Source organism: Struthio camelus, chromosome Z (assembly GCF_040807025.1).
Source record: "Struthio camelus isolate bStrCam1 chromosome Z, bStrCam1.hap1, whole genome shotgun sequence".
Lineage (NCBI taxonomy): Eukaryota > Metazoa > Chordata > Aves > Struthioniformes > Struthionidae > Struthio > Struthio camelus.
In genome coordinates this window covers 17,004,401-17,063,299 of record NC_090982.1, presented here as the reverse complement: position 1 = coordinate 17,063,299, position 58,899 = coordinate 17,004,401, and the positions used below count along the sequence as shown (strand labels likewise).

At 47.0% G+C, this 58,899-nt stretch overlaps 1 long non-coding RNA gene across 3 annotated transcripts; it reads right to left on the bottom strand.

The window, feature by feature from the left end:
* Positions 1–9,119: 9,119 nt before the first annotated feature.
* On the bottom strand, positions 9,120–35,825 carry LOC138064582 (uncharacterized). Of its 3 annotated transcripts, XR_011137838.1 has the most exons (6): positions 35,494–35,825; positions 34,763–35,001; positions 29,905–29,952; positions 20,292–20,476; positions 15,512–19,461; positions 9,120–13,784 (listed from the first exon to the last, which is right to left on the bottom strand). It is a non-coding gene; the product is annotated as an uncharacterized lncRNA (long non-coding RNA). The 3 variants fall into 3 exon arrangements; XR_011137837.1 differs by having other exon boundaries at positions 15,512–20,476; XR_011137839.1 differs by lacking the exon at positions 35,494–35,825 and adding an exon at positions 35,136–35,460 and having other exon boundaries at positions 15,512–20,476.
* Positions 35,826–58,899: the final 23,074 nt, after the last annotated feature.

Here is a 58,899-nt window from a genome sequence, read left to right as displayed (position 1 = left end):
CTTGCTTCTAACCATCTGCTTTGATATATCAATTGGAAAGCTTTTTTATTCTTTTTTAAAGGTCTCTTACTGCTAACTAATAACTAATTATTTTCTGATAATCTAATTTTAGGGTAGGTCTGAGCTCCAGGCATTCTCAGGTTAGTCTTGTGCCACAAAAGCTGTGACTAATTGCAGCTGTTGAGGCTAAAGGAAATCAGGTATCATATGGAATTCTAGATAATTTCTATGAATTTCTGTGGAGTGACTTGAGCTTAAATACTCAGCTAAACAGTAAAAACACTTGGAAGCAAGGATGGCAGTTTACAGAGTGGCACTAATCACAGAATCGCAGAATGGTTGAGGTTGGAAGGGACCTCTGGAGATTGTCTAGTCCAACCCCCCTGCTCAAGCAGGGGCCTCTAGAGCACATTTCCCAGGATCACATCCAGACGGGTTTGGAATATCTCCAGCGAAGGAGACTCCACCACCTCTCTGGGCAACCTGTTCCAGTGCTCTGCCACCCTCACAGCAAAGAAGTTTTTCCTCAGGTTCAGATGGAACTGCCTGTGGTTCAGTTTCTGCCCGTTGCCTCTCGTCCTGTCGCTGGGCACCACGGAGAAGAGACCGGCCTCATCCTCTCGACACTCCCCCTCCCCCCCCCCTTCAGATACTTGTACATGTTGATGAGATCGCCCCTCAGTCTTCTCTTCTCCAGGCTGAAGAGGCCCAGCTCTCGCAGCCTTTCTTCATAAGAGGTGCTCCAGTCCCCTCATCTCTGTAGCCCTCCGCTGCACTCTCTCCAGGAGTGCCATGTAATGTCAAGCTTAATGCAGCTTTTGTTTCTGAGAATGCCTAAGGTGAAGTCATTAACCAGTTGCTGTAGCATAGCCAATGAATATATGACTGAATATATATATTCAGAGTGATGATGTACCTTTAAATAAAATTCCATGATAAAACCGCTCCATAGCGATAGACATGCAGACCTCATGGACGGAGATGACTTTCTTGGGGAAAATTTTCATCTTAAGACTAACTTCATGTTGGCCTTGAAGAAGGCATGTCTGATTCTTACCCCTGTTTAGGGACTGTGCTATAACTCGGATCACTGATCTGGGACGTGCTTTTAAGAAAAACACCCAAATCCCGTTGCTCTGTGTACTGTAGATTGTAAGGATTTTGAAACAGGGCTGTTTTAAAGGCTCTCGAGTCTGCTACACCTCCCTTCCCTTTCCCCCCGCCCAAAAACTTCCATTGCCTACTGTTGGATAACTGAGGACAGATGATAACTCTTCATTTTTCTACACTCTACTTTTAATTGCATATGTGTTTAGTCCTGAGAGTCTGAACCTTTGTCAGTAGGGAAGCAGAAGTCTTAATGCAGCACTTCAAGCGGTACTTCAGCCACTGTCATGTTTGTGCTGCGACTCTGGCTACCTGTTCCCTGTGGAAAGTTGCTGTATACTATATCAGATGTATTTGTCGGAATTCTTTGTTTATTTTTTGGAGCAGAATCTTTCTATTGACAGCTGGCTCTTTCAAGAAAGTCCTACATGTAGATATATGTCCAAGTACTTCCTTCAAATGCTTCTTGTTGAACTGCAAGCAAGCCAGCCTATCTCATAAATCCTGAGGCTTTGTCAATGTTTAGCTATAAACTCTTGCAAGGTTGCCTCAAGTGCTTTCTTTTCAAAAGCAGTTTTAAATTAGTTTTATAAATTCTCTTCTATGTCAAAGCTATGCAGTCTGTTATAGAAGAAGCTTTTCTAATCGTAACTTCTTCTGTTTCTGTTATGCTTTTCTTCACACTTAGCTGAGGTCAAAGTAATTAATTAGCTTATTCTTATAAACTGAGAAACTGTAAAAAAAAAAAAAAAAAAGCAAAATTCTTAACATTCTCCACTAGTTTTTTGAATGCTTTATTTCTTAATTTCTCATGAGATCCAGAGTCAGCTGCTACTTATGTGTGATTGGCCAGAAGTTGTAGAGAGTTTCATTTCAGCTGGATTAGCAGACAGCTGCTTCTGGTGAGTGTTTGGTTTCTTTTCTCGACCTTCGTCAACTATCAGTATTTCTACTTGAATTATTGGTGTGGCTATAGAAGATAAATGTAAGAGATCAAGCTAAATGACTTGCAATTAAAGTTTGTGGGTTCCCTCCCCTCTCCCCTATTTTTCTCTCTTTGTCGTTCCTCACCCCCTACCCACTAGGTTCCCCCTATTGTTGACAGGAAGGAAGAGCCTCAGCCAAACTGATGTGCCAACTGGAATTAATGGGCCTTTGTGGCTATCTTGTATCTAGCCAGCTTGCTGGTGAATGGCAGAGGTCAGGCTTATTTTCTTATGACTGTGCAGGAAGCTGGTAAGTTCACTGGAGTCATGAAAGGGGAGCTGTCAAAAGAAATCTTTTTCACTAGACTTTGACATGAAGTGAGTTATTGTTCTTGACTTAGGTTTTACATCCTCTGGGCCTGTGTTAAACTTAGGTATGCTGACAGGATTGCAGTGACTTTATCATTCATATTAAGATGCTTTGAATCCTCCTGCCCTTGAAGTATGATGAGTGGCTTTTCCAGGCAACAGGCAGTCCTTAAAAGAGGAAGAGTCTCTTTTTACATATTCAATAATAACTTGCTTTTGATGGCAATGGCTATTTCCTTTCTCTGATACCAAAATGCTGGCAGAGATGCTGAAACAGCAGAAGACCTATACATTAGATTCTTAAAATGCAGCAACATGTTGAAAAATGACTCCCAACCTTGTGGAAAGGAGAGAAGAAAATGGAGAATCTATGAAGGCCTTTGGTGATTTTGTCAGTGTAGCTATTTAAGGAGAGGTTTATACATAAATGTAAGCATAAAATAAAACCCTCCTAGAAGCTTTGAAGAAGACAAACCAGACAGGTAAATAGTAGTTTTCCAGTACAAAAAGCTAACAGTAATTTATTTTATTTTATTTTACTTTTTTACCGTCTTGGTAGCAGTACTTGAAGCTGTGTGGGCTTCGTGTAGTATCCAGTTTCATCTCCCAGTAAGCTGACAGAGGCAGGCTCAAACATGATGTGGTAGTGTAACTTTTTCTCAGGCCTCTTTACTCATAAGCTTGAGCAGCGTCTTGTTCTTCTAGTCTTTTGGCTAAGCTCAGTAATTTCCCACTGTGAGGGAACTCGGAGGTTATCCTTTATTCCCTGGCAGATCCCCAAAAGCTGAGAAGAGCAAGGCACATGCTTTTATCGCTTGGCTCCTTTCTGTTCAATTTCACTGGCATTTATTGTTCCTCCTTGAGACAACAGTTTTGTCCCTGAAGATCTTTATAAAAGGAGTTTCCATAAGACAAATATAGGGGAAGGGGAAAGAGGAGATGAGAGAACTGAAGTCAATATAGTGTTAAATTCCTCTATGACTTTAATTTTTCTAAGTGAGAGAGTACAGGCAACTTGAGTTGCTTTTGCAGCATGCTGGGTGAAAATAAAGTATATTATTGTGGTGAAACCTATCTTAGAAGTGTTTTTAGGTTTCCAATCCAGAGAAAGGCTGAGACCTCTGAAACATTCTTTCAGGCTTGCTGTTTAGGGTAAAGCTGAGCAGCTTGTTCCTTCTGAATTATGTAGGGCTTTCAGCAAGACCCATTTCAGGGCTGTCACGTGACCGAAGTTTCCTACTTGGCAGAGGAGGAAAGCAAGCTGGCAGGGGTAGCTGCCCATCCTGCAACTGAGTAGCAAGACATGACCTTGTAGCTGCTGTCTCCTGGTTACAGACCGTTTGGGGACCTTCTCATTTTGCCTCCCAAAGTCTTGAAGCTTTCAGTTGTGTGTAAACTTCTGCAAATGACTGGTAGGATAAGGCAGGTTTGCCACCACTGGCTGAACCTGGGAAGGGGGCTACAGCTGGGAGGTAGATCTGGACTTTAGCTAGGTTTGGGAGTTTCTGAAACTATGGGATGGATTCTTTGAGATGATAACATTTGCTCTTCGAATTGCCTGTTAGCTGATTTCCAGACAATGGGGGCCTTTGCTGACATTGCGAGGGTTGAGGACTGCATTTATCTAAAACATACATTGTGTTAGGGGAAGTGGGACAGAAAAGAGACAATAGGCAAATGTTAGAGAGAACATTGTCCTGTGAGTACAACCTGTCCAATTCTGGTTATATGGAATATAAAGTTCATTACTTTTGAATACTAGAAAAACGAATTCCTAAAATGTTTGTCGTTTCAGGCATCATCCCCACTGCAATTATGACCGTAATCAAACAGAGTTGTGTAACGTGTGCTCATTAATCACTGTATGTGAATATAAAGTATATCCTGTCAGCATACAGACTGATATAGTGATCTCATAACAATGTGTCAGTGATGTGCGAACTCTGCTGGAAGTGAACTGTCCTGAACAGTGGTACTTCAGAAGAGGCAGTCTTTGTGTAGTCAGAATACAACTGCATGGTATTGTTGTCCTTTGCCTGTAAAATAGATTGCTCTTACATGCAGTTGGTGAAGGCCGGAGAGACGGTTTCACTTCATCTAATGCTAAAGCTGAAATGAGCATCAGAAGTGAAATGGCATTTCCAGACCTCTGCTCTATGTGCATTTCTGCCTCAGGGCAATCTGTTGCTATTAAACAGTATACTCATTCTTCACAAAATACTCATTCTTTATTGATTTTCAAAAATAATAAAACCAAATCTATAAAGCAAAGAAGGTTCTACTTGTATATAGGATCTATTTTAAGGCTGATTTTATGAGAATCTCAACGTAAGTAGCCTAAAGCCAAAGGCAAGGTTATACCCAGCGTTCTAGTCTTAATAGACAGGACAAGACTGACAGAGCTGGTGCTTGGCAGTCTCTTGCTGAGGTAACGTCTCCAGATAGTGCTAAACAGAAAACTGCTAGAACTGCTTAAAAAAAAAAAAAGGAAAAAAAATTTTACTTTACTTAATACTTCTTTAGAAATACACAGATTGTGTGGAAAGTCTCACAATAGTATTCCTAGGAAAATCAGGTATCTTTGCCAGCCCATCTCTTTAGTAATGTTTTAGGTTCTTGACCGTTTTTCTCTGTACCTAGCTGAAATCTGTTTTTGGAAAGAAAAAAAAATGCATAATTGCCCACTGCCCTCTGGAGTTGGTCAGACAAACTTCATCAGTTTACCTAGGAGGATGTTATGGGAAATGGAGTCAAAAACCTTTACTGACGCTGAAATGAATAATACCCACTGCCAGTCATCTCATTGCAGAAGGCTATCAGGTTGGTCAGTCACGATTATCCCTTCATAATCCCATGCCAATTACTTCCAATCATCTTCTTGTACTTAATATTTTTGGAAATGATTTCCACAATGAGCTGCTCCGTCTCCCTCCCAGGGACAGAGGTGAGGCTGACCAGCCTATAGTTCCCCAGTTCCTTCTTTGCTTTCTTGAAGACTGGGGTGACGTTTGCTCCTTCCAGTTCTCAGACATCTCTCCCACTTGCCATGACCATTCAGAGATAATTGAGAGTGGCCTTGCCATGAAGTTGGCCAGCTTCCTCAGCACCCCCAGATACACCTTATCAGGGCCCATCGTCTTCACAGAACTGGGGAAGGCACGAGACAGAGAGGAATCTCAGGGCAGTCGTGGTGGACAGGTATACTCTTTAGGATGTACACAAAAGATGCTTGCAGAGTTTCCTGCACTCCTTTTTGCCTGCTGGCAGAAGAGCTTGTCTGTGTTTCAGGGCTGGCATCTGCCTGCAGTCTTGCACAGAAGGAAGAGGTGCAAAGCGATGCCAAGTCATTTCTGTGTCACTGTCTGCAGCTGTGGGATTGTGCATGTATACTGAGGGGCAGCATATGACCCATGGCCTGGGCCCTGGTTTACATGGATCTAGGAAGTAGAAATGTGCCACGGCTCTGATTCCACAGCAGACCTGCTACACTCAAATGAGCCTACGGGCACACTGTAAAGAGGGAGCGTGTTTGTCGGAGTACCTAATACATTTAAGACCTCTCGGATAACAGCCCCTTTGTGATGAATGTCTTTGAGTCCTCTTGATGATAAGTCTTAGCTATGCAAATTAAATTATTTTATTGACTCCTTCTAAATTCCCACGATTTTCATTTGCACAGACTTGGTGCATGGCTGGTCTGTTTCAGTGATCTGTTTCTTTATCCTGTGTGCCCTATGTCTGCCTAACAGGGCAAGCTACTTGGATATGTACCCCAGGCAGCTATTTAAAGCAAGTGAATAGATGGACTCTCTTGTTTTTGTCATGTTGATTAATTAACTGTAGATAAGTTGGCTGGGGGGGGCAGAGGGAGCTGAGCATTCTCTGATACTTCCTAACAGCACGAACCAATAATTATGCTACCTTTTTCCCTACTTTTTGGTTTTGGACTAGATTTAATAAGCAAAAGAATTTCAAACACTTCTTTGCTTTTGGCTCTTGTGTACTGTTTGAGGACCCAAATGGAGTCAGATTTTAAGGATTTTGACTATTGGAGAGAAAAGGGGGCAGAAAGTGCTCTAAACATCACTAGGCTGCCCTAATATGTCCCTCCTGTTTCACCCAGACAGGTGTAGGCAGTTTGTGCTGCTAGACCTTCTCGAGCTATTCTGTCTGCATTACGTGTTAATGGACAAATAGGTGCATTCAGCTAGAGAAATCAGCATTCAAGCCTCTCTCCAAGCATTCAGTTTACAAATCTGAAAGAATTTTTCTTCAGCATAAATGGGAAAAAGCAGTCTCTTACTCTGAAACAAAAGCAAATTAACTCCTTGATCTAAAAAAGAAACAACACTAACATTTTACTCGTTATAGACATTGTCTGTAGCTGCTGGCTCCATCACTCACTCCTGAAATACTGAAGAAAAAGGAAATAAATGAGTTTTGCATATCCATGTATCCATTGTATCCATTTGGGCACAGATTCTTTCTGTACTCGTTGCATTTTGGAAAGGAATAGTCCTTCCTGGGAGGAGGAATCAAGAAACTATCCTTCAAGTGAAGCTTTCCTTTTTGCCTTGCTTTCCCCATCTCTTCTATCTCTCTACCAATCTTTTTGCTTTTTCTTTCCACCCTTCCCACTGTTGTTGTCTTACCCCTTTCCTTACCTCTAGGTCGTGTTCTCTTCCCTGCTGCTTCCCATTTCTTCCCTCCTCTGTGTCAGTGGATGCGATCTCCCTGCCCGACAGCGTGTTGTGGCAACGAGCGCTGCCTCCGGCATGTCCTCCTGCACATGCCTGGTGCAGGGACTGAGGCAGCTCTCCCCATTTTCGTTCCTCTGTCCTGCTTTCAGAAGGTACTGCCTCACCCAGAAACCAAGCGTGCATGCCCTGACCAAGTGCACCCTCCTGGAAGATGCGCATGTGCAAAAAGCCTGCTGCTCACTGAAACACAAAGGTAGAGGCACCTGCAATGGCCCTTTGCCTCCAGAGGCTTGTGAAAATGCAACAGTGACCTGAAGGAGGTCCCTTCTGTGCTTGATGATTTGTCTGTTTTCTCGATTTTAGCAATTTGATATAATTTGCTCTGTAATCTGGGCCCGTGAAAACAAGAGCGACAGCCAGAAGAGCAGCAGTCAACTCCTGCGTAATGAGTTGCAAGAGAGAGGCAGGCTCTTCTTTCCTCTGCACCAATGCTGCCAATTTCTATTGGCACCCAAAACCCAGAGATGTTTTACCCCCTTTATCACACCCCAAAAGAGTCTGCTGCAAATTTTACCAAAACAGCAGTTCTTGCCCAGGCTGTGGATGGGGAACTAAAGGGTGCCCATCAGTAGGCTGCAAGCCAGCTGATGCTGCTGGAAATGCCTTTTGTGATGTTTCGAAGCAATGGAGAAAACAGGTCGGGAAAAAGCAAGGAGAGCTCAGTAGCTGTTTGGGTGTCAACTGCCTTGTCCTCCTTTCTTGTTATCGTGATGTTCAGAAAACTGGTGCAAAGGGTTTCTGTGTGTCTGGCACCTGCCATGCGTCCCTCAGAAGCTGAAATCTCACTTCAATTTGGTTCATAAACACACAAAATCTTCTAATTTCTGATCTCAAGGCCACGCTCCATCTCTGTTAGTGCAAAGCTTCAATTTTTTGCTGGCACAGTTTCAGATGAGAGGAAATGCAATTTCTCTTCCTTCAGGAAAATATGGGACAAGGATTGAATCTCCTCGGGCTGCAGCAATATCTAAACTAGGCCTCCCACAACAAAGGTGAGCTTTCTATCCACTGGACTACTATATTAAAAAGGCAGCACTTTCAGCTCTTTTCTGAACATCATTTCCAGCAGCAGAGGCAGCTAAAAATCTCTTACTGCTTTTGTGTAAGGTTTGCCCTGAGTGCAGTTGGCTTGGGCCCCTCCACGGGCATAACCAGATGCACCTGCCGTTTGCAAGACCTCAAACTGGCTGAGGTACGAGGCAGGACTTCCTGAGCCTGACGAGATGGAGGCAGTTGCTGACATGCATGAAATAGCCTCTTAACACTGGAAATTTAAGTAGCTGATGGCTCGGAGACACTGGGGCAGTCAGGAGAGGTATGATGATTAGAACATTTCCAAATGTCCCTCCTTTGCCCTGGCTGTGGTGATTGCCAAAGCCTTTGTGAAGTCGTTTCAGCACGCTAAATCCCATTTTAAAACAGGTGAAATAGTCAGGGTTGAGGGTTTTTGGCTTTTTTTTTTTCTACCTTAGCAATGAAAGAGCTCAGTGAAGGGTTAATGGGAGGAGAGGAGCCGCACCAGCCAGGGGCTAGATCGGTTCAAGCTGCTGTGGACTCACAGCCCCAGACAGCAATGTCTTTAAGGGCTTAGTCCAACTTTCAGTACACATGTTGGTTTTGGTATGTTAGGCTAAGTGATTTAGACGTTTTACAAATAATCATTAAAAATATAGTTCAGTCATAAAATGCACCAAGTCTTTGAAATTTGAGTTGCATATTGAATTAGGTTTAGCTTTAAACTAGCTAAGCAACATTCACCATGTGTATTTTATATTCAGATGCCATGCATTAACTTTCTGTTTTCAAGTACTCATATTTTTCTTTAGGAGGATGTATGTTACGTAACTTTGAGTAAACATAAAGTGTGCTTGTATGTGCATATGCTTGTGTATGTACATAGAAAAATGGGAAACGTGCTGTTTATAAATCTCTTCCTCTTTATTTTCTATTACATATGTACAATTTCTGTATAAGTAAACAAAAAAGGTCTGCAGTTTGAGTGCCTGCCTGTCTGCTGTCTGTAGGTATGTACATTCCTCCTTGCCATAAAGACCTGCTGTTCAAACACAGCCTTCTTTCTGAAGGGTGCCAGATGTTACAGAAGTGAAGACAAACTGTGATCTTAGTCACGAACTTGTTCAAAGGGGGAAAAAAGATGGTATGTGTTATTCCTGGGAAGCTTCATTACTTATCGAGAAGTCGCAGAGCTGGATTCCTCACCATTTTCGCTTGTTCCAATGCAAAAGAGAGGAGGAAAGTGTAAAATGCTGCTGATTTGAAATCTAGTATCTTCTACCTTCTTTGTACCGATGTGACTAACACAATAACACGCGAGGCGGTGGGCATGCCCTCCCTGTCACATTTGAATGGTTACAGACATTTTCCAGTTGTGCTATTTGGAGTTGGTCTTTCTTGCTAAAATTGCTGCTTTCTAACAAGTGCCTTTATTGAGACTAGCATGGAATTTCCACAAGTCTCTTTTTTTGCAGTGACACCTTCAGATTAGGTCATGTCGCACGTCCCTTGGATTTGCTGTTTCAGCCACATCGCCTGGCCAGCGAGGAGGATAAAACTTTGTGGCTGCTCTTCCACCAAGCCCATACACGGAAGGTATGTTGATGAAGTCGAACGAAGCCTCTGGACATCATTATAGGAGAGGATGAACATTTCTTTCCTTGGAAATAAATGTGGTGAGTAGAGGTCTGCACACGTACTGCTGCACTGTGCTCATCCCTGGGCTGAGGGATAGCGTGAAAACCATGCTCTGGTACTCGCTGTGCCCCTGAGAAGATGACAGCACTGTGTAAAAGCTGAGATCGGATGCAGGACCTTTCAGCCTCGTGGACATGTAAGCCCCAGTGAGAAAATGCCACGGGGGACCCAAAGTCGCAGCTGCACATCACCACGACCTATGTAGTATAACTTGCTATTATAAATCTTGCAGGACTCGGTGGACCTGGGAGGAACGAACTGAAACTGAAAATTTTTAACCGATGCCATGTTCTGTATTGTTTTTCATCTAGACTGTCCTTAGTATTATCTTTATTTTAGATATTTGCCAGTAACCCCCATAAAGGAATTTTGAATTAGCATTGGCACTTTGGTGAGCTTTGTGGATAGCATTGTTTCCTTGCTCTTTTCTTGCACGGTTTCTTTGACAGCTGGGCAGCCGTTGAAGCTGGGGAGGCTTTCGGAAAGCCTGCTCTTGCAGCACTGTATACGGACTTGTCCAGTCAACCCCCAACTACAAGCTGCTTTGGCAGCAAGGCGTTTCTTGACATTTTAAGCTTGCCCGTGGATACGGAATCGTCAAACCCTCTTTGTGAAGGCTGGTAGGTCTCCTGCAAGGCGGGCACCAGGTAACAGCACGAGAAGTGCTTTTCCTCTTAGGTGGGTAGAGGCTGACTGTAACTTGTGTCCGTTTGCCCGGCTCTCCTGCCTGGTGGCAGCTCAGGCTGCCCCTGCAGCGAGTTGGCATGGAGGTGGACAGGAAAGGGGGCCTTTGCCCTTAGCAGGGACATGCTGAGGACAATCTGTGCATGTGATAGCGCCGCAAACCCAGGCTGCTGCTCCGTGCTTGGGAATTCATCGCTTTTACTGCTTAGCTAAGAAGACAACCCCGTCGCTCGCTTTGTGGTTTTACTAAGAGTTGAGTTCGGCTGGGTGAAAGCTAAATCAGGTCAAGTGCACCATGCAGGGATGCAGGGAGGTTGTCCCCAGTGAGGTGGTGACGATCCAGGGTGTTGCTGATCGAATGGTGAGATGCAGGGTTTCAGCAGTCCAAGGCAAACAGTCGTTCCTGAAGGTGTGTCACTTTGAGCTTTTAATGACAAAGTAAGCCTTTGTGTAATCTGGAAACTGTGTGTGGGTTTAGAAACCACAGGGACAGGTTGTGCAAATCTATCAGCAGTGTGGGTAGACTGAACCAGTGATAGGTTTGAGGATTTTTTTTTTGCTACTTTGTTATTCCTCTCGCGTGATTTCAAAGCAAGGAGGAATGACGGCCACGACTACAGTTCCCGTTGCTGTCAGCGCACAGACTTGACTGAGAGCTGGCATCAGGCCTCTGCTGAGGAAACGACCCCTTTTCTTAGAGACCATGCAATTGCACAGCCCCCATCGGAGTGAGCCAGGATGACAGCCTCCTAGACGCAGCAAAGCGCACGTCGCGCTGTGACAGCTGGGTGACAGCCGCAGACGGCCGTGGGCTAGCGGTGGGGCCAGACGGGGCGGGCTGCCTGGGGCAGTCAGAGCAGGGCCTTGAGGAGAGAAGCAGCATCCCCAGCAAACGGGCAGCCTGCCTGCGCGCCTGGGAGGGGTGCAAAGGAGGGAGCGAGCCCCTCGCCAGTTACCCCCGCCAGAGCGCTCCCGCCTGGCTCTGCTCCTGGGAGCCGCCACAGGGCGGCCGAGCGGGGCGGCTAAGTGACCCCCCCCCGCCCAGCAAGCAATGCTGGAGTGTCTTCCTTTAAAAAAGAGGAAGAAGGTAGCGCTGTTTCCAGAAAATTAGGCTCTTGGAGACATACTAACGAGAGTGAGGTTTGTGGCAGTAATGCACGACCTGGCAACACTGCCGCTTCGGAGAATCACTTTGACAATATTTTATGTTCTCTGCCCAGTTCTTCAGCAGTTTTGTTCCAGTCCAGTTCCTCCAAAGCTCTCACTAATCCCCACAGCTGGAGAGGTGGTTCACACCTCCTTGGAGCTGCCGATCAGTTTGTGAGGTTTCACAAACATCACAAAAGTGCATTTTGGAATACGGAGACTGTATGAACACGCCAGGGGAAAGAGGATGTTATCAGCATTACGAGAGACAGCAGCCACGCTGACCACAGCCAGGAAGTTAGCTAGTCATGTTACACCTGCACAGGGGTGGTGTCTGGAGGGCAACGTCTTGCAGTGAACGTCAACTACCAAAAACGAATCCAAGCCCAATAAACACACGTGCATGTGAGACGTGTCCTACAGCCAGCTCCGCTTGCTGGCTGAACACCACCTGGTGAGCAGTGCTGTGGTGCAGCCTTTCCATAGGTGGGGAAGTGGGTTTCTAACCCGTTACTGAAGTTATCTTCCAGACACTAGCAAAGAGGGATAAGAACACCCAAAAATACATTTGCCGAGCCTCATGACAGCCAGCCAGGATAAACAGGCCAATATCTGGCTATCTCAAATCAAAACAGCTAGCGGTAGGATCTTTCTCTAGCTTTTGTCATGTTTTCTCTGCACAGAAATGCAAACTGCCAGGCTCAGATCTTCACCATTTCAAATGCCTGAGAGATGGTGGGAGCTCAGAGCTGAGGCTTCAGTGGAAAGCAAAATAGATCTTTTGAAGCAGAAAGCAACGTGTTTGCTCTGTGAGCGGGGGGGGGGGGGTGGTGTGAATTTCCGAAAGTCCACGGTCGGTTCTTGCCTGGCCGAAGTGCCAATTCTCTGCCAGCACTGACTCGTTCTGGCTTCCAGATAGAGTAAAAAGGAAGAGAAACGTCGAGAAAGAAAAACAACAGCATCGTCTGCCTGAGAAAGGAAGCAGCCTTTAAGTCTCTACCTTTCGTATCTTTCGTCTTGAAACACTCGTCAGCTTTGTCCTACTTCAGTCTTCTAGTGTGGTAAGGCAGAGTTGATAGAGCAAAAAATCACAGCTTTATGTGGGAGGTGAAACTATGAAGTATTGGGGATGTTCAGACATGGATGCTACCTGCAGCATGATTTCCCAAGCTGAGATAATCTTGCCGGGAAGTTGTTTCAAAGAAAGGTTAAAGGCACAAAAAGCTGCAGAATCCTGTAACTTCCTGATGAACTCAGACCTTGCAAAAAACTTTGCATCGTGGCCCAAAAGGGAAGGCTTGTATATGCAGCTGCTCAGAAGTTTGGCAGCAACATTTGACAATCTCACTTGGCAAGGAGTATTTCATAAAAAATGTCCTGAGGAAAGCTCTGGGTCAGATCAAAATACCTGTGACAGTGCATGTGCTAGGATTAGGTTCAGCACTTACTGAAAAGAAAATTTGGAAGCACTGCAAGCACGTTACCCAGTTTTTTTGCTGCTCTCTCTCTGGATTATAGTTAGTCATGGCCAGTGACTAATCTAGCTATTGTATCAGTAATATAGAGAACTAGGCCTTTCTTTTGTGTTGCAAATGGGGATGGAAAGTCTTTTCCTCTTGATACCTCACCCTGGACAAGACCAGTTTACACAGGCAGAAGTCAGGCTATCTCAAACACTGTAGAAGTTGGTTTCAGTTTGGGGGAAGGTCTCTCCTGTACTTGACCAGCTGCAGGAGGGTCTGCCTGCCCTTTCCTGCATTGGTACAGCTTTGTAAACTGCAAAGCTGTTTTTCTTCTATGCATTATATTCTAGCTGCATATGATGGCGATGGAAAGCCTCGTTATAATTGTGTGGATGATGCACTTTTGTGTTGCAACCATCATCCAGCTGGTGCCTTGAGACAGCCTCGTCTGAAAATGCAGTATTTATATTTTTAGCTGTATGTCAAAGCATAGCTGGGGTTTTGCTGGCTTTCAAAAGAGGAAATACCTCAACCTCCTTGTGGTTTTTCTTCCCAGGATCTCTTCCCGTGAAGTAATGAGCGCTCATAAAATACACTGGAGAGAGTAATGATTTCACCTGAAAAGAAAAACAAAGGCATACTTATTCTGTAGAACAGTTGGTAAAATTGCTGATTTTCCAGTACCTTGGAAATCCCCCATTCCTGCTGCATCTCTTGTGAAATTCATGTAAATGCAAAAGCAGTGGGGATAATTTTCTGGCCTTAAGGAGTTAAAAAAGTGTTGCTGGAAAGATCCAGTTGCATGTTGTTAAAATTTAGCTTTAACGAAGCAGAGAAAATTGCAGCTCCAGAAACACAAGTAGAAATCCATCTCACGGCTGCTAGGAAGATGACTGAAGCCAAAGACGGAGGAGATGCAGAGCAGGGTGGCTCTCGCCAGAGGTGCAGAGCCGGGCGAGGGAGCCTCAGCGCGAGAAACACTTTCCACGGTGCAACACAGGACCTTCTCCCAGGGACAAGGAAGAGCTGGGTAGCAACCTCCAAACCCCAGGCTTCAGAGACCTTTTCCTTTTTTTCCAAATTCCAGCCTTCCTGTCCTGGGTGTCACCTCTTAAACACGGTGACCCAGGAGTTCTTCTGGATGAAACGTGGCTATACAGACGTCTACGCCGTATTGCATTATATGTCATTATACAGGGAAGCTGAGGATGCAGAGATGCATGTTGCACGTGAGAGAGGAAGGTAAATAGGATTTATACATTTGTCTCTTTGAGTTGTTTCTTTGCATTTTGCATCTACTGGGGGCCCATGCTGCCATTTAACAGCTTCAGTTACAATTTTTCAGTAAAAATACCAGGATCTGGGGAGAATTATGAATTACACAGCATGTGGCAACTGCAAATACCACAAGTTGGTTGTGGTGTGGTCCAGCTTTGAGAGATTGGTCCTTGCGTGTGTCCAGCGCGGTTTCAGAGTTGCTGGTTCATGTGCTGACAGAAACTGGAAGTGCTCAGAAATGAAATGGGACTTCAGAGTACTCATCCTTGGCTTGTGTTACTAAGAGTTGGACTCTAGCTTCATTGGTTGAGAAATACATTCCAGTTTCTACCTGTTGATGCCTGCTCTTGCTGCTCTTACCATTTTTTCTGATTTTTTGAGTTGTCCTTTCTTTTTCCTTCCTGTGTTATAATGCTTAGTCTGAATTTTAAGATGATTTCAGATCATCCAAAAGTTTAATAGCTTAAAATGCTGCATGAGAATTTACTGTTTGTCTTTATGTAAAGCTAAGTGCGTGTGTTTGTGTGTGTGAGTGCGCGTGTATCAATCTATCTATATTTATTATATGTAAAGCACCTATAACGCAGTATACGTGCAAAATATATCTCTAAAAAGAGACTTGTCTCTTCTTAATGCAGCAAAGTCTCTGACGGAGCAGTCCCTGCAGCAAGCCGCTGCTCAGTGTAGAAGGGCTGCTCAGATTTTTGCTCAGTGGTCTCGACTTTGTCCCCCCCCAGGAGGTTAGCACCAAGGGCAAGTGGAGGCTCAGCAGCTCAGTATGGCGTTTACCGCAGAAAGCGCTGTGAAGGTGTCTATATCAGCCCATGTCAATGTGTGCATGCGTTCGCAGGCAGGAGCCCAAGTGGTTACGCCGGCGAGCCGGGTCTGCCCAGGGTCGCCTGGCTCCCCTGCTCTCCCCTGTGCAAAACGCCAGCCGGGAGGCCGCCGAGCGCAAAGGCTGCCTGCCGCAGGGGAAAGGAGGCAGGGGAAGAGCCTCCTCCGCCCTCCTTCAGCGTGCCCTGCCGCCCTGCCTCTAACAAACCGCAGCCGCCGGGGAGGAACATACCAGCCTGGAGACGGCCCTGGTTTCCCCCGAGCAGCTCAGGCAGCTGCTGCCCCCCTATCCGAGCACACGCCGAGGGCTGGCGTCCGCCTCTCCTCTTCCTTTTTCTGCTCCTCTCCATCTTGGCAGGTGCGCTCCCTCTTCCGCGGATGTGGACGAGCGCAGAGATGATTTATGCCCCGGTAAAGCACTGCCCAGCAACCCAGCAGAACAGGGGGGCATGTGGGTTTTTTTTTTTGCCCTGGGGGCTGTGCACGTTATGGATATCCTGCAGAAACCTAGGCATGCAATAAGTGTAAGAAAGAGAGTGCGTTACAGCATGAAAGGTAATACGAAAGTGTGTCGTTAGCTCTTTGTGCAAGGCAGTACGCGGGACGCTGACTAACGGTTGCACATTTAACCCTAGCGCATATCGCTCTGTTTTTGCTGACCAGCAGTTTGCCGTCAGCTGCACCTTCAGCTTCCCGCTTGCGCCCTCCGTCTGCCCTTTGCACAGAGGCATTTGCTCTGTCCTGCAGACAGCTTCATGTGCTTAGTTTTGTCAAACCCGCAAACGCACGTTTTCACTCGCTCTCTCTCTTCCCCTCCTCACCGCTCGCCTCCAGCTCCCTGTTTCTCTCTGTCTCTCGCCCTCAGAAGCACTTTCTCCCTTTCTCACATTTGTTCCCGGGTGCCGTCTTTCATCTCAGCTCCTTCGCTGCTTCTTCCCCCCCCCCACCCCCATGCTTTGCCCCTTTCAGTCCCTGCACTCAAGGAAACCTGCTATTTTCCGCTTTCGGTTTCCCAGCGCTGACGCCCGGATCCTGGCTGAGGCGGGCTCTGCTCTGAGCTCCAGCCAGCTACGTACACGGGCCCGAATCGCCACCTGCGTTAAGCACGGCCTGAACAGAGAGCAGGCAAATGACAGAGCCGGCCCCAGCGGCTGAAACGGGGAGGAGAGGGTGTATCTTCTCTCCCTCATTCTCTTCAACATCTCCTTTTCCTGCACCAAGCCCCAACAGCTGGGCTTGGGAAGGAGCTTTAGCTACACTCTTACGTGTCCTGCAGCGGTGTCTGGAGGCCCTGGGTGAACTCCAGGACCTCCCTTACAATGTGCATAGTGAAGGTTATTTGCTTTGAAGAGCTAGCCACAGTGGCAGCAAATACATGTCTGTCTCCCCGTTGGCAGTTCACTCACCTGCGTTTCATCAGGGCGTAAGAAAGGGTTTGGAAAGGTGAAAATCATTCCCACTGTGATGTACGCGTTATGTAAAACCAGCGTCCCCTGCTTTCAGCGATGAAGATTGCTGTCTACGGACAACGTTTCATGTCTGTCGGGGGACCTGAGCTTTAGCTTTAATGGATGCTGTGATTAACCGATTCCTTGCATGTCACCCGGGAAGAGCACAATTTTCCCTTTGCGCAGCAACTGCTGGTTGCGTCCGTTTCGCCAGGCTGAGCTTTAGGATTTGGCTGAGGGCTTGACCTCTTGACTCTTCCAGGTCCCCAGCACCGTCTTTTAGGCTCAGATTTTCCGAGGGATGAAAGGTCCCGTGGATGCACTTCAGCGCCCGGTAGGATGGAAGACGCGGAAAAGGGCCTTAAGCCTGGTAGGCGCTGACTCCGCTCTGGAAAAGCCCATCTCCGACATGCCCGGGGGCAGAGCTGCCTTTCGCTGTGTCGGCACACAGCCCCGGGCAGCGTGGGCCCGGGGAGCCCTGCTGCCGAGGAGCATCCTCAGGGGGAAGGTTTGCCACCTGAGGGAACCGACAGAAACTGTGCGTAGTTTTCTTTAGTGTTGGGGTGGCAGGTTCAGGCCAGTGGTGCGGTTTCCCTGAGGGAACCACAGGCATACTGAAACAGGCCCTTCCTGGAAAGCTGGCTGAAGGATTGCAAGCAGAGACTGCCACCTCCCAGGGGTTCGCACAGCGCCCTGCCTACTCTGGGGCTGCGGGGTGCAGATAACCACCAAGAACAAGACGCCTGACCAAACACACACACATTAAAAAGACGTTTTCTGAAAGCAATGCCTGTTCCAAGCGGCGTTATTGGATCCGGAGAGATCGGTTCAGCATGCCACATGCGACAGCAGCAGCGCCTGCGCGCGCAGTTGTGTGCGTTGGAGTCGGATATGCGCTTGGAGGGCAGCTCCACCTGCGCTATCAGCGAGGGGCAGGTTTGTTCGGCTGTCACACAGCAAGGGGTTGGCAAATGACTGTTTGGGTGGATAGCGCTGGGTCTTCTGATATCATGCTGCACCCCTGCTTTCAAGGCCTCTGCTGCCTTGGAGGTCCTGGCTCGTGTCACTCGTATGAGTTTCTCTCGCAATTCTTCGCTCTCGCGTCACTGACTGCTCACAGCATATACATCTTTTCTATATGAAACTCTCGCAACCGTTTTTGTTAGTGTCTGTCCATTTACAGTAATATTAATGGGGATTATCAAAAGTCTTCATTTAAATTCTCTTGGGCTGCCACTTACAGGATACGGGCAGCGCACGAAACTGCTAGGTAGGTCTGTGAGCAGTGGATTTGCCAGCGACTGGTCTCCTGCAGCCTGGCACTTTGCAGGTCTCTTGTCTCTGACGGTGGAGTTCATGTTGTTGTGCGAGTCACGTGGGTTCACTTCCTGGCCGCCCATCCCACGAAACCTGCAGGAAACTAATATCCTTGACGCCACTGCTCCTCTGTGAAATTTGGCTGAAATCCGAGAGGTGGGGACAGACAGGTGTGCGTGCACTCTGAAGCTGGGACAGCGTGAGGCTGCTTTCGCTGAGAAACCAAGCAAACAGGGCTGGACGTGAGGGTGGGGGTAGCCCGATGCCAGCCTGCCCGCCTTGGCTCTCTGCACCGTGATTGATTCAAATCTTCTCGGGCTTGAGGCCCTGCCAAGCAGGTGACTGGGCTCACATCGTCCTATATGGACAATTTTAAGATGAGATGGATGCGGGGTCGTGGTAACTGAACCTGAAACTTGGAGATGATTGCGTATATGAAGCAGCAGATACCTGAAAATGGGGAAGCAAAGCTCACACAAAAAGGCAGGCTCTGAGCTTGTTTACAGCTTCAGAGATGACCTCATACATAAATTTGTGTTGAAAACAAGGCTTCCCCGGGTAGTTTCACAGAAATAGAGCATCTCTAGTCAAAGGCTGTTGATTTCTGCGGCTGTGTGATTACACTGAAAGTTACGACTGTCCTCATCTGAAAAACAACAAGAAAACCTAACAGTCAGCTATGCTGTTCTGTGTTTTGAGCTGTGCCCCCCAGCAAAAAAGTAGGTATAAAGCTGTCAACCTAATTTGCCAGGTGCTTTACTTGCTTTGCAGTGATGCTGAGCAACATACAAGATGCCAGGCAGCAGAGACTCCAGCCCTCACTGTCCTCCTCCTGATTATTCGTGTCTCTTCCTGACTCCCTGTCCATGTTATAAATACAGCCACAGGAGAAATCGCAGCTGCTGGCTTTGGCGTGATGTTGGAGAATGGCAGTCCAGCCTGGGGTTTAGGGTGCTGCTGTGTGGCATCGATGACCCAGGTTCGCTCTCCGGCTGGGACACTAACACCTTCTGGGCTGGTCACTGCCTCTTCTTACTACTCATTTTTTCCCATCCGGATGCTTGGGGTTGGTACCCTGGTGAGAGCAATAGCTATTCCCTCTCTCACTAAACTGCTGTAAAGTTTAATTCAGTGGTGGTGGCGAGGGTCTCTTGACACTTTGCTTATGCCTGGCCTTGGTGACCAAACCGCCAAGCCCACGTGCAGATAGATAGGTGGCCACCAGCTAGTTCAGAGCGCGTGAGTGCCTTTTCACGTGCTTTTCAACTTCCGCATGGTTTAGGCTGTGACTTCTGTTTTCCAGTGACTGTGAGTGGATTATGTTACTGGTGTCATTGCACAGGAGTAAAGAGTGGTCGTTCCTCCAGTGGTCACCCCTCCAGCTCACCCAAAAGGGCTCCACATAGGCTGAACAAACCTGAGTGGGAAAATACCAATGTATAAAGAAACTGTGACAGCAGCAGTGAACTACTTCTTTTTCTTTTTTTTTTTTTCTTTCAGCTCAGTGACATGCTTAGCTGGATTTTGCTTTCACCTGGGCAAATTTTTGGTTTTGATTTCAGCCTGCCTCTGCACTGAACTCTCTCAAGCTTTGTGCATTTGTAGAGTTTCGCTTTTAGTCCTGGACTATCGAATTTGCCAGTAAATTTCAGAATGTGGTTTCTATGTCAGCCTATGCCACGCTAACAGATTTCCGCCTGCTGTGCTGGCAGGAGATAATTCAACAAAAGAAACCTATCGCTAATAAGTTTTCATTTGCCACAGGTGGGTCTTTGCCTCTGTCAGAAAACCTGAGGGTTGTGGAAATTGAAAACAAGTTGAAAATCGCTACTCTAATAGGGCTGCTAAAAATCCAAAAGAATCTAATAGTGTCAAACTCAAATGTCAGCACCCACGTTCTGTGACCAAAAACATACTATTTACCTTCCTTGGCTTGTCAAAATGCAAAACAAAGAAACACCTTTGCTTAGCAAGGCACCCCTGGGTGTGAGGGGTTTCCTCTTGAGCAGAGCATTTTAGAGGGGCATCAGCAGTGTTTTTCTCCTAGCAAACACTGGAAAGAGTTGCCACAGCTGGGACAAGGGCTGCGCCTCTGTCTTTGTTACATAGCGATTAACAGGACTGAAGAACACATGCAACCGCATGCCATGCTTACTTGCAAGACATCATGAAACACGGCTGAAATGCAGAAGTTATAAGGCTGGAGAAAGCCGTGGCCTGTTAAGCAAAAGGAGTAGTTTGACTTACGGTTTGTTGTACTGTCTCACACAGAGCGGGGAGCCCTGTTCATGGGTTTGGCCCTTTGAGCGGTTGTCATGGAGCAAACCCAGAACAAAAGCGCTTCTTTGAAACAAAACGCAGGCGTTTTCATCCAGCTGCACATTCTCCAGGAGCTCCTCAAAAGCAGCGCCCAGCTCCTATAAAATATGCTGCTGCAAGAAGCAATATTTTTGTGATTAGTTGATGCAGCTGCATTGACCCGGCTCCCAGCTTGGCTGCAAGTATAATGCACTTATGTAGGATATCACGTTTAGCACAATTTGGGACGCTCCTGTGCAGGTATAGCCAAGTTTGAACTGAAGGGACTGGTATCAATTCCCTGGTATCAAGAGAGAAGAGTCTCTGCAACCAGCTATTCATCTTAGAGCTTCACTCCTTCCTAACTGCTTGTTAGGCGCAGCAAGGCTAGCTTTCACTACTCTGCTGATTGTACCTTAGTGAGATGCATGACCCCACCAAGCATCTTCCCATCAAAAGCTAAATGCCATGCTTTCAGGTTTGGATCTTGTCTGCTCAGCATAGCTCTAATGTGACTTAGGACTGGTTAAGACAGTGGGTGCTGTGAATTCAATGTAAACCAAGGTTTATGCTCATTTTGAATCTATGTGGATTTAAAGAAGCTTTACATCTATTTTGTAAGAATAGAAGGGAGTACCTGCACTGGTTCAACTAAGTGATTTTTAAGTTGCACCCTTATTTAATCTACAGTGACTTGGAATATAAATAGGGCTTAGATCTTGTGTGACGAGAAGCCAAAAAATCGTAACTTAAATCTGTAACAATGGAAGGCTCGTAGCTGGGGACACCATAACCTACTTAGAAAAAAGAATGATAAAGAAAATCTATTATTTCAGTTCTAACATGGTCATACTTTGCAATTCTATATTTAGAAATAGCTTCCAAGTCCGTAGGGTGGTAGCTAATTTTCTGATTTTGTGACCACAAATCTCATTTGGTTCATTTTAAGAAAGTGTTTGCCTCTGGTGACTTGCGTTTTGCATTTAAACCATCAGGAATGTATTTGCAGGCTGTTGTAACAATGATTTTAATGACTCCTCTTTGTCTGATCCAAGAACAACTGTTTTGTCAAAGCAGACTTCACAGTTTTTCATCATGTTTCTTTAGAATGCATCGCATTTGTGCGTGGATTAGCTTTTGCCAGAAAAAAGGAGAGAACCACCATGAAGCCAGCTTGCATTGTGTGCTGGACTGCCCTTCACTTGTTTAAAAGCCCTTGCTTGGGGCCATCACCAAGAACAGAAACAACACAGCTGTCGGAGGTTGTACTCTGCTGGAGATGTTTATAAGTGGAAGCTTGCAGCATATGCTGAGTTTATGGCAGGTTGGCAGAGGCTTGAACTCTGAGGGAAGGGAAGGGAGGATGAACACCTCAGTTTGGAAACATGCCCTTGCGGTGTTCCTGCTGGACTGCCTTGTTTGCGCTGTGCTGGCGACACTTCAGTGCCATTTACACCAGCACAAGCCATAAAAGCTATTTTAAGCTTCGGATTCGGAAGAACAGTATCATTTGGCATTTGATGGCTCACACTAAATACTTTTAAAAGGCATCTTCAGGTGCCTTAAACCTGCACAGGCACATGGATGCATACATACATACCTATATGTAGGTATATGCCCATACCTGCCCATGTAGGTGTTACATCTACGTGAGTATTTTAGTTCAGTGATTCCCTGAATTCCTCCTGTCGTCTAGTGGATCTCATTTGGAGGGTTAAATTGTGTCCTGGCTGGAGAAAGGCAAGAGCATTCAACCTTCTCTTTCTTTCAGCTTGCACGGTGGGAGGAAGGAAACCCGAGAGGGCAGGAAAAAGAGCACTTGCTCTTAGGAGCATTAAAGAAAGTCTGATTTGCTTTTATTTACTCCACATCACTGACACTTTTATACTAGTGGGTTTAGCCCTGCTGTACCCACACACCAGTAAAATTAGGCTCCAGCCCCCGGCACTCCGGATTACCGTATTTCTATTGAGTTTATGGGTCAGTAGTCACTTTTTTTCTATGTTTGTTCTATATCTTAGAGTTTCAAGAGCTTATTCTGTAAGTGCAAGGAGACATGAAACAGCAGTGTCTGATACTTCTCAAGGGGCATTAGCAGCAGGCAGTGAGCTGAAGGGGTTTGCAGAGAGGGTCTGAAAGGGAAAGGTGGAGTGAACTTGGTGCCTAAGGAGGAAAAGGAAAATCAGAGAGGTTGGAATAGCAGGGCTAAGCTGCAAGGGCCAGAGGTAAAAGGTGGAGTTACCAGAAGCTGAGATGTGATATTCAGTTATTAGAAGGGGGTCTCTGGACTTCAACAGCTGAGTAGCCCAGGAAGTTTTAGGGGGTTGTAATCTGGGACAAGAAGAAAAAATTGCCCTAAAGACTACTCGGCTCTGAATCCACTGGTTTGATGACCTCAAGACTTAAACTGGGTGTTGCATCATATCCTTGGGAGTAGAAAGAGTATAAAAATGTCATATGTTTGCACAGGCCATGGCTTTCTTTATTGCCACGGCTGGATTGCACAACTCTTAAGATGCATGTACTTTGCATTTTAAATAAGGCTTATCTTCACCTTCAAAGTCATATGCTCTGATTTGATTGAGCAATGTCAGCAGTTGCCCTAAGTAGTTTTTACTGCCCGAGCTGCCTCCTCTAACCTTTGGTACGACCCACAGTCCCAAAGTGACTATTACTGGAGACGTTTGGGAGGATGTTCATAACACTACAGTCTTTTCTCCATGGTGGCAAGGACTTTTGTCTCCCAGCTGTTTTGGTCTCCCTGCAGGCCTTGCACTCCTCCTGGCACCACAGCATCCCGGCAGCTTCGGAGCAGCTGAGAGGTCGGTGCGTAGCGCTGCTGCTCCCTCCCGCTCTGCCTGCGGAGAAGCTGGTGGTGCTTTCCAGGAACAGCTGCTGATAGTGCACCACTGCACGAAAACAAGCTCAGACCAGGGTGGAGGCTGAAGCACTAGGAGTGTCCCATTTTCCAAGAGGCTACTGTGAGAACAGGGTTTATATCTGTCTGTGCTGAGTCTTGCTTGCTTGCTGACCATGTCTTCAGATCCCAGAAGTATACCTTTTGGTCTGCAAGTTTTACAGCAGTAGAGCTGTGACAGCTCCACAACTTCAGCAATTAGCAGGGGCTGTAAAGCCATGTTTCTCTGAAGTATAGCGTATTTTCTTGTTGATTTCAAGCCTGGGTGGTCTTGGGATATGCAGACTTATTGAACCCTTCTCTTCCAACAACATCAGATCTGCCAGTTTTCTTCGAATGAAGATTTAATGCCTGAGAAGGTAGAGACTTTCAATTAGTCATCACTTCTGTGGGTCTGCATCACCCTCTCATAACATACTATTGGCAGCCCACTTCTCCTTCACCGTCACAGAGGTTACTCAGGGTTGCCTGTTCGCTTGGGCTGTGCTGTAGTGGAGTTTACCTACCCAATTTGACAGCAGAGCTGGACAGTGCAGTGAACTTCGCTAGTGTAGTCAGCCTACACGTTTCTCAAAATCAGACCTTTTTAGGTGTGTGTATTTGGCTTATGAGTCCATTTTTAAAAACAAAATTTGTTTTAGATTGCACATGGATGCATGCATACATGACCTTAGTGAGAAACCTGGTGTGACACTTGGCTGTGCAATATCCATTTTATTGCACAATGTACCTAATTTCATCACTGCAGTTTATCCAAAGTCTCCGTAACTTTGCCACCTCTGTGGATATAATTCTAGTCCAGTAGCTGTTTCTTGGGCAAAGAGAAAGGTTTTCTAGCCGTTCTAACAATTCCAGCTTGCATGACAGAAGAAAAATACTGGATCCCTTTCTATCACTTTACTGCTTTTCCTAGCCAGAGGTAGACACTAATATGGTTATTTCACGTTATGCTTATATTTTTAACTTCCAGTTCTGGTAAAACCAGAGAAAGAATTTAATAAGGAAGTGATTTTTCTTTACTTGAGAAATTTCATACAAGAAGGTTATGTAGGTAATTTGAGGGATTTTTTTTCGCCCCTAAGCCTTGAAACTGTTTTTCTTTGTTTGTTTTCAATGAAAAATGGAAACATATAGAAAATAAAAAATGTTTCATCTGCTGTATGTTATTTTTTTCTGTCAGTGAGGCACTTCTGATTAAAAGTCAGTCAGTTCCTTTTTTTTCCCTTTTTTTTTCAAATGATGATAATGTTGTTATGTATCATTACCACTCGTGCAGCTACTTTCTGTACAGCTGTCCAAGGTTAATATTGTTCAGCCGAAGGTGCAAGGTTTAGGCCTTATCCATCCACATCTGCTCTTTACACAGGGTATTACTGCAGTTCAGAGGAGAATCACAAGCTTTCTTAGCTGGCTGGTCAATGGAAAGTTTTGCCTAATTTCCACTCAGTAATCTTGGTTTTTCCGCCATCAGCCATCACTTAAATTAGGGACTTTTGAACCCTCAGCACAGTTCCACATTGATTTTGCTGAAATGACTGATGAATGCCTGTTGATGGAAAACGGAAATCGAGAATGCTGACCAGGCTTTCTGAGGACATTAAAACCCAGCTTCTCTGGGCAGAAGATCCTTCGGCCACTCATGTGGGAGTCAAACACACCTCTAAACAGAAGCAGAAAGCACTCCTTTTGTGCTTTTGGGCTTGGCAGCTCCTGGTCATATCCCACGACCAATGTTTGATGTGTGATCATTAACGACTGTAGGCTGCAGTCTTTTTTCAGGCAAGGTAGTGTTAACTGGGTTTTCCAGCGTGAGCAGATAGGCTTCTTCCGCTCAGTTTCAACTAAATGGGATAGCCCTTATCCTCCCTACAATGCCGTCACACAGAGCAGTCGCCTGCGCTTTGCCAGCTGCTGTCTTCTGCATGGCCGTCTTTCACCTCGTCCCCTTGCCTGGCTGTGGAGAGGCTTCCAGGAGGGCAGAAACGCAGTTTCCATGACTGCTGAACTGGAGACAGCAAGAAGGAAAAACAGGCCGCAATCCACAGCCCGGGCAGAAACAGGCACCCACATTTATTATTTACATAGGCCTCCTCGGCCCTGGCTTCAGAGATGAAATCAGACTGCTGTCTCAGCTGGCGTAGCTTTTCTCCAGACAGCTCTCCCAGCAGGCAGTGGCTGCTGTCTGCGTGCAGACTGACAGAAGCGTCCAACGCTATTTAATAAGCAAAACCATTAGAGCACTTCATGCGAGATGCAACACAGGTGCGAGAAATACTGCACGAAAATATTTGCTTTTTGGCTGTGACCCTGCAGCATCCCCAGTGGGGAGGGACATAGCACGCTTTCTCCTCCATGGGGTACCTGAGCGTATGGAGGGCCCAGGCTGAAAGCAGTCAGAAACTGTCTGCTTGTGAGCCTTGCTTAGGTATATACGCATAGGCAGGTATTTGCAAAATCTGGCCTCCGGGGTAAATTATTTTCCTGTCAGTCTTTGCTAGGCTGTAGATCATTATGCTCAGCAGGAAGGTTCACATCTGTCTGTGCAAAATGATGCAAACCCACATGGTGGGGATAGGAATTGTGTCCTAGTATAGGGCACTGAGGGAAAAAAAAATGTGCTTTTTTTTTCCCTTCTGCATTTGTTTTAACAAGGCACAAGGATTCTTTCAGAAAGGAGGAGTGAGAATCCTAGTGGCTAGAGTCTAGCAGGAAAGGAGCTTTTCATCCTTCATTTTGGCAAACTAAAATCTCCAGGCAACTGAAAATGCTCTGATGCAAAGCGTTCTAGAAGATCATCTCCCTCCTCCCTCAAAGATCATCAGCATCAGGATTTTCGGTTGAGTCCAAAATGTAAAGCAAAAAACAAAAACAAAAACCCTATGCATTTGAAGCAAACAAGGATCATGAATCCAGACTCCATAAAGCTGAAGAAAGGTCTCCTGAGGCAAAGACACAAAAAATTGATATTTACAAAAATCTCAAGAATGAATTATTGATTGAATTTATAAGAGACTATCATCAACCTGATCTAGAAAGATTTTTACCTCACCTGCTGTGATATTAAACCAGCACAGAGCAAAATAATTACCATATGAGTGAGCAGTTTGGGACCAACACCATTCTCTAAGTATTTCCTAGATGTGAGAAAACACACATCCTCTTTTGGGCTGATGGGATGCTTGCTCCAAACGCACCTTTTGCCCAGATAGCGCTTTTGCGCTAACTGGCCCTGATCTGAGGCAGTCCATGAGCAGGACTTTTAACTGTCCACCATCTGTTTTTATCAAATCTTCCGAAATACTAGATGGGAGCTGTTTCGAACATGCTCCCAAGTCTTCAGCTGCGGACTCTCTGGAAGAGAGCGCACAGACCTTCCCCGGAAGGAGGAGACAGATTTAAGGTACCGTCGTGACTGGTAGGATGTTAGGTTATTCCGATTGATAGGCTACTCTGGACCTGGGGGAATATCCCATGTGTTTTCTGTGATGCTCCTCTTCCCTGTGCAACAGTCCCTGTTATTTGCAGCATGCCCTATGACCTCAGAGAAACTCCAGCTGAATAGACCTCTCTGTATTAGCAGCAGGCATAACCTGGCATTATTCTGGCCAAATATTCCTTCTCTTTTGCCTCTCTAGCTCTCTACTCCTGTTGCTTTTTTCCTTGTAATTTCAAACCAACAGGAACATACTTCTTTCTGCTGATCGCCCTCTTCTACTATCCCACTGCTGCATTTTTCATGTTCGAAGCTCTCTGGAGGCAGGGAACAGCAATTACTTCATGGCTGTATAACAGCTGGCACAATGGCGGTTTGTTCTTCATCATTGGTTTCTGATTGCTTAATTTAACAGTACTTTCATGATCAAGGCACTAGTTTTATTAATAAGAATGGCCATGCTGGGAGCCTGGATAGCAACGACCTGGACCCTGCACAGGTCATTAATAACTGATCAAACTCTGTTGCTTTTTCTCAGGCAGATTAAAACAATGGAAGGAGCTAATAGTCAACATTTGTGCGAAATTTCTGAGCATAAGCTGAGTTACTGTAAATGTCAGAGTACACACTCTTAGCCTGTGAAAAGACCAACTTGAGGTAAACGTTATTTAACTAATAGGCCAAGCTAATGCACGTTATCTCACATTTCCATCAGCTAAATGCATGCACACAGACAGTCACTATATAGTAATGTGATCCCATCTGGCCTTTGGTCTAAACAACTGCTCTCTGGAGAGTGAGAACAGCTTAAACAAGATCTCTACCTGATTTTACTTGGGAGTTACAGTGGGAAGTATCAAAAATAGGGATGAAAGAAATACATCGTGCCGACTTGATGAACTGGCATCATTTACAAGCAGCTTACGTGGCTCTGAAATTACGAGTTTTTGTAGTACAACATTAAAATTGGCTTTAGATCAGTTGCTTCTGCTTTACTCTAAACAGATTGTTCTGTTCTGTCTTGCCAGTAGGAGAAACTGCAAATGGAATTTGTCATCATGTATCTTTCATTTGTAATTCCAAGACTGCCTTCTTGCACAGCAACAGATCCCCACAACGGAGGGACACCACTCACCCTAACTTACTTCCGAGCTAACTAGCAAGGGTCAGGCCTCTCCACCGCAGCTGTGGTCACAATAGCGGCCAGCAGAAGTTTATGCACCCCGGTGTAACAAACATAAGCCCTTGCTGCAGTGGCCAGGAGAAGCAAGGTGCAAGTTTCCTGGTTATCTCTTTAATCTTTGTAGCAACCTCAATTTCTTTTTTCTTTCCTCTCTGGGAAGGCTCCAGAGGTGAGTGGAGGCAAACTCAGGCGTTTTTTTTTTTTTTTTCCAGGTAGTGTATTGCGTTTGTCAGTCCACTTTGCTTCTGACGCAGAAAAAGCTGTGAATAGATCTTGGAGCCCATAAGCCTGATTTATATGTCTATTTCCACCACTTTGGCAGCATAAAGAGACAGAAAAGTGGGCTTGTATGTGATGAATATCCACAGAAAAAATTTATATGTCAACAAAATGGCCTCAAGTGTCTTTAATGCAAATGAGAATTGGATTCATAGAATGCAGGAACTCTTCATAGCTCATAATATCTATCAGCGGCAACTATCATACATTTCAGTAATTTGGAAGCTTTTTATTTGAATAAGCGGTTGAGCAAAAACTTTCCTCTTAAATGGTAAGGCGGACGAAATAAAATAGCAAGGAAAAAAGATCCCGACATCCCACCCTTCACAGTGAAAGGGCCCCCCTCAGTGTGACTCTGCAGCTCTGCGGGAGGCAGTGCCAAGCAGTGCCCGGGCCAGGGGGAGGACCTGGGGCCCTGCGTGTCTGTGGCAGGAGGAGGCTGTTCTGAAATAACTGGTGACCCTAGGTCCCGCCTGGGTGGAAGTGATGGTAGCTCCTGGGACATGCCGAGCCATCTGCAGACATGGAAAGGAGAGGTTTGTATCCTCACCCTCCACCTCCCTTTCCACTTCTGCCCTTGCCTGAGGGATCTTCACCTTCCCTCTGCCTCTACCCATGTAAACGAGCACCCAGCGGCAGATCGCCGCTCCCCTTGCTCCCATCACACACCCTCCGGAATCGAGGATGGCAGCCCTGTACCTCTTTACACTTTCCCCACCCCACACGCCACCCCTTCATCCAGCTCCTCCCACCCCGTAATCCTGCCTGAGCAACCTTGCACTCCCTACCTCCTCCTTCACGGCCTCTTTCTGCATCTCGCTCAGGAAGTAGAGATCTTGGGGCTGGCCGAGCTTCTACGGAGGAGGCTGATGGGGATGCTCAGCCCATAGGCCACGCAGGCCTTCCCGTGCTGGTGGCTGTGCTTAGCAGCAGCAGGCTCCTGGCAGCACAAGAGCGTGCGCCCTAGAGCACATCCTTTAGAGCGTGCTCGGACTTTTGCAAAAACCCTGGGGAGCAGTCCGGGGGCTGAGCAACGTGGCTGCAGATTTCTCCTGCTTCTGTGCCTGGTGGATACCAGAGTCCCAGAGTCTCATATTTCTGACTAGCTGCAGGCATCGCAGCAGAGCTAGGGTGAGCTGAACCCTGGGAAAAGGTTAAGATGAAGTCTGGAGTGACCTTCCACATTCCCTGACCATTAAGGGAGGTATGTATGTGGCTTGTTTCTGCGCGGGCAGTACCTGGCACAATGGGCTCCCCGGTAGTGCTGCAGAGCCACCTATTAGCCTGTGTTGCATCTGAAGACTCGTGGACACCTGGCACAACAGATGTGAGGCCTGGGCCAGCAATCCCACCAGCCACATCTTCCTCCTTTGCTAGGACAGCTGCTCTGAGGTGCCCTCAAGATGTTCTACGAGTGTCACCCAGGTTTGTTGTGATCCTGCTACCTTCACACAGTAGGGTTACGAAAGTCAGGTTGGTTTGTGAATGCTCCTGGCTGCACTCATCCTTGGGGGCATCAGACTTGCCCCCTCAAAGCTTTGCTTTGGCCTTTGGGATCAGTGTGATGGGAGCACCCATAATCCCAGCTCCTTACAACAGTGTAGCCTGCATGTGAGTACAAGGCAGATGTCGTCCCAGGATGCCTATGAGGTGTGCTGTGGCAAGTAGACCACAGAGTAAAAACAGGTGTTTGGGGCTCTTTTGTCTGAGCTGCCAACAGAGAGTGAAAGAGAAAAATCTGGCAAAATACCTCTTTGTTCTTCATCACTCCCACAACGGCAACTCTCAGCATCTTAACCTGGGATGTGAGAAAAAATGCTTTGTTTAATAGAGAAATAGGTTATGCCAAGGCCTTGTTCAGGGGCCTAACCTGTGACAGACAGCACACACCAAAGCGTTAGTAACAGGGAGTTTAGCATCACATTAAGTAGACAAAATATTTTAAAACAATCTGGAACGGCGTGATAAATCCACATTTCTGCTCTCCAGAGAGCATGGCCTAATTTTTCACCACGGATAATGGATTTGTCTACAACTCTTGTATAACTATGCCATTTCTTTCATTACCTTTGGTAGTACCCGTTGTGGATATCTATGTCCCTATTGCTTGAACTGATGCAACCCAACAGACGCGCAATTACTTCTTGGCACAGCGCATGAAAGCTCCACCTGCAAAAAGCACTTATCTGACTCAGACCAGCTGACTTAATGGTAATGGTAATTGCTGCACTTTGAAAACAGTCCTACCTCCTCTATTTGTTTCAGCATCAGCATTTTGTGTGTGTGTCTCTAGATATCTCTCTCGCAAGAACAGATAATTAACGGCAAGACCTTTATGCTGGCTTGACACCTCCTCAGCATATCTCAATATGATGGAGGCTGGACGACGCGCCTTTAGCAGGATCAGTGTCTTAGCAGAAGGGTACTGGCTACCCATTTTCAGCCTTGAGTGAGTCTGCAGCCCAAGAAGTTACCATAGAAATGCTGACAATGGGAAGATATTTCCGGGAATTGCAGCAAAACATAGCGATCTCCTGAGACAGCTGTGATATTGTGTACAATGCCAGATGGGCCCTGGTATATCAAGCAGACGGAGGAGAGCGGAGATCAGCCAAGTCTGTTTTGGCATTGTGAAATCAGACCTGCTCCTGGCCGCATGGCACGTACAACATCACCAGTCTGCAGCAACTGAAGATCCCCGGTCTGCTTCGTGTCAGTCCCTGGGTAAAAACATTAATGCTCAGATCGTCGACCTCGGCAGGGAAGGACACGTGCTGTTTCTCAGCAGCCTGCCATGCCTCGCTCCCTACAACCCCGCTGTGGCAGGCACCACAGCCAAAACGAGCTCTGGCTGGCATTGCAGACAGCCGTGACCCTCTCGGCCACCAAAGGCACTGGGTCTGCTTCGCACCTACCTGCCTTTCAGCATCAGCCCTGCTGCAGAGCTGGGGATACTCTTTAGCTCAGACCTGCCATGTCTTTTCCCTACACGGCTTAGCAAAATATCGGTCATTTGAAGAGCGATAAAAAGCATCAGGTTCCCTCAGGAAGACATGACACAGGGGTGCTTGTCCCTCCACCCTGCATTTCTGCAGAGGCCCGCCTGCCCCTCTGCTTCGGGTCAGCTCGCAGAAGGGCTCCCTGCCCCAAGCAAACTAAGCGCTTCCTCTTCTGCTGGCACCACAACTTCTTGCTTGCACGCATGTAGAGTCCCAGTCTTGTGGTTTGTAGTGAGTCTGTTCAAGAAAGCATAGCCGGCTTAGGTCTGGAGGTCTGCTTGGGGTTTCCCAGTCCTGAATTTGTAATAGAATAGTTTAACCAAAAATACACCCTAAATCCATCCTGCAGGCCTTGCTGTGCTTTTATTCAGTCTTTTCATCAGGCAAAAATTTCTTAATAGCTATTGGGAAATTTCAAAATGTTTGTGGTGGATTTGGGGGGTTTGAATTTTTTTTTTTTTTTTAAAACTTTCCCCTTTGTGGGTTTACACACTGGAGGCTTAAAGGAAGAGTGATGCAAGATGGAAATATGTGGAAGTGGCTTTAGGCAGAGAGTCAGGAATTGACTGGTGTCACAGCATTCCCGATGGTTGTAAAAATATTGTTTCAGGCTGTTGGCCTGACAACTCCTTACCCTTCTGCTGTTCGTGTTGTCCTGGGGCCAGATAGGTCTTTCTGCTGCAGCAGCGCGGTGGCTTTTCAGTGGGCCGCCTTCAGCAGTGCAACTTAGAGCGACCACGGGGCAGGCGTAGCTTGTGCTTCGAGCCCATGTAGCCCTTGTGGTCAGCTAACCAAAGGGCGAGCCAGAAGGTGATGGCAGGCTACCAGTTACGGGCCTTTTAACCCAAACCAGCTTAGAGACAGCTGTTGAAATAGCTCTGCCCAGGCAGCAAGCTCGAAAATGAGAGAGAGAGGGGGAGAGAACCAGGTTGTAATAAAAAGGGATAATTTCATAGCTGGAATAAGAAATACAGATCGCACTGACACTCTCATCTAAGCGAGTGAATTTTCCTGATTGTCGCTGTCACACTCTTTGTTCATCCTCCTTGTCACAGTGGTTGAACAAAGCTGCTCTTTTGTCCTTCCCCTAACGTGGGCTCTCCTGTGGCTTGCCGTAAGTGAAATTCCAGTGAAGCCACAAGCAAAAGTACACAATTATGTCTTACAGGCCCATCATCCTGAGTTGTCTCCTCTCTTTGCGGGCATGTTGATGTAGAAGTTTTCTGTAGTAATGACGTACCAGCGCAAAGGCGTCTCTTTCCAAGTAATCCTGAAAAATCAACGCTGCGGCAGGCAGATAGCATCACATCAGAATTGTGCAATAATAACCGAGCTGCAACAGCTTCAAATAAACACCGCCATTTCATCATCTGCGTGAGTATTTCTGTCTTAGTCAGAAAACGCCTGGCCTGCTCTCTCAGCACTGTCAGCTCCAGCCCTCCAGCACCCGCGTGGGTGACTGCCGCGTAGGGAGGAGTCGGGCTTTGGTGCTCTAATCAGAGAAGGGGGGTAAAACGGGCCAGGCTTTGGTGCTCGGGGCAGGTCCGTTCTGCAGATTCAAGCGGTGGGGTGGCTCAGTCCTCGTTCCCACTAGTCACCTCTTGCATATTGCTCGTCTTTTCCTAACAGAGACGACCAGGAGCCTCGGTCTAGGGCTGAGGCGAGTGGGGCTGTAGAAAAGGAGATGTACTGCAACCTCATACACCTTTACCAGCTCTCAGTTTCCCGCTTCCTTGCTTGCACCGTGGCGTCAAGGGTTACCCAGCGTCTTCCATTTGTCGCTATATAACTTTTTGAAAGCTTTTAAAGCTAGCCATCCCACAATCTCACAGCAAGGCTCCTTGCTTAGCTTTGTGAGATTAACTAACCAAAAACACACACGCTCTGAGACAGGGACTTCAGCCAAAAGGAACTCTGCTGTTGACTTTATGCACGAAGCAGTGCCAAGAACATAGTAAGCATCAGCAGTTATCATTGAGAAAAACAAATACTTGACTGTGCAGTCTTTTTGTGGGAACATTTTGTCTTGCTGCTGCTTCAGAAATAGGAGCTTGAAACAAAACAGAGAGGCACACCTCTCCAGAAAAGTCCCGACCAGGTTTGGTTCAAGATGCTGATAACAAAACAAAAGAAAACAACACCGGTAGGTCACTCTCCCGCTGTGGCAGAGGTTTATCAGGACGGAGGGACTCACTGCAGCCCGGCTTCTGATCTTCCCACTTGTTACTGCTTCTTCCGTCACGCCTTTGGTTAGCTGCTGAGGACACTTTCCACCTGCCTGGCGCCTGCTGCAGCAGTGACGGAGACTGTGAGGAGTTTCTCTGGGAGCAGTGGTTTAGATTTTGATTACTTTCACTCAGCTGGTTCCTGCAAGCTGAGAAAAATTGAAGGAGGGAGAGATGGAGGAAGGAACGCAGCTCATATTAATAACCTGTGTCATTTCTAAAACCTACACAGTACGGGGTAGTACTGTCCTTCTCAGGTGTCAGAAGCACACTGGCTCTCAGATTCGGGGCGGTGGGGGGGGTGGTTACTACACCACTCACTGTAAATAAGACATTTTGAAACACTCCAGGGAAAACGGGGTGTTCAGAAAACAATTATTTGCAAAGTTTTTTTTCCATTGTTCAAAGAATTCTTAAAAACACACACGTGCCAGACACTTAGGGGGCATCAAAAGTATTGCTAAAGTTTAGGAGAACCACCAGGCCATTTAATAAACATCGTGGGGCCTATCCTCTTAATTTTCCTTGGCATTTCACAGAAACACCAGCTTTCAGCTGCTTCTGTGGAGCACTAGGATTTCGCAGAGCTGGTTCCTGTACAAACACAAGAGATGAGAGGACGTTTCAAACTTATTTTAAAGAAGCAGTCAAAATGGCTCTCTAGAGGATCTGAAATAATAGGACTTGCTGACATGCAACCATGTTACTCATGGCAACTTCACCTTGTAAACCGTGCTCAGGCTGAAAGTTACTAAATTTGTCCTCATAAGATCACTGCTCCTGGCAAGAAGAGAGCATGGGGGCTCATCATCCCTGTTCCCCTTTTGCTACCTGCAGCATTTTCAGAAGTTGCATTTGCTTGAACAATATCAATGCTAAAATAAAACCAATTCGTGCAGGAAAAGCTGAGCATCCTCTTACCCCTATTTGTCAGTAGTTTTATCAGAAAAGGATATCTCTCTGGCAAATGGTGTTTTCAGCAACATTTGCAGTATATGTGCACTTAGAAGCATAGAAAAAAATGCAAAGTGAAGCAAAACAGCGACAGCGCTACAAAGAAGGCCAGGAGTGGTCTGAGGGCAGGGACGAGACATCAAAATGGCATTTTGCAGTTGCATGGGTCTGCTTCCATGTGCCAGCATCATTTTTTGCTTCTGAGCTGCATGTGGGCTGTGGCGGCCCCCGGGGCAAAGCTGCCGTGCACAGAAAGAGCCATTTATTCAAGGACAGTGTGGAAGCGCCCTCCGGGACTTACTGACACACGCACATGCGTGTATACACACGCATACACGCACACACCCCCTTCTGCAGCACTCACAGCTGCACCTGATCCCTCCCGGCCAACATCACCAGCCACGTCGGGGGACTTTGCACTACATCTCACCCCGAGGAGCAGTGCTCTGGTCCCAGGATCTGCAGCAGATACTGGGCACGTTGGTGACATTTGCCGTTTCCAGCCACTGGCTTCCTATGGGAGCCCATGCTCCACGCATCTGCTTTCTGACACGAGACAGTGGCCTCGTCTTCCAGGTCACGGGCGAAAACCAGTTTGCACTGCTGTGCATCAGCCAGGCTCGGTTGTTCTGGGGGCTCTGAGCTGGCTTTGCCTTTGGTGAGAAGCATCTGAAAAGAAAAAAAAAAGGAAAAGAAAAAGCAGAAGCGTCAACAGTTGGAATTCAATTATACCTATGTAAAGTGACAAAACCATTAGGAAATGAAAATATTTGACTTGCCAGCACGTTGGGAGGCTTGCTTACCTTGCTCTGGCGTGGTGTGTAAGCACCGGCCCAGGGTGCGCTCCCGCGCGCGCGGGGGAACGGAGAGGCCGGACCTCTGCCGCGCGCTCAGAAGGCGGCGGCAGCAGCAACAGCACAGCTTCGCACCCTCGAGAGGGCAATACCACCTCACCGCCGGGCTGACGCGGCACGGCCTGCGCTGCCTTGCGGGGGACCTGCTGGCACTGACGTTGCTCCTCTGCTGGCTACGCGGGAGCGACCGGCGCTGAGAGGGGCTGATAGCCTGGGGTCTGCGTCGCGCCGGGTGATTTCCCACCCCCTCGGGGGGGGGGGGGAAGAAAAAAAAAAAGAAGAAAAGGAAATAAAAGCCATCGCTCACCTGCAATCCTTTTTTGCACGTTTGTAAGGAGCCCAAACCCAATGGGAAGCTTTTCCAGCTGCTTCCAAAGGAGCACACAAAGGCTAAAAAAAACCTCTCCGACTGCTATTTGTTAAGCTGGGGTGGAGAGGTGCTACCAGACCCACATGGGAAGTTTTTAAAACCCTGAGGAAAAGAAGGTCTTGCAAGGCTAGTAGTATTTTAGGGTCCGGTATGCCATGCTGCCGCTTTGTGAGCGTGGTCACACAGGGGTCTCCCGTCCCCGGGCGCTGCCGGAGGTTCCCGTCGGCAGCGTTAAGGCGCTCGGTAACCCCTGACTGTGGCAGCTCCCAGGCCCCAGGCACTTAGAAACAACCCCTTGGGCACACAGAGATATTTCTGCCGGTCAAACCTCTCCGGAAACGCCCACGAAACCCACAAAGAGTCAACAAGTGACTTGGAGCAAAGGGAGGGAAAATGACACCCAGTTTCCTTTCTGCTTTTACACCTGTGTGCAGGAAAGGGCGCTCGGAGCGGGCTCCAGCGCCGCCGGTACCCCACCCTTTCCGCGTGCCACGGCCGTTCAACAACCTTTTGCACGGATGAGCAAACGAGCACACAGGAGGTTTCACAGCTGCCCGCTGATGACAGCAGTCAGCTTTGCATACGTTGGGGCAGGGATTTCTCGTGGTGGCGTCAGGCAGCTCTCTCATCTCCTCAGAGTTTTTACAGCACTCTCTCGGTTTACCCGTAGTAAAACGGACCGTTTGCTTCGCCTCTGCTAGTTGCTGGGCTGAACCTGTAAATTTTTTTTTTTCCTGATTATTTATTTTTATTGCTGTGATTAATGAGCAGATGTAGTCTTTACAGGGAGTTGTGGATGTGGCCCCAAGGAGATCTGAAAGTTGACAAAAGGAGGGGAAGGCTTACAAGCTTAACGAGGTTGCCCTCAGTTATTTCCACTAGTTATTTTGTTGAGGTTAGTTTGCACCAGGTTTTCTGGTTTCAGCAGAAAACCTCTGGGGTAGCAAATATCCTCCTGTGCCTTATAGCAGAGAAGTTACATCTCGGCCAGTCCTGACTGGTGGACAATGCTAAATATTTAGGATGTCCATCCTGAGTTATGCCCTGGATGGCGAAACAAACCTTTCTGCCTATCATATTTCTGATTTTCCTACCTGTATAGTTTTTCTCAGTGTTGCTGTGTGCCACGTTTTAACTGCCTGTTTAGAAGCTATAACAAACGAAAGGTAAGGCCACAGTATTGAGAGTTTTGAAATGCTTATTAATACATTAACGGGAAAGACTTCATCTTCCTAAACTGTTTACTTGTTTTTCCAAGGCCCCTTTTTTTGACTAGGGCCTGCAAGCTATGCAAGATATGCGAATTTTAAGGGACAGAAGAAGAAGAAAGAAGTTGGCTGGGAGGTGACCAAGAGAAAATGGTTTACCGAGCATTTCCCTGTCTCCTTATCTTTCTCCTTCTGTACCTACTTACTTATCTCCCGCCACACCTCCCTTCACAAACATGTGTCCTAGAATAATTTCAAGAGACTTTCCATCGTGGTCCGTTTCAAAATTGAGCTGGGAGGGAAAGGTGAGGCTTTTTGTGCATAAATACAAATATAAAGCACTTACTTTACCCCGGTCGGGGAGCAGGGCTAGAGAAATGAAGAGGCTTGAGAGAAACAGGGAAACAAATCTTGGAGATGTTGAGGTTCCTCGCTCTATGTCACACCTGTATTTCCACTGCTTTGGGAGCTCTTTGGCTCCCTTCCCCTTCGCTGCTCCTCTAGGCCTGTGTGGAGGCACGCGGAGGAGCCCCTTCGGAGGGCTGCGTTGGGGAAGGTCCCTCCTGCGGACGAGAGGTGGGCTGTGTGGTGGCTTCTCTGCGGAGGGGCCACCTTTACCACGAGCCAAATAAAACCAGTCACTGCAAACAGTACAGATCCACTACTGTCATCACTGCTGAGTGACAATAAAGGGTAGCGGGGTTCCCCTCCACATACTGGTTGAACAATTTTAATCAATGGGAATTTAGCGGGACCCACTTCTGCTTTCAGCTACCCACCTGCAAATCTAGGAGAACTCCAGATCCTGCCCTGCATGGCCTGCCCCCCCCCCCCACCTGTATAAGCTGGTGGCCTTACACAACCTGTGAAATGCATTATGCCAAACTAGTCTCAGCTGAGCAAAGCAGAGCAGGAACCGAGAGCATTTGTGTGCTCCTCATAGGCAGTCATGCTGACTTATTTTCAGCGCTCTTTCATGCTCACTACAGCTAGTGCCTTTTACATCTGTGTACTACTGCTCACTGCAGCTGCTGGCCTTGCAGAAGACAGGTTCCACTTTAGCCACAGAGCTACTATATCACAGGAAGGGACAAAACAGTCCTCTCCAAACTGCCTGCACTTTAGTAGCTGAGACCTGATTAGGAGGAACAGCCATTTCAGTGCAGGGAGAGAAAGTAGCACGGGTCGTGGTTCAGCGACCACCTCCTCAACATTGAATCCACAAATTGCTTCACTAAGCCAGCTGCCATTACTGTGATCTATCTTTTCTTTAAACATGCCAATAAACAGGAGGTGTCATTGCGTTGGAACTTTCGCTCTTGGCAACTTTTCGAGGTCTGCCAGTTCCAGTTGTTTTTTAAGGGCTGAAGGCCTGCAATTGCAACACACGTGCTCCAGCCTGGGACCTTGTGATCACCAGCATGACCTTGCTACATTTTCCTGATCACTGGTTTGCTTCTCCCGTTTGTTGTTTCCCTAATCACTTTGCTCATTCAGCTACTTCTTTTATTTATTTTGTTACTATTTTCCTGTTTCTCCCTGCTCCATGGGAATGAGTCCTGGTGCGCCCTCTTCCCCAGCACAGCAACCCAGGGATGAGGGCATGTCCCACCCAGAGGCTTGTGGATGGAGCAGGGACCTGCCTCCAGCTCAGCACCCACCTATCCACTTGCAAAGTTTTCTCTGCAATTTGCCTGAGAAGCTGCTGCCTTTGGCAGCACCAGGATGTCATTTTGAAATGGATCAGTGATGACATGATAAAGTGGTATAATCCTCAAAGATGCAAACCAGATGCAATTCCTCTGCTTCAGCGGGGGGATGAAGGATAGTGATACTGACAAAATGAATACAGCAAGTCTTTCTGGAAGTATCAGGAATGGGTTAAGTTCCTTCTGCTAGCTGGCAAGCTCAACTGTGTAAACAAGGGGAGAAGCTTCTCCTGCCCTCAGACATTATTGTTGCACTTAATTCTATTTGGCTTATAATACCTTTGGATTTTTGGTTACACAAAGGACAATAGAGTTCACTAGAATTATATTAATGCGCCATTGACTTAATGAAACCACTGACTTTGAGCTGGTGTTAAAAAAAAATCAGAAATAAAAACGAATGTGCCGGAAAAGATTTTTAAGAAAAATAATTTTTTTTTTCAGCATGACTGCAGCTGACTGGCGGCTGAAAAATAGCAGTGAAGGAAGGAAATAGGAACATGCTTCAAGAGCATACGCCTATTACTCCCACAGGGCTGTACTATGAAATGCAGTTTAGCAGCCTGATTGCTCTGTGAACAGGGGGAATGACCATCTCGGAGGGCTGGGGACGGCCCCTGGCAGCCCTCTGGCAGCCCTTTACTAGGTCACTACTGTAAGCATGGCATAAAACTACTCTGTTGACACCTGAGGATGGATGGGGCTGTAGAAACCCCAAATGCATTCAGAACGCATGGACTAGAGCTGTTGTTAGCAGGTCCTCAGCACAGGGTTTGCCTGGCAGAGCAGGGAAACCCCTGCGGCTGGAGAGGGCTTGCACAATCCTGCTCCATCTTAGCACAGACCACACAAAAAAACATCTATGTGACCCGAGGTTAAAGCCAGTTCAGGAACGGGGGAGCCAATCAGAACTGTACCGAAATTTGTTTATGCTTAGCCAGCTAAAAGAAGCTAAAACATGATAGCTTTATTATGAGGATCTTCCAAACCGAATTGTCAGATGATCCTATGATCTGCCTCTTCTGCAGTCCAAAATGCATTAATTTTATGAGCTGGCGCGTGCAGTGCATGGAGCAGGGAGTTTTCACTGTAAGGGCTGAAACGTGAAAGGGGCCTTCGGGAGGCTGCCCTCCCTTCTCAGCTTTCTCGCCTGTTTTCTGGGAGTTGGTCCAACACCTCAGCGCAAATCTTTGCTCTTCAGGGAACGCACAAGCTCATTGCCTCCCACCCTGATCATCTGCTGGTCTAAGCTGGTTTACCTCCGCTGAAGCGATGAGGCAACTCTGGCTTACGTCAGGTCATGCTTTGGCCCAACGTTTGCTGGTGCCAGGTGCCACGAGAAACGGCAAAGGCCAGAGGCTGTTAGCTGATGCTATCTCCTTCAGTAAAGATGTTATTAACAGACTCTGGTAGGATTTATTTTTTGTATGGAGACGTGAAACCTTCTCCTATTTATCCTGTTTAAATACGCAGTGGCTGTGCTGGTGTCAGTAGCATTTTTTCAAGTTCTTTAACTGGAAGCTGAACCAATGCTGCTGTTTTTAAATAAAATTTGAACTTTCTGTGATGGCTGCCATGAGTCTTCTCTGACCTTCTTGTACAAATTTCTCAGTGCTTTGGACTGGTTGTTCTACCTTGACATAAAAACTGCAAGCGCTCCCTGACAAATGGATGGAAAGGTCTTCACAACTTGTACGGAAGCTTTGCAAAGACCTTCCCTCCCCCTGCTCAGAAGCCTGCAGATTTTGTAATGTCCTGCTCCACCTTCTGACGGGCATCTCAAGTTTTCTTTTCTCATGCCACCTGTGCTTGCCACCTGTGCAGGTCATCTGACCTTCAGTGTTTTGACAAGGATTTACTGTGACATGAAAACATTGAAAATGCTTCCTGTACTTCAAGGTCTGCCTGGATTACCTGCTCAGCACAGCCCACATGGCCTGTCAAAACCATAATCTCCCACCTATGCTGCAGGACTGACATCAGAGGTCACTGTGTCCTAGTTTTGGGAAGGGAAAGGCAAAGCTAGTGCATAGGGCTGACTTAGGTCCACCTGTGCCAGATGCATTCAAACAGCACGTATAAGAGTAGAGTTTTCTGCAGCTCCATCTGTCAGCAGGCATCATCAGTTCAGCCTTGTATCAGGTCTACAGTGACTCTGCAAACAGCAGCACGGAGGAAACTTGTACTGGTCTTAGACGGTCAGCTTGCTTTTCTCTTTCTCAAGCACCCTCTCCTTCTCACTTTTGTAAACACAGCTTCAAAACTGGAAGATGAACACCCAAATCAGAGCCGGGATCTCTATTTTCCCCAAACTAGAAGGTGTCTTCAATTGTTGCTGAGTTCACTCTCAAAATGAACTAGAGTATCTGCCACAAGTGAGCCTAAACCATGGTGCTCCACAGAAGCGTGCCCTGATTTGGCTGCCTGTCGAGAGCATGAACTTCTTCCTACACCATGTGCTTGGTAAAGTTTCCATGTACTGAGCACTTGGATTCCTGTGTGGCCGTGCAGCACACGCGGCTAAAACACAGCTGGACTTTGCAAATCCCACTTGAGCTGTGGGGGATTCTCTGCTCTGCCGGCTGAGCTCCAGCTCGGAGAACCCGTCAACGGGAGAAACGCTCGTTCCCGAGGGTGGGAAGAACTGCAGAGTTCAACAACTGGACAGTGATTGTTTTTCTTCCTGTGACATTAAACAAACCATGCCCTAGCTGACCTCGGTTAGTGTTTTATGTTCCCCAGGACCTGTTTCCACATTATTCATCAGATATAAAACGGACAAATAATTCAACAAAATTTTATATGAGACACAAACATAGCCCCAGATAACGTTGAAGCTGCCTGCTTCAGAGCTGTCACCACTCTTTTCTTGTTGTTGTTCGAATGATCTGATTTACTCTCTCACATCCTGCAAGTAACGAATTACGATTCACATTGTGATGCCAAAGCCACTCAGTGACGTCTGTTTCAGAACCGCAGGAGCAGCATGCTTCAGCCAGCCTGGAAAGCCAAGGGGCCCAGGAGCTGCAGTTTTTACAGTCTTCATCTCTGGAGGGTGCCTCTGCTGCCCTCAGATCTAGACTGGGCCATCTATCTCATCACAGGCCAAAACACCTACTTAAGGCAGAGAAGTCAGACCAGCAAAAGCGAGGAGTCTGCCATGCAGATTTTTAAACCAAGCAGGAGGTATGCCTGGAGCTCATAGCAGTGCTTCCTTTCTTGAACAGAGAGGATTGTGACGAGAGACCTTGCCACTGCCACAGTATTTGGCATTTTCACATTGCTGTTTACAGGCATCAGATTTGGTCTGATGGAGTTAGAATAGGTGGCATGCTAAAAGCTGTCCATGTTAACATTGTCCATTATCTTCACCACAGGGCTGCTGTGGTGAAGGAGCACAAGCTAGGCAATGCATGCGTCAAAATCAAAGAACAAAAAACTGAAATACAAAAAAAAACATGGACCAAACATAAAACCATAGAATAGCTATACAACTTCTTTTGCCCAGAAATCATAACAAAATATTTTGCAAAGACCATCAATGTGAATGATTTTTGGTTCGAATTAAGAGAAAGGAAGCAAATGGAAAAAAAAAAAAAGTACTGACTGTCTCTATGGGAACAGCATGGATTACACCCCTTTTTTCCAATGTTCTTCAGTTACTCTTCCCTCAGAAATGGCTACAGGCAGCCCCTTGAAATGGTGTTGTACCCAGACAACAAAATCTCAAGCAGTTCTATAACTACTTGTTAGAGTCTTTTGTGCTACAAATAACAACATTTCTCCGCAAAAGAAAAAGCACGATGGAACTTGAAAGTGCATTTGTACATTTGTTTTGCCTAAAACTACTGGCTTAAGACATGCACACTGGCACAAAGTTGAAAATTTATGTGCTCACACATTAAGTTTTCTCTTCTGAATTAGCTGTTCTAAGAACATTAGCGATTCGGCACCCTTTGGCTGTGCGTTGGATCAGGCTTTTCCAAAAGAAACTATTTTCTGAATTGTATTAAATAAACCCTTTGACATTTTGAGGAATTAGCTCCTTTCAGTTTCTGATGTTGGCACTTTCAGTTCTTGATATATGTCAGAAAGACCTTCACAGATGGAACAACAGTTTAACAAAAAGAAATTTCCATATAACAGTGCATAGATGCACGAAACTGACTAACAATCAGAATGAGGCTGGAACAATTCACATCTCTTTGGCTACATCTACAGTAAGTAAAGTTGAGATTGTTTATGCACCAATCCTATACTTTCCCTCTGTGGGAGCTACAACACCAGCTGTTCCGATTCTCAGGTACAATGCAGCTGGGATCCAGATCTTCCCTGAAAGGTTTTGATAATTCGCACTACTGAGCAGTTTCTTCTGACTGAGTTTGTAGCCTAAATTGACAAGATACATGGCTGTGATTAATTGTATTGAAGAAGTGCTGCAAAAACATCAAGTAAATGGATTAAGACCATAAGTGAAGTCTCAGTAGGAAACAGAAGTTGGATACCTCCGTCTCCTTGAAGACCTCAGTCAGAAGGCAAAACTGGTTATCCAGTTCTGCCGAAGAACTGAAGTCTGGGTCCTCAAGCTAAGCAGACCATCAATGTATTTATCGGTTTCTTTTTATGGACTAGGAAGAAGTCCAACCCAATGGGAAACATTATCACAACAAAGAATGTTTGATTGCAGTTTATTTACAGAATAAGCAAAATAGGATTTTTTTAAAATGTAAATGGGTCTCAACCTGTGTACATTGTTTTGAATGTAAAACAGATTGATTTGAATACCAATTATTCTTTTTTATGTGTTAGCTCTGTGCCCCAAGGAGGTTTTTAGGTTGACTAGTTTCCACTTTATGCAGAGCCTGCTTTGTTTAGGTCCAGCGCATTAATATGCATTGGTGCTGCTGTTCCCAGAGCCTCTGTTTACAGCATAACGCGTGCAAAAAGAAGGATCTCACCAGCAGCTGGTGTCCTGAATAGAAAAAAACATACGTAGGTGTGGGATCTGTGGGGACAGATGGGGGCTAGGCATCAAGACCAGGCCCAATGGAGGTTTTTTGGAATAGAACTGGAAGTAGTAGTCAGCTCAGAAGCACGGTTATTCGTTCATCCACCTGATCTGTATCTGAGGCCTGGGGTTTTCTGCCCGATCTCTCAAGGCTGATCATAACCTGAGTCTCTGAGTTCCTGCCACAGTTTGGTTGTTATTCCCTCTGCAACTTTTTGGTGCACCTTGCCAGTCTCCTATCCTTTCCTAGTCCCTGTTTTCCTCAGTCTTTTCTACCTGCAGCTGGCTGACGTTTTAAAGCCCAGATAAGACGCTTTTATGGCATTGTGGAACCTCCAGGCCACGGACAAATATTCAAACCCAGAAAGAGTGAAGGAATTTCAGGAGAACATCTTCCATCACCATTTTCCACATGCAAAATGCACACCAAAAATGGATTTTGCTGCTGTCTGCAAAGAAGGATTGCTCCGAATGAGAATGCTGTGTAACCCAGCACAAGGACGCATTAATGCCAGCGTAACAGCTTTTTTTTTTAACAGTATGCGATGCAAGGTGACAATTTAAAATTTATGCTGGTTTGACCTCCAGAGCAGCTCTGGGAGTTTGATGGGATTGTTCTTGAAGTATGCTAGCTGGTTGGCAATCAGAATTAACCGTGGCATGGCTTGGCTTCAGCCTGGAAAATGACTGCTTAAAAAATGATCAATGAATATGGCTTGAGAAATCCTCACTCTTCTTGGCCCTTTGTTCCAGGATGTGCTCTTTTTCCAGAGAAGTATTTTCAATAGTGTGCTGAAGGATGCCCCGGTATGTGTTTGTACCACCCCTTCCAGAAAAGCAAGTCTTCACTCAGCGTGATACTTACTGAGATCGCTTTCTGTCTGATGTCCTCAAAGAGAACAGCAAATTTATTTAGCTTTGATTAGAGCATCCCAGGGAAACAAGCCTTTGAAAGCAGGGAAAAAAGTTCAGCTGACTATGAGTTTCTGTTCTGGTGGGCAGTGATTTGCTGGATTAAAGACTTGGGAAAATGCCTTTTCTGCTATCTTCCCTGGTAACATTATTGGCAAAGTAACAGGTCAAAGTCAGGCTCTGGAAACCAGTCTTACATCTCCTTCCACGCAAATCTCCATCTTCCTTATCGCTGATTTATTGCAAAGGGATTTCAGCACTCCCTGGAGAGTCACAAGATACGGTGCAACTTCCTGCTGAAAGACAAATGCTCATGCACACTCTCTGGGCAGGCAGCCAGCATTTACACCGGCTGAGGAAATCCTCCCATTGCACGGGGAAAGCTCTGCCAAAGGACGCGCGGTCGCGTGGGGAGCCGGTGAAGGAGATAAGGAGGAGGCCTCTTCTGCCACCCTGGGTCAGAGTCACGGGCCGTCGGGGCAGGGGACAGGGCGCCAGGGGCAAAGCAAACAGTGCGGCAGCCCAAGGGCAGGGCCAGGGCTTCCCCATTTCTGTAAGGAGCAGAAGGACAAAGGAAAATGCCTGCAGCCAGCCAGCCTCTCACATGCTTCCCTTGCAGCCAGCTGCTCCTTCCTTTTTTGCCTGAGCAAAGCATGTGGGATGAGGGCTGCCTTTTCATACTCGGTTAGGGCCCACCTGATCCTGGGAATACAGAGCTGGAAAGGATTTCTACTAAACCTGTTTGAGCGGAGCAGAAATGCAGCATCCCTAGAGCGTACTGGGCTGATACTTGCTGAAATGTCCCCAAAGACTCTTGGGGAAGAGGCTTCCTCTGCTGCCTGAGCCGCCGGTTCTGCAGCTGCAAGCGGCTCCAGGCGAACCGGGTGCAACGGCGTTGTACTGCCTCATGCTGCCGCCGTGCACAGCGGCGTCCCAGACCGGACCGGCGCACACGAGCAAAGCAACCCTGGTCATCTTTAGTGGGAAGAAGAGCCTCTTTGTTTGGGAAGGCAGCACCCATCGCCACAGAGATGCAACCATCCGAGCGCTAACGCCGTGTTTCCAGCAACGTGCGCAGCTCAGCACGTGGGGCAGAAATGCCCAGTGGGATGCCTGGAGTGGAAATGCCTAGCCTTTCCCTTCGGATAATGTTGTGTCTGGTCCCACCTGCCAGTGAGAGTCAGCGCATCTGATGTGGGGAAATGAACTTCATATCACTACTGGCAGAATCAAAACTGCTGTTTGCACTCAGGACCTGGCGGGAGGCATCTCACTGAGCAGCAAACATGTCAGCTGATAGGAAGATTTTAATGATTTCAAGTAGGAGCAGGAAGAAATAAGGAAGATCAAAGGGAGAAGGAGGGGAGAAGAATATTTTAAGGCAAAATAAGAGGTGGCAAAAGAAGCAGCAGTAACTTTCAAATCTCTAAGATATCGGAGCCCCAGCCAAAACCCTCAAGCTCTTGTACGGCTTCCACTTTGTGGGTCATGCTCAGGGATTTAGAGCATGGCTACAGGGATTTCCACTCAGTAAGGATGCAGGGTTCACCCTCTTCCTCCCCACAACAGTTCTAGAGGAAGCGGGTGGAAGGGGGTAGGATTCAAATCCTCTGGAAAAAAAAAATCATTTAAGAAGAAGTTACAAAAGCAAACAATCTAAAAAGTTTATGGAAAATTCTGTTCTCCTGAGAGCTTTGTATAACTCTTTGATAAAACCCTCCTGGCTGATAGCATGGCTGCCCACCTAGTTGTGAGAGCACTGGCAACTCAGACCCGGCAGTGGCGAACATGCACGTCACAGCAGGGTGGTCCCATGGAGGATGCGGTGGGCTGGGGCGCTTGGAGCTGGGCTCTCGTGTCTATCCCATTTAGCCGCTGGGGAATCCTGCACAGTTCGTTTCTCTTCCCCATGCACCTGCTCCCTAGGTAGGTGAGGTCTGTGACAGCGGGATGATCTCCCATAATGAGCTCAAAATTTTACATAGCTCACAGAGACTTACGAGGGGAAGCAGACGTCACTGCCCGCTCTCCTCTTTCACCCTACTGCTCCCTGCACAGGATAAGATGAATCAGTGGGTTTTTTTCCTGCAAAGTTAAATCTTAGGCTTCATTCAAGGCCTCTGAGTCTCTTTGGAAAAATGCATCATGACCTCTGTCAGAGTAATAAATATCAGCCATCTCCCATCCTTGCCCTGAGCACAATGTTGATACACAAACTATTAGAAAAACAGAGGCTGAGGGAAACGTTTTAAAATAACTGTAAAACTGCGCCCTAGCTCTGGTCATGATCTCTCCACATGGAGCAGGAAAGAGCATCGATGAACTGCTTAAGCTTTGAAGCAAGCCGCACGTGCATTCCCTGCCCGCTGCTGTGCGTAACGCCTTATCCGCTGTCAGGACACCAGTAGCGGTCAGAAACCCTTCCTGCTGGGATGCGCCTTGTTCCGGGGAAAGGCAAGGGAGCAGGAGGAAACACGGGCTAATGTCTAAATACGCTGCTTGTGCTTCATAAGAGAGTCAATGGGGAAAACCACGTGTGCTGCAGCACTGCTCTCCCTCGTTATTTGCAAGGATGATGCCTATGCAGAACTGTATAGAGCAGCCCTAAACCACAGCGATGGGCTCTGCTGGACCAGGGGAACATGGATGAATTAATTAAGCATGCTCTGCTTCTGCCACAAAGGCAGGAGGCAGTGATTAGATTGGGTAGCTCTGAGGTAAACGGCAAAACTGCAGAAGAGCTACTTTTGTTTTGCGTTTCCTCTCTTTCTGCAGTTCTCTGGTGGCAGAGTAGAAGATGTGTTTGAGCTGTGGAGAGACTGGCAGCCCAGCTTGGTCAGATTTCACCTGCAAATGAAAAAGAAGTGATTTTCCCTGTGTCAGAGAATTCTTCTCTCCAGGTTCAGCTAAAAGTGAATCTCTCACAGGAGACAGACTCACACAAATACCTCCAAAGAGGGCAGAAGAAACTTTGTAGTTTGGCTATTACTTAGAGTATAGGATGGTACTTGTAAAAGCATTCATGTGAACTAGAACGCTTGAGTCTGGTGGATCTTGGAGCTAGATTTCTGCAAGAGATGTAACTACTTCTCTGTCCCTCAGTACAGGAAAAGACAAATGCAGATCCAAGACACATTTTTTTCTGTACAAAGACGGTTTTAGTGCTGAATTTTAAAGAACGTCTCTGGCACCGGAGGAGAACGGGGCGTCTGATGACTGGAAAACAGCAAATATTGCATCCGTCTTCCAGAAGGTAAAGGAGGAGGATGGAGGAACTCCCAGCTGGTCAGCCTCACCTCTGGCCTTGGGTAAGCAAAGGAAAAAATCCTCCTAGAAGCCAGACCCTGGCACATGGAGGACCAAAAGGGGTTTGGGGACAGCCAGCAGGGATTGACCCACAAGAGGAAATCATGCCTGGACTGCTTTCTGTGCCAGTGTGGGTGAGGTGTTGCTACCTTGCTTTTAGCAAGACCATGTCCCAGAAGGAAAATGGAGTACCATCAAACACTGAAGTACCCTTAAAGCCATGAGGTGAGATACGGCCTGGATAAGTGGATGATATGGTGGCTGAAAAACTGGCCAGATTATGAGGCTAAAGGAGTGCATACCAGCAATGCAAAGTCCAGCTGGTGGCCTGTTATTTGTAGCACACCCAGGGGCTGATACCAGGGCCAGCACTATTTAATGTCTTTATTATTAGCCTGGACAATGGGATGAAGTGCACTCTGGGGAGGTTTGTGGACTATACCAAATTGGGAGGAGTGGCTGATGCACTGGAAGAAGGCAGGGCTGCTGTTCAGAGGGACTTGGAGCAATGGGCTGACGGCAGCCTGATGGTGTTCACCAAAGGCCAGCACAAGGCCTGGCCCCTGGGACACACTTACCCCTGCAGCAGGACAGGCTGGAGCTGACTGGCCAGGCCGCAGCTCTGCAAGAAAGACCCTGGGGGGTCTCAGCCACAAGGCCGCAGTGCGGCTGGGTAGTGATAGGGGGCACTGCTTGGCACTGGTGAGACCACAGCTGGAGTGCAGTGTCCGGGTTTGGGTTCCCCAGCACAGCACCTAAATCGACGTGCTAGGACAAGCCCAGTACAAGGTCACCCAGATGGCTGTGGGCGCAGGGTGCATGAAGAGAGCTGGAGGGTGCTGGGCTCATTCAGCTTGGAGAAGGGCAGGCTTTGGGGGAAAATTATTGCTGCCTTCCTCGATCTACTGGGAGGGTGCAGAGGAGTCAGAGTCAGGCTCTTCTCGGAGGAGTGCAGCAAAAAGACAAAGAACAGCAGTCGCACATTGCAGGAAGGAAGATTCCTAACAGAAACAAGGAAAAAACTGTGCACCCTGAGGGTGGTCCGACACTGGGACATGGGCCAGAGAGACTGTGGGATTTCTGTCCCTGGATATACCTAAAACTCAGGTGGGCAAGGGCCTGAGCAACCCTATCAAGTTGGCTCTGCTTTGAGTGGGGGCTGGTCTAGGCCATGTCCATGGGTCCCTTCCAGCCCGAAACTTTTTCTGAGTCGATGACTCTCATATGAAACGACAACAAAATGCAGACATTGACCAACAGCTTGTGTTGGCTTTTCACATCCTGTGACCTTTATCTCTCTTTCCAAGTCCCTGCAAGCCCCTACATTTCCCTTCTCCTCAGCCCCTTTACGTTAATGGCTGGCATCTTCAACATGGTTGAAGTAGTTCAAGGGAGATAGACAGCTTTCTTCTTGCCTCCTTTCTTGACTTTAAAGTTTAGGGAATAATTTACGGAGCTCAAGCAGGGGCAGCAACTAAATGCACGGGTCTCACAATCTTATTAATCCGTATTGTGGTGATAGCTAGAGACTCTAGACAAGCAATAAAGCTATCTAGCACTAAACAGAAGTCAGGCCCCATCCAAGAGACACTATGAACTCCCATATGTAATGAGAGAAAAGTGAAGCTGGGGGAGGGCTGGGTAAAGGGAAAACAGCAAACACTTATTGGACACTTCCCAGTGGTGGTGTTAATGGGCTGAGAGCGAGCTGCTCCTGTCCAGCAGGCTGATAGACATAGGACGTCCCCACTGCCCCCGGGTGCGTTGCCTGGAAAGCGATGTCCCAGTGGGGTTGCCACGCTCGGTCTGGTGCTGAAGAAAGCCAGTTGCGAACGGCCTGAGCTCAGTGGCCTTCTGGGAAGCTCCAGGAGAGGGGGCCAAGCTCTCCGCAGTGCCTGGAGCATGGTCCTGCTCCTGGGAATAAACAGCCTCCAGAAAGATGGTCCTCCATTGCCCAAACCGAGCTATTTATAGACACACATTGTCCCTCCAGATGAGCTTCTCTTTTTGGTGCTTTAGCTGCTGGGGGAGTGGAGAGTGGTGGGGAGAGAAGACTGTTGTCTCAGAAGCCAAAGGCTGGTTGACATGGCACTGACGGTTTATTTGAAGGTGTGCTTTCCTTTGCTAACTAATTACTTGTGAAGCAGAGGGGAAAGCAGAGAGACTCTGCTGTGGATAATTGACAGGCAAAGGAGGTCAGTAGCCCTGAGCGAAGAGAAAGGTCATCTGTCCTCCACATTGTGCTCTGATGTCTGCCACAGTCGTTTGGTTCATTAAGAGACGTCAGGGGGAGCTGAAACACTTCTGTGAAATGGGGGAGATGTCACAGAGCCCTAGGCAGGGATGAGGCTCAGGAAAGGGCTCTGGGACAGGAGGCCTTTGTCTAAAAGCTGCGTCTTCCACCCTCCCTGTATTGGAAAACCTCACTGCCTTGTAGATGCCAGGAGCAAGAGGGCCTGCAGAGCAACAGCTTTCAGATCATTCCTCAAGGTCCTTATTTCTTTGTGATTTGAGCCCATTCACTCTATTCGCAAGGAGCTGCTTCCCCCTTTTTTCCCATCAGGCTCTCAAATTCCAAAGCTTATTCCAGTCTGCACTTTGGTTCATGTCTATTTCAAAACCCAGGAGCACCCCCCAGGGCAGAAAGCCCTGTGTATGTCACAGGGTCTCTGTCACTGGACGTAGCGCCAGCCTAAGACAGACTGACAACCAACAAACGTTGGACAGCCCACATCTCCTCCTTCAAGGAAACCTAATAAGAAGGATTATCCAGTCTATGACCATAACAGAACGGTCCTTTGCAGGCATATTGACACCTTTGTTTCAGCAACTCATTGAAGGAAATTCTTCCATTCCTTTGCTAACAAAAGCAAGGAGAGACGGGGGATTACCTTGCATCCGCCTGCTGGCCTGCTGCGCAGTCACTCTACTTGCAGAAGAGTACAAAGGAAAATCACAAAACGCTGCTGCACCTGTTCTGTACAAATGCCAGGTGGCCACAACTGGGAAGCGGGCCTTATTCCTTGCAAATATTTTTCTCCCTACCTGATATAGGCTTGGAAAGAGATTCCCCACAAGTCAGCTGTTCTAGTCCAGCCCTGCCACCGGCCTACCAGCAAGGCCCTTTGCCTCTGCACTAGCTGAGCAATCATATGTCACAGTCCTCCTGTGACCAGATTTGCCCCCAGTAGCCAGTGCATCTATCGGAGCTTCCACCACACAATTGCTGGAGCAAATAGGGTCGTACAGGCCAAAGCACGCACAGCCATCACACAGCCTGCCTGCAGGCTGCGGTACACGGCAAGGAAGAAAGCTCCCTCTGCCCCTGGGGGCTGCTCTGTCAGAGCAGCATGGACATAACCTGCTTGTCTTGTTATCCTCGTGCAAAACAAAGGTCCACAGATGAAAAGTGCTATTCAGTGACTACATTATACTACCAGTATGCCACAGTTAAAACATACCAGAGAGATAGTCCAATTTCTTCTCTCTGCAAATAAAGCAATGCAAATATATGTAGATAATTCCACCTAGGTGCCCTGGGGGTGTATCAAAAGCTCCAAACACAGAAAGAGGCTCAGATCAGGTGGTAAACCTGCAAATAAGTGCATGAAAAATAAAAAATCCTTTAGCTTTCTGTATACTGAGGGAGGAGGAAAAGGAGAAAGGATTTTATTCCAGTATTTACCATCACGTGACTACAAATAACAAAGATCCATTAATGCTTTTCCCTTCTTGAACATGTCTGGCCAATGTTTATTGCATTTGACCAAGGGACTGAGGTCTCAAGTACAGTAAGTTCTTACCTTTTTCCTGAAAATAACTGATTTAATAGGGCCCTTCCCCACACATCCCCACTCAGCAATAGTAGCCATCACAGAATTCAGAGTAGCTCAACCTCTAGACAGATTCACAAGGAAAAACAAACGTCATCAATTCAGCTACTTCCAGAACAACTAGCTAATTGTAACAAAGCCAGGGAGACATCTGTCCAGCTGTTGCCTGGGCACTGTTACTCGATCCCTTCAGAAATCAAATACAGGAAGGTCGAAAGAACAAGCTAATCAGGAATTTTCCTGGGCTGCTAATGACATTATAGTAGGGTTGGGCAAACACCATGCCTGCTGCTACAACAGGAAAGATGATGGGTATGAGGGCAGATACAGTAATAGAGGCTAGCCATCCTTCAGCATTCGTCATGCACATGAGCCGCGGAGGACAAACAAAATTGTTCCCAGTCTCCTCTGTGAGAAAGTATAGGGCATTTTCTACCATAGAGCTTTTTTCAACCACATCCTTGGATGAACAAGCACTGAACTGCATCTGGGATCGTCCACTTTGTCCGTAGGGCCTGATCCCATGGGGCACAGTGAGCTCCTGAGGCCTCCAACCTCCAGGGCCCCACGGCGAGTCGAGGTCTCCTAGCAAATGGCAAGGAAGGCCCTGTACCATGGAAATGGATGTACTGTTCCTGGCATTTCTCCAAGGACAGATTAAGGTAGGATCAGTTGATCCACGGGGATTAGGTAGGGATTCAAACCTCATGAAAAAGGTAGAAGGGTGAAAGATCTCAGAAGATTCATTGCTGACAGCAGTCATATAGATGCTGTCAACCTCTATCAAGAGAGAAGATAGTCTAAAGCCATGTTTGGGGCTTGCTCTGCCACAGGATGTGCTTCTTCAGCTCTCAGTTCCTCACTCTGTAAATGGAGATGGGAGCACCTACCCATCTCACAGGGGGGCTCTCGTGCCACAGGCTTCTTTAAGGAGTTGATTTTCCTGATGTAAAGGGGTTCACACACCCTTGTGTGTGAACATCATAGTAAGCATGTTCCTGGGGCTCTACTTCTATCTGCATTTCTTTTTACTTGCCTGTCCTGGAGAGAAGGACGAGTGAGGAACTCATTACGCATGAGCTGCTCTTGTGAGCCACCTGTGAAAAATTTGTTCCCAAAGCACATCATCAGTGTCGTATGGTTATTAGTTTTCCAAGAGCCATATATGGAAGCGGAGGCATCCTGATTCATTCCACTGCTCCTAAAAACACTACATCCTAATTGCATGTCATCTCTGGTATCAGGCTGTTCCCAAAATAAGTGAAGACTCAAAAAATGCATACTTCCCACGACTCAAAGGAAACCATTTTATCCAAAAAGTAGAGTGGTAGTTAAGATGACCAAAACAAAAGTGAGAAGGCACTGGTTTAACCAGAGGAAAGCTTTTTTCCCCAATTTGGTGGGGGGGGGGGAGGGAAGGGGAAGAAGAAAAAGTGCCTGCTTGCTTCCTAAAAGGTATCCCTATGTCTACTTTCCCCACAGCCAGCCTTGTCAAGGACGCTGTTTTTGGCTAGGTCAGTATGCCTGAAAGGCACTGAGCCACCATCAGCAAGTGGGTAGTTTTCTGCGGTATTAACAAGCGAAAAGGACTTGGGGCACTGGAGCTGGCACAAGGCAGGGAGCTACTGCTTTGGGTTAGAGGAGGAGAGGTGTCTCCCCAAAGCCCTGCTTTGTGCCTCAGCCTTGGGCCAGCTCTAGTATGATGTGCAGTGTGAGCCCTGGTATCCTGGAGAGCTGAGCTCACCGCGCTGGGGAATTGCCCACCAACTTCTCAGGCTGCCTTCCAGCCTTTATACTTTTTATTACGGACCGCTGGATCACTGACCGATGCTTCTTTGTCCCTAATGTTAGACAGCTATTTAAACCTCCCCAAATCTCTTTCCAGCCCCTAAGCTTGTTGCTCTCCTTTCTGACAATACAGTGTATTCATCACTACTTGTTTGGCTACAAGGATGTTTTCCTGCCCAGGCAGGTTATAGCTTCTCATGCAGAGCAAAACAACCCTTTTCGGGAGAAATTCCTTGGTCCTCCCCTAATCTTTCCACTTTTCAATATACCCGATCACCAGTTTCTCCTGCGAACAGAAATTCTAGCTCAGGCCCAGGAAGTGGCTAATTGTTTTGGTGAAAAGGGAGTTAAAAAGCTGTCCAACACCCCTTTGGAGATGCTAGCTGTGCAGGGTGGGGAGGATACACCAAACAGGATAGACCTTGTCAGAAGAGGGTCAACCAGAGTGCCAGGCATGGCCAGGGCCCCTGGAGAAACCTGTCAGAAAACGTGCTAAACTCAGCAGCTCACTCAGGTGAGTGATACATACATGATGCCGTCCTGCTAACAGTCAGGGTCCTCCTCTAAGAGGAGATCTGAGATCTGCAGGTTGTGTGGGAGGGGAGAGGGAGAGGGAGAGACCATTGAAATGGATTGTAAGTGGAAGGCACATTGTGTATAGTCGCTTTCAAAATTTGAGCCTTTGCTGTTGCCAACAGCAAGAAATATCTTTCAGCTGAGCTGCAATTACCCGAGCGCGGAGGTATTTGTGTGCGTGCTGCGGGAGGCCGCAGGGCACCGCTTGCAAGGTCTCCAAGCCAAGAGCTGCCCTGCGTGGCTCCACCGCCCTGCGGCAGCGCTCCCGGTGCTGGCGGGGAAGAGCAGGAAGGAGGAGGTGAAAAGGGATCTCAGTTAGTAATTAGCACCCTCCCGCCCCCCCGCAGTGGGAAATGCTTCTGAAACCCCTGCTAAAAAAACGAAGCCCCAAGCCCCCAAACACTGCTCTGCTGTGTAGGGATTTCAGAGCCCACTGCAAGCACAAGGCTCTGTGAAATGGGAAAAGGCTTACACTATGGAACAAAATTTAATGCTTTCCATTTCACCGCAGCTTTTAGCCAGGTGGTTTGGGGGCAGAGCTAGGGACAGGAGGCAGGACTGGGTGGCAGTCCCTGGAAGCTAGCACCATTTCTTTTCAGAAGTGTTAACAGGGCTTTGTACCTTCCCACCCACAACACATCTTCCCTCAAGGACTTCCTTCCAGCTCATGTCAGGGCACCCTGCCTTGGCATGGATCAAGGTGTCGATATCATACCTGTCTGTCCATGGCAAAGTAAAGCCCTGCTTTTCTGAACAAGGTAAAATGAATCCCTCAAGTGCCAAGATTGATTAAGCTGGGGAAAATGAATCACCCAAAGCCTTTTGTTGTTTCATAATCGTTTCCTTGCAGAAGGGAGAAGAGGAAACAAACAGATGACTGTGGAAAAGGCTGAGGCACAAAGGATAGCAACCAGCACGCAGCTGGTGGATTCACAATAACACAGCAAGCAGGAGTATGTTCATTCCCTTACTTGCTGAAAAAAGAAAGGGAACGAAAAAGATGAGGTGTGTTTTTTTTTTTTTTTAATGTTAGCTTGCAGCCAATAGCATGGCATCTAGGCAGAGAAGAGGCAGGCAAAAAAAGAAAGAAAGGAAAAGAAATACAAAACACTCAAACTGCTGAAGGTAATTCACAGCTCCCTTATCCGACTTCTCTTCAGCATCCCCAGTGCTGCATAGGTAATAGCTTGCCCCTGGCAGAGCAGACAGCATACAGGCAGTTGCGTGCAGCATGCTAGCAGATGGGAACACAGCCAGACCGGTACCAATTTCTCCGGAGGGCTGCAGTTGCTAAGGAAGTCCCTTCTCAACCTGCCTTTGCCTTCGCAGACCCGTGGTGCAGGAGGTCTCAGCACTGCACGGCTTGACAGACGGGTTAATTTGCTGGTGCATGAACCCGCTGCGATCTGCAGGGCCCCCAAAGCCGTTATCACGGGGCCTTACACGAGAGAGCAGCTCCTATTTTCAACAGGGACGATGCTGCCAGGTTGTCTGAAACTCACTGCGAAACATAACATTTCACTCAGTGGAATGGGAAGTGCCAGCCGATCTTTCTTCCTCTCGGAGAATGCCAGTGCCTGGTATTGAGAATAATCATCTATTGACACTTCGACTTCATTTAATTAAAATAGAAAGGTCATGAGTCAGGGTTTCCCCCTGAGCACCAGTCTGCCTCATTTTAGAATGAATATAACATTTCTGACCCACTTAGCAAGAACAAGGCAGGAGCTGGTACAAAGCCTTGCTGTCTAAGAAGTTAGACTTGATTAGGTGTTAAGACTGGAAAATACTGAGAATGTAACTGCTTTCACAGTATCCAAAGAGGTTTCCAGTCGTAACAAAGCAGCAAATGCAGAATGAGCTGCAGATGTGATTTTGATCCTCAGGTGGCTGTTTTTAAGACTCCGTGATCCCGTTTCCACTGGAGCCAAAGTGGATTTCAAAAAGTGCTGTTTGTCGTGGCTCATTCTTATTACCTATTATTATCTATTTTATTATTTTATTATTATCTGTTTATTAAGACCAGGGCTTTCCAAGTCAACAGTTCCTGTTTTTTGTCATACATCCAGCTCCAAGGGAATTTTTCCTCAGGAGCCATCAGGGCTATGTGGCTTAAACTCCTCGCTCGTTGTCTGCGTACCCTGACTCACATCAGAGCAACCATTGTGAGGTGAGGGCAGGAGCCGTCCTTCATCATTTTTCTGCCTACTGAGTGCAACACCAGTGCTGGAAAGCCACGGTCCTCAGTGAGCTCAAGGGTGGTTTTAGGAAGTAAAGTCAGAAGAGAGTTGCAGTCACCTGCTCTACCCAGCTCCATTTTCTACAAGCACCGAAACTTGTCGGTGTGACTTTTTATGTACGTGCCCTGATTTCAGCTCTCAGCACCAGCTGCAAGCATTGCTACGTGGGAACAAAATACACGGATGAAGTAGCGTTCCTTGCAACTCTTAATGCAGTATGAAATTAAGCTTATTTCCTTTGCTATCTGTGACAGCTTGGGCTGCCTGCCCCAGTCTTAATGCACACAGGTACACATGCAGCAGCACATCCCCACCACAGAATAGGCTCGAGTAAAAAATTTATGGGGTGCTGTCATATCTGCGAGATGGGAACTTGACACTGAGGAGGTAAGCAAAGTGCAAACAGCTGAAGGGCCTGCAGGGGACGGGCACGTGCGCAGTCCCCCAGGCTGAGGAACAACCACCCTGTGCCTGCTTCTGCCTGAACTGTCACTTCACCGCAACTACACTTGGGGACACTGGAAACAAACAAGTGGAGAAAGACACGGTAGGAACACAACCCAACGCCTCGCTGGCTTTGGGTCTGTCTTAAAATTAGTGAGACGTGAACGCTTCCTAAAGAGGATCACTCTTTCCTTCGTGCCAGCGTTGGCGCTGGTCAGTGCCTTTTCATGCTCCAGATGCAGCAACTGCAAACAACTAGAACAAGGAGCTGGCTGGGACAGCTGGCTGCAGATGTCCTTGGACTCATAAGTTGCCCCTGGGCATGTCAGTTTGCTCCTTTTTCTCTTGCAGCCTGGCTCTTTGGAGCCAGAATCATACTTAAGTAAAGTAACTTGGATGGAAGGAGGTCCCTACTGGGACTGGAGATTGACTACTCCTCTATAAAACACACCTCTAATGACTTACAAGGAAAATATCTCTTTCAGTTTACTGCAACATTGCTGATGAACAAGGTCAAGCTGAATTTTTTAAGGGAGCATGCCTTATGCATAACCTGTTTGGAGAGCAAAACAGCAAGGGACATTTCCTTGACAAGTTTTCCACACCTGAACCTCCAACTAGGAGGGAGCTCAACAGCCAAGATGCTTACAAGTAACAGAAGTAAAGAAATAGCATGTATTATTTAGCACACTGAAAACAGAAACAGACTAAGACTAGAATATTGCTTTGTTTCTTACTTAAGGCAGTTTAATTCTCCATAAAGGAGCTCATATAGGCCTTAAAAAAAGAAGTCATATGCCTAGTGTAGATAGCATAGCAGGAAAATTGATCAAGCTGGGTAATTGTATGCAGTTCACATCCAGTAATTGCCTAATCAGTACCAAGGGTAATATGGTGCACACAGCATCAATTATGTTCATCTACAAACAAGCATTATATTTTTCCAGGAGGGTTAATACTATCACATTCAGCATCAGGTACATAAGCCTCCTCCAGTAAAAATAAACACTGCCACTGATCTGTAAGCAGCAGATGATTGATTTTTATTAGCTAGGTCCAGGTACTGAGGGTTGATATGATCATATGCCAAACACTAATGTATTGATCCATTTGAAAAAACAAGGTTGGGAAAGGGCTGGAGGTGATTTCATTAAACCTCGTGCAAAAAACCAACAAAGTGTTGTCCTTACCTTTCACGTAAGGGAGATTTTTCTGCTCATCTGACAGCTGTTTGACAAGAAAGACTGATGAAGGAAAAAAAAAGCTGAAGAGTTAGTCGGAAAAAAACAATGTTCCTCACTACTTCCCAAATTCTAGAACATTCTAGAAGGCCGGTTGGCACATGCACAATTGCTGTGACCTGTCAGTGCCCTCATTCAATTCAAAGGAGGTGACTATACTCAGCACTTCAGAGGATTACTCTGCTAGTATGGATCGGAAGTAGAGACCCGATTTTGTAGAACAGTCTTCACCCCTCATCCTGTCCTGAACTCACAAAAATTACAATATTAGGGGAACAATTAGACAATTAGGAGAGCAACCACTCAAAGGCAGAGTGAGATGGAGGACTTTGCCAATAAGCAACAAGGAGGTGAGGGGGAAGAGAGAGTGGTCTGAAGACACCAACAGCTACAGAAACCTACAGAATACTTAATCTCAAGTAGAAACAAAGCAGAAAAAAACAAATGTGGGGACAGATAGAGCAAACACCTCATAGCAGCATGTGGGAGAGTGAGAGAAAAGAAGGAACTATTATCTCTAACTCCAAACAATAGCAAGGAATATAGTCAAACAGGAAAAGCAGCACTGGCAGATGGAGCAGACAGATAACATGAATGCTGAAGAGGATGTGTGTGACCTCTTGTGTATGCAGTTTGCAGGTAAAAACATCGATATATGTGAAGGAAAACCAAAGCCAGCACCGCCATTTGAACAAAAAGCAGGGGAGAAGAAACACTCCTATATATGCAAGCACTTTCCCATGAGGTATTTGGGATGTTGCCTTTAGGAAGACTAGTCACCTGCCTTGGAGGAAGCAAAATGTGCTGAGGAACAGGTATGTGAGGTGTCTTTGCACACCTCTGATATATCTTTATACGCAAGCAGAGATGCCACTGATCTATGGCTGCTCGTTCTGCATCACTGCACCTTAATTCTGAGTTGTTTCTGATAGTCTCTGAATGAATCCTCAGCAGTTGGTCAGTGCTGGAGCCAACTCAGCAGGTAGCAAGCCCACTGCCCACCCTGCCCCCCATTTGGCAGGGGGTCCCAAACTCCCAGGCTGTCCCTGCTGGGCCAGATTGCAGGGAAATCCTCTGA